This window comes from Silene latifolia, chromosome 11 (genome assembly GCF_048544455.1).
Source record: "Silene latifolia isolate original U9 population chromosome 11, ASM4854445v1, whole genome shotgun sequence".
Taxonomy (NCBI): domain Eukaryota; kingdom Viridiplantae; phylum Streptophyta; class Magnoliopsida; order Caryophyllales; family Caryophyllaceae; genus Silene; species Silene latifolia.
Window position 1 is genome coordinate 97,872,453 of NC_133536.1, and position 72,089 is coordinate 97,944,541.

At 39.5% G+C, this 72,089-nt stretch overlaps 1 protein-coding gene and 1 non-coding gene across 4 annotated transcripts; one reads left to right on the forward strand and one right to left on the reverse strand.

Annotated features, from left to right (window-relative positions):
• The first annotated feature begins 3,553 nt into the window (after positions 1–3,553).
• Positions 3,554–26,168, forward strand: LOC141611825 (protease Do-like 8, chloroplastic). Of its 3 annotated transcripts, none has more exons than XR_012528824.1 (14): positions 3,581–3,789; positions 3,872–4,002; positions 5,349–5,431; positions 5,543–5,641; positions 5,827–5,893; positions 10,435–10,510; positions 10,639–10,705; positions 16,888–17,105; positions 17,372–17,439; positions 17,747–17,821; positions 20,201–20,280; positions 22,291–22,377; positions 23,314–23,432; positions 25,827–26,168. XR_012528824.1 is itself a non-coding variant. In XM_074430463.1 (14 exons), exons 1-14 carry the CDS (start codon positions 3,659–3,661, stop codon positions 25,953–25,955), a joined length of 1,419 nt encoding a protein of 472 aa, XP_074286564.1. In that variant the 5' UTR covers positions 3,582–3,658; the 3' UTR covers positions 25,956–26,168. The 3 variants fall into 3 exon arrangements, 2 of the variants coding, with proteins under 2 accessions (XP_074286565.1, XP_074286564.1); XM_074430463.1 differs by having other exon boundaries at positions 3,582–3,789; positions 23,325–23,432; XM_074430464.1 differs by lacking the exon at positions 17,747–17,821 and having other exon boundaries at positions 3,554–3,789; positions 23,325–23,432.
• A 21,605-nt stretch (positions 26,169–47,773) lies between these two features.
• On the reverse strand, positions 47,774–47,880 carry LOC141616197 (small nucleolar RNA R71). Its single transcript, XR_012530558.1, has one exon. It is a non-coding gene; the product is annotated as a small nucleolar RNA R71 (small nucleolar RNA).
• Between the last annotated feature and the right edge of the window lie 24,209 nt (positions 47,881–72,089).

The following is a 72,089-nucleotide window of genomic DNA, read 5'->3' on the forward strand; positions in this document are numbered from 1 at the left end:
AGCCTTATAAATTTTTTTTTTGAAAATTACATCCAAAATATTACTTTTCTTCTAAAATTGCACCAACTTGAGGTTTCCGGTGAATTTTGATGATGTTTTTATGATGTTTGGGGTGATTAATTGGTTTGTGTTAAGGAGAGGTAAGAAATCTGGGTAAGTAGGCTCTCAAATAATAAAGGGTACATCATAAAAACATCATCAAAATTCACCAAAAACCTCAAGTTGGTGCAATTTTAGAAGAAAAGTAATATTTTGGATGTAATTTTCAAAAAAAAAATTTATAAGGCTGTAATTTTCAAAAAGTGATTTTTAAAAGGCTGTAATCAACAATTTTCTCTAATAATAAATTCTATAATAACAATATTCATTAATAATAGTATATTAATATTATTATAATAATAATAATAATAATAATGATAATAATCTAATAAGATATATAAAACATAAAATAGTAATATAATAATAAATATAGTAATAATAATAAAAATATATTAGTGATATAATTGATAACATTATTAGTAATAATATAATATATTAATAATAATATAATATATTAATAATAATAACTAATAAATAATAATAATAATAATAATAATAAAATAATAATAATAATAATTATTATTATTATAATAGGTTTAATATAATAACTTATTAATATAATAATATTAAATATAATAATAATAATAATAAATATGTTATGAATAATATTAATAATAATAAATATATTAATTAAATAATAAATATAATAATGATAACAACAACAACAACAACAACAACAACAACAACAACAACAACAACAACAACAACAACAACAACACCAATAATAATAATAGATGTACAAACTCACATCTACCATAATTAGCAAAATATTTTCAACAAACTTTCTCTAATTAACTTAGGGAACATGTTAGAAAATCCGATCATAATAATATAATAATAAATAAATAAATTAAATATAAATATAATAATAGATTTAGGATCCTATGAGAACCCCCTTCCCATGAGAACCGTGAGAACCTCGGGTTCAGAAACTTTGTAACAAAGGTCCAGAACCTTTATATCAAAAGTTCAGAACCCTTATACCAAAAGGGACTGTATTCAGGAGGAATTTCATGGTCATGTATTCAGCTATAATATTCAGTTTGGTGATACACACATTAGTATTGTTGAATCAACTTATCCTAATCTTACGACAGCAACTTCTAGTAGTGTATTTACTGATTATGGGTTGTTCATTGCTTATCCGCTTCTTCCGTTTGATAGTTTACGTTTCATTGTTCAAAAAACGAATTTGGATGTGAGTTTATTCCAGAAATTTAACGTCGGTGTAAATTTTAAAGGGGGAACTAGTCGGGTGTACAGTCCGGAAAAAGGTGAAGACTTTGTCCTCGTATGGCTGTAATTGATCTCTTTAAACTTGATTAGCTTTTGACTTTCTTATTGCTCGATGTCAGTTTTTGGTTGGTTTGTCTATGAGTGCTAAATCGGTTGATTATAGGCATTTAAGTATTGGATATGGCTCTCCTTTTATTTTCTTGAACATGGGTGAGTCTTCTGTTGTTTAATCACGGGATTGACACCTAGCTTGCAATTTTTGTTTCAGCCTCCCGTGTTTCATTCCCCCCTCAACAAACATGTTACTTAAGGTCCATGTCATCTTCATGAGTGTTGCTATTGTAGTTTGTTTTAAGTTGAACGGTCGAAGGATATGAATTATGGAGTTGTGTAGTCTGTAACATTACTCATTTGAGACTGTTTCCATGTACTTTTAGTACAAAAGTTCTGAACTTTTGGTTAAATAATTTTGTACTTTTAGTATAAAGGTTTTGAACCTCAGGTTCTCATGGTTCTCATGGGAAAAGGGTTCTCATAGGATCTCAATCCTATAATAATATACTCCGTAAAAAATACGAATTAATTAATAATAAATATAATAGTAAAATAATAAATATAAAAATAATATAATAATATAATAATAATAACAATAGTAAACAAATTAATATAATAATAATAATAAGAATATCAATAAGAATATAAAATAAGAATAATAATATTAATGTTGAAATAAACTGAACTGAACTGAACTGATCTGAACTGAACTGAACTGAAATGAACTGAACTGATCTGAACTGAACTGAGCTGAACTGAACCGAATTTAATGGAGCTAAACTGAATTGAACTGAACTTATTAGAACTGAAATTAAGTTCATAAGAATAGGGCCTTAGTGTTACTTTGAGCCACCAAAAGGTGATAATTAGGCCGAAATTTACTAATTTCGTTTAATATGTTATTTACTAACATGGCTTAATGTTTTGTTTTAAAATTAGCACATAAATTAAGAATTTGTTTAGAAAATAGTAATAATGGTATTAATTACAGGACATTAATCACCTTAAAAATTGAAAAGGCAAGGATGTGATTTTATATATGTAATATTGTAATCCCAATGTCCCAATAACATGCTTTAGAACATAAAATATAAATCGAAAAAGTGCACTAATTAAATGAATTATTGGAAATTGTCTTAAATAATGGCAGAGAAATCGGTAAAATATAGATTGATTATTTTGTATTTATTTAAATTTATTTTAGTGCTTTTTTTAAAGGTTTTTCTAACGTATGCCCTAAGGACACACATTAATAACATATATGTGGAATTAATAACAAGATAATCTCATTAATTATCTTGTTATTATTTCCACATATATAAGTTATTAACATGTGCCCTTAGGGCACACATTAGAAAAACCCTTTTTTAAATGATTATTGCTACTTTCTTTGTGAATGAAGTTTTTACTTTGATTTCCTTTTTGAAAATACGTTTACAACATTATTTATGAGTACTTTTGATATTAGTATATGAGACAATGTTGGAGAGTAGCATATAGTGAAATGAACAATGTAATTACGGTAACAATATTAACTGTATAGGTAGAAAAAGTAACATTAATAACAACAAGAGTCGTAAATGTTTCTCATTATCGAGTTAATAAATTTATCTTAACCATAATTTAAATTATGTATCGTAAATGATAAACGTATGAATTAGATTGCTTAAACATAATTCTATTTCATATAAATTAAATAAACATTACTAAAAGATAAACATAGGTATATCAAGCAGGGATGGAGAGGCAAAACCTTGTTTGATTATCCACTAAACAATGCAGGAACTTAAATTCATGTGAATTGCAAAATGGGTATGTTGTTTGACTACCCCAATTCACATGAATTGAAAGTTCCCATGAATTCCAATTCCTCTACAATGGAGTAAGTTGCTTACCTAGGCCCCTCTAGGTAAGTTAGAATGCCTACATAAATTGCACTTCCTTCATGACAACCAAACAATTTTTTGTAATTCACATGAATTCCAAATTCACGTGTTTTATGGCTTCCTAGGCAATACAAATTCCTATATGCAACCAAACGAACCCTAATATATGTTAAGTATATATGATATAATCATGATAGTCACATCCATTTTATAAATTTAATAAATAGATTTAGTTTCTCAAAATTTAAAACAACCCCCGTGATGTTACACTAATAACTACTCCATAAAGATAGAGTGGTAGACCCCATAGACCGAAGTTTAGAACAAGTACCAGCCACGCCTCCTGCACTACACAGTCCACAATACACCCATCAAAACCAGAAATGAAAGTAGTGTCAATAATAGCAAGCCAATCTCCGACGCCGCTCCGACGCCGTGAACTTTTCTTCGACGGTGTCTCATCCGCCCATTCTCTCTCCTCCCACGCTCCTTCTCCTACTTTTCAAACCCCAACGTATTTCTTCTTTTCCTTTGGTTTTTTATTATTCGTTCCCACTTTTCCCCCCCCAAAATTACGATGAATGTTTTTTAATCAGAAATGAAGATTATGCTCTCGAGAGTTTAATCAACGATGCAAGAAGTACCGACTTTGCTTTCATTAGTAGGCGTGCGCTAATTCGGAGTTTTGGAATTTTTGCTGCTTATTTTCCTTCCTCCTATTTACATGGTTCGTTTTCTGTTTCTCTCTTTCATTGGAATTTTGCCTTTTATGACTATAATGCGCCAATTTTGGTTATTCGAGAGCTTCATATAGATTTATACTCCGTACATGATTAGAAAAGTTCACTTTAGTTTAGGAATCAATATGATAATTATAATTATAGTTATTTATCAAAATAGGGTTCATGTACAACCGGAATTCACATAGGTAAGAGGATAAATGTCACCTCGCATGTGTGTTTTTGCAGTGGACACGCCACCTCTATGGTGTACTCTCGAGTTTTTCTATGCTGTACCCCTACATTTTTGAAATTATATGGAGTACCCGGAATTCTATACATTAGTCTATACCATGACCTTATTTATTGTCTTTGATATGTTAGTTTCTTAATTGATCTATTAAATCGTTTATTATCATTCCAATTACTTGATAACCTACTCATTTACTTATTAATTCGCCGGATAACCCATTAATCTACCAAATAGTATACGAATCTAACTAAAAATTTCATCAAATCTCCATTATCATCTCATGAATCATATATGAAGTTTTTAATCGTAATTTGTGCTTATTAATAGTGATTTGTTATGCTTTTCACATAAGATGGTGATACAACATTGATGAGTCAGAATAAAGGTCAAAATACGGTTGTTTGACAGTGATAAAGTTAACGAAGAGTTAAAGGCAGCCATGATAGAGAAATATGTAAGAAGTTTAGGGGTACAATGTAGAATATAAAAAACGAAAAGGGTACAACATAGAAAACTGAAAAACTCGAGGGTACACCGTAGAATATCCCAAAAGTAAAATATACGAGGGGTAAAAATATTTACAATTATGAAAATTGTGTAATCTCATGTTTCTACTTTATTGCTTGATAAAACAAAATAAAATAAAATAAGTGCATGCTATGCCAAATATGTTGTTAATTTCCAGATATGCGAAATATTGATCTCCTGAAGGATCTAAGGGTTACCACAACTTCCTTTTATCCAGACTTAATTTAATTGTTGCATTATGAGGAATTCTGTGTCGAATGTGGAGTACTTGTTATGATGCAGGGTAAAATATTCGCATTTGTGGTTGAGATGATTATTGTTTTATACAACAACATCATAGCCTTATTCCCAAAATTATATGGGGTCAACGAACAAGAATCATCATTTGAAACAATCAATGACCGTTGCATAAATAAAAAAAAAAGGAGAAAAAAAACTCGAGTAGGGAAAAAAGAAGGGAAAACTTGATCATTGTTTTATATTGAAAATAATCTAGAGTTTTTTTCAGCAATTTGTTTTCAATTTGTTTCTTTTAAAGCAACGTAGGCCTTATGATGGACTATGGTTTTACAGCGTGTGCATTAGGGGATCCATCTATGACAATTGAACAAGCAACACCACCTGTTTTCCCTTCTGGTCCCCTTTTACCTTCTGAGGTCCGTCTTACGTGCGAACACCTTTTGACTAGTTTGGTTGTTATTTAGGTCATGATTTTTATACTCATTTGGTGATTATGGCAGGTGAATTGATATCTGTGTGCTTGACAGGAAAGAGTCGTGCAGCTGTTTGAGAAGAATACATTTTCTGTGGTAAACATATTTGATGTCACATTGCGTCCTCAACTGAATGTTACAGGTGTAGTCGAGGTACTTACTTTCTTGTCAAAAGTGGATAATGTCTTAGGCCTTGCCGTGATTCATGTTTTAGAATATCTGTAAATGATCACATTTGAATCACTTAGAATCTGTTATCTTTAAGCATTGTCACTTTTACTTGTCTTAGGTCTCTGCAGTTGGTAACATGGTTGTACTGATATCACCATTATTTACAGATTCCTGAAGGAAATGGTTCAGGAGTAGTCTGGGATGCACAAGGTCATATTGTCACAAACTATCACGGTACTTCTTACGGATTTGTAATTTTCTATCTCGACACGTGAAAAAATTCTGCTAGTGTTGTACCTGGTGGAGCTTATTAAGCTTCTATATACCTAAGAGTTCACTTGCTTAGAAAGTTATCATTGCTTTCTCCTTTTGGATATAGTGGTGATAATTTATTGTGTTCTTCCTCTAAATAGTGAAGCAGTTTGATAAACCCTTCACAATTGCACAGTCTTTTGAGATCCACCTTGTTGATTGATTAACCGCTCTAAGTGTTATTTGTCACCAGAGAAAACCAAATACTGTATACTCCCTCTACTGTTAGCCTAGAATTTTTTAGAGATTTCCTGGGAGGGCCCCGAGCCTTTCTTCCTCTTGCGAGATTTTATCATCCATGTCTTTCTAGATGGATGTTCACTCAAACAAAATTGTGTGTTGAGATAGAACAATCATGAATGTGTCAGGCTTAACCATTTTGAGGAAAATGATGAACTTGAATCATTACTGCAGAAAAAACAATATTAACACTTCAAGTTCATGTTTGATTGGTTGATTAGACAAAGTGTAATGTTGATCGTAATGCTGTAATTACTACTACGCACTTGGTATGGAATGTGTCTAGCAATATGGATGGTGAATTGATAGAAATAGAGCATTTGATTCATCTTCCGTTTCAAGAATGTGGGATAAGGAAAGAATTATAGACGGCCAGCCTTGGGATTTTGAACATGTCTTGATATTAAGCACGCTTGATGGCTAGCTGCGTTTTCTGTGTTCCTTTTTGGGTTATGATTTATGATTTACCAAGTAGGATACGCAAGGTAATGAAAATGTGACTAATATTGGCAATAAAATTGGAACTTTTGTGGGAGTCGACATTTAGGCGATATAAATATAACAATGAGATTAAGAGTGCTTCTGAATGTTTGACAACCATTTAGGGACACTATTAAATGAACATAAAACGTTGGAAAAGATTTTTTGGATTATGTATGAAGAACTCCCCCTAATTTGTTATATTTGTGGTAAACCTTGGGCATGGAGAAAAAGATTGTTGAATTGCTATGAATGACCGTGGTGCACTTAGAACATATGGTAAATGGATCAGAGCAGCAATCCTTACAATGATTTCCAAAATCACTATTTTTGATGAAACAAAGGGGAAAAATCAGGTTTTACTGATGGTGTGTATTTATCTGAGTATTTGTTTGATGGCAGGTATTTAGCGATGGTGTTTTATTCGTAAAATATGGATATCTGTAGATTATGACCATCATAACGATACTGACACAAATGCTGACATGTGGAGAAGAACTGCAAAGCTAAATGTGCCTTCAAACCTAGCAAAATATTTATGGAAAGCCTGTAATGTCTCACTGTGAATGATGTTTTAGCTAATTGTCCGCTTTGTAATCAGGATATGGAACAACTCTTTATGCTCTTGTTGGTTGCAGCGGATGGATTCATGGTTAGGTTGAAATGGATACAGAACTTAAAATTTTAGAAGGTTCCTAGAAGCAAATTTAGTGAGTTCATGGGTTGACTGACCTAGAGAATTGAAGAGGATGAATGATGTAGGGTTGGAATCATAGCTTGATCGAGGTGGGCAGCTTGCTAGGAATGATTCATTATTTAAAAATGTAAGGGGTGATACTTCATCCCCCTATATAATAAGAGAATAAAACACTCTAAAGTTTTCTCTCCAAAAGGTATCAAACTAAATAAGGAAACAAAAAAGACTTTTCTCTTTAAATTATTATCATTTCATCAAAATATAAACTTTTAATCAAATAATAATATTTTCATCAAAATCTAAATTATAATATTTTAATTAAAATAAGATAAATTCACTATAATTTATAAACTGTAAATTTCTAAATTTTTGTTTTGTATTATTATATATTAGAGAATGACTTGACACATTTGTATAAAATAAAACATTAAACTGATATTATTAGCTTTGTCAAAAAAATAAATCATTTAACATAATTTGAGAAAAAATATTATTTGTAATCATTAGTTTTATGTTAAAGAAAAAAATTCATCAAACACATTTTATAACTTTACTAAATTCTATTGATTAGTTTATAGTTCATTTTTTTTTCTCATATCGAAATATAATGAGGTACATGACAAATTAATGATATATCATGTTGCTCTTTCACATACGCATTTTACTCTTTCACATACTTTTTCTCATAAAATTTCCGTACTTTACCCCCTCTCTCAGCCAAAACATACTCAAATTGGGTCTCTTCTCCTTCTTCAAAATCTGATCAAATTACTTCTATAATTTGCAATTATGGATCACCATTATCAATTAATCATACGTATTACTTCTCTCCCATAGAATACTTTTCCCCTAAAAAATTGGGCTGCAAATCCTTAGAAAAACCAAACATGCACATCACATCTCCATCACTATCAATAAAGCACTCAAATTGAAAATATTTTTCATTATGAATTACAATTAGATAATAAAACCAGTTTTGTAATCACCATTGATAATTTTGAACAAATTTTTTTTTTTTTTTTTTTTTCTGAAGTTTTGTTTGATAATTTAATATTTTCAACTTTATTTAAGGTTTTCAAGTTTATCGAGTAAGAGATTAAGAGGTGGTTAATTTTCGGTAATATAAGATCAAAGGAGATAGCATATACGACCCCAAGCAGAAATGAGGGTGTTTACCAGCGAGACGGAGGTAGCGGAGTTTAATTATTGTGCGCAGGTGATGAGAATTGTGCGTGTGCGAAAGGGCTTTAGACAGATCTGTGACAGTAGCGATAGCCGGAGTTGGGGGTGGCTGGGTAGAGGTGGTTTGGTATGGTTTGATGGTGGGTGTGAGAGGTGGTAAGTCGTGGGTTATTGGTGGTTGGTGTCTTTTGTTAATGTATTGTATGAGGAAGGGGAGAATGGAAAATTGATTGTGAAAATAAGAGGGTTAAAAAAGTAATATGCGTATGTGAATGAGTAAAATGCGTATGTGAAAGAGCAATACCCATTTAGAATATTTAAATAATGACTAAAGACAAATCCTCTATATATACCGCAAATATGCGGGATCTACACTAGTTACTAAATAAGGGATTTGCGAACGTAATTACAGACTACAAAACATATATTTGTAATAGGATCTTTTATCTCTTCCCTGTCTAAAGGGATTTATCCGTGTCTGTTTGGCAGAGGCGATTCTAGGATTCAGTGGACGGGGGTGCGAAAAATTAACGAAATTACGGAAGTTGCGGAAATATGTTTATATAATGAGAAATTTGGTTCTAACATAATAATTTCTTGTGTGATTGGGAAAAATATACACAACACAAATGGTAAAAAAAACATTGAATAGAAAATGTTCACTAGAAGTATTGAACCCATGACCTTGAACAAGGAAAAACTAAACACAACCACTAGACCAACATAATTAATAGTATGTCTTTTAATTACATAAAATTATACTTATTTTTTAACAAAGGGGGTGCGGGTGCATCCCCTGCACCCCCTCCATAATCTCCACTGCTGTTTGGTAACCTCCCGTTGGTAATATGCTGAAATTCATGTTAATCTAGAGTGTTGTGGTTATTGGTGCTGTTATAAGAGATGAGGAAGGACAGATCAGAAGCATTGTCCTTTAAAAGAGTGAGAGGGTATGGCCTGCTAAGCTTTCTGAATCTGTTGCTATGTTGTTTGGCACCCAATTGGCAGAGTGCTGCAATATCCAGGAGGCTTGGACGGAAAGTGATTCCTTCTAATAGATGGCATGAGACACTCAGCACTGAAAACTTTCCCGCAGGGGTATTGTCCCTGAGAAATAGACTCAGCCCCGAGTTACACTTCTGATACATGTTTATCACCTGAGCTAAATGTATCTATCCACACTGACCGATATGCTTGATCTGCTCTCCCAGATCAATCATGTTCAAAGAAGGAACATGAAAAATAACATAATAGAATTGGATATTTATTTTTGTGAATTTAAAAACAAGAACCCATTACAATATTATTTCCACATGATCACATTCTACTTCAATTCCAAAGAGAGATATTTTATTCTTACGGAAAGAAGGCTGTTTCTTGATTGCTCCTTTCCTGAGCAGATACCTGACATGAGCCTGCTGTTTCCTAGGGCTACCAGTCATAGAAAATTCATTTCGACCTAATTAGTTGTGGAGTGACTATTGTCACTTAGCGTCTATGTTTAAGGAAGATACAATTTAAAAGAATAGCATTGAAATTGATTAGCTTCTGTCCTAGAATTAAGCTCAGTGGGTGTCACCCTGTTTTCTTCTTAGGTAATTGGTAATTTAAAAGACTGATGAATATAATAATGTAAACTAAAAATTGGAAATGAAGGTTCCAAAAATCCATCCTTATGACATGCTTGTTATGTTTTGCTTCCCGGTTACTTATACTTATCTCCGGTTTCTTCATACATACTCATGTAAATTCTCTATACTCATGTTCTTGCCCTGTTGCGTTTAAGCATCCTCTGGAGTCGTTTGAGTTGGAAAAGAAACTCCAAAATGCAACCTAATAGTTCTTGCGTTTAAATGATGTTCAGTTATAGGTAACTCACTTCAGAGAAATTCTAGTCCTGGGCAAGTTGTTGCGCGCGTTAATATCTTAGCCTCCGATGGGTAAGAATGAATACTGTACCTTCAAATCTTCAATCACTTAATCGACAGCAACCTCAATCTTTGATCGACTATTTGTTCTACTGTAGCTCAATTTATATGGTTCTCATTCTCAATAATATTGTCTGCAGGGTCCAAAAGAGCTTTGAGGGTAGATTAGTTGGGGCTGATCGTGCAAAGGATCTAGCTGTCTTAAAGGTTCACTATCGTTGTCTCATGTCTTCTCATTTAGTCTAACAAATTGGTGCTCTTGACAGCATGCTACAAAGATACAGTATCAGAATGTTGAAAGTAGTGGATCATGGCCAATGTTTCTCTAATTCAAAAGCTTGCTCTAAAAGTTTGGTTATTTACTATAATGTGATTTGAAGAGCAGGACAGGGAAGTAAGAAGTAAGAAAGAAAAAGTAATCTAATCTAATACTATATTATTATTATTATAATAATACTACCTGTGTTTCATTTTTATTGGTCCCATTTTCAATTTGAAAATAATTTTTACTTCCTATTTTTATCGAGAAAGAGTGATAGGATTATGAGCATTAAGCTTGTACTCGGGGATGAGGTGGTGACGGTTATAAGTGCTTACGCACCTCAAGTAGGTTTGGATGCTTCTTTTCGACGAGCCTTCTGGTAAGATTTGGAAGAGGTTGTAGAACGAGTCCCTATTGGAGAGAAATTGATCATTGGTGGTGACCTCAATGGGCATGTGGGTACTAGTCGAGTTGGCTTTGAGAACATTCATGGGGGTTTTGGGTTCGGGGAGAGAAATGAAGCAGGAAGTGACATATTGGATTTTGCTTTGGCATATGACTTGGGTGTAATGAACACTTGGTTCGAGAAAAGACATTCTCATTTGGTGACTTATAGAAGTGGAGGTAATGCTAGTCAGATTGACTTTCTTTTGGTAATGAATGTGTGGAGGAAAGAGTACACCGATTGCAAGGTCATACCCGGGGAAAGTGCCGCAACACAACATAGACTAGTGGTTCTTGATTTTCGGGGTAAGAGAGACTTGAGGAAGAGAAAGATAATCGGTGAGGCACGGATCAAGTGGTGGAAGCTACAAAGGGGAAACCAACAAGCGTTTTTGGATAAGGTTGGAAGGAGCGATATTTGGTCGGATTGCGAGGAGAAAGATATTGATGCAACGTGGGATAAATTGGAGCATGTTGTAAAGGATTTGGCGAGGGAGGTGTTAGGGGAATCTAAAGGGAATAGACCATCAAGTAAGGACACATCTTGGTGGAATGATGTGGTGAGACAAGCGATAAAGACTAAACGTGAATGCTATAAGGTTTTTGGGAAATGCATGAGTGATGAGAACTTTGAAAAGTACAAGGAGGCTAGACGAGCCGCTAAAAAGGCCGTACGGGATGCGAGGGCAAAAGTTAACCAAGAAGTGTATGCCAGGTTGGACACGAGAGAAGGAGAGAAGGATATCTATAAACGTGCTCGCATAAGAGACCGAAGGACGAGAGATATTGGGAGAGTTAGGTGTGTGAAAGATATGGACGACAAGGTTCTCGTTCAGGATAACGAAATAAAGGCTAGATGGAGTTCTTACTTCGATAATTTATTCAATGGACATCAGGAACAAGGTTTTGGGGATGTAGAGGTAACACCAAGCATGGTGAATCGGGAATTTGTGCGTAGAATACAAAAGAGTGAAGTTAGAAAGGCGTTAAGGAAGATGGGGTCAAAGAAAGCAGGACCGGATGGTATACCCATAGAAGTCTGGAGGTGCTTCGGGGAGAAAGGGATCGAATGGGTAACCATGCTCTTCAACAAGATTTGGAGGAGCAACAAGATGCCATCGGCTTGGAGGAGAAGCACTCTTGTCCCTTTGTACAAGAACAAAGGTGATGTTCAAGAGTGTTCCAATTATCGGGGAATTAAGCTTATGAGTCATACGATGAAGTTATGGGAGCGGGTTATCGAGCAAAGGCTTAGGAGATGTGTAGACATCTCAAAAAACCAATTTGGATTTATGCCCGGGAGATCGACTATGGATGCGATTTCTATCATGAGACAGTTGATGGAATACCATCGGGACAAGAAGAAGGACTTACATATGGTTTTTATTGACTTGGAAAAGGCATATGATAGGGTACCAAGAGAAGTACTTTGGTGGGCTTTGGCGAGAAAGGGTGTGTCGCGAAAATATATTGACCTCATAAAGGACATGTATGAGGGGGCTAGTGCAAGTGTTCGCACTAATGTTGGGAGAACGGAAGAATTTCCTATTACCATCGGGGTGCATCAAGGTTCCGCACTTAGTCCTTTTCTCTTTGCTATAGTTATGGATGAGTTGACAAGGGATATTCAGGACGACATCCCTTGGTGTATGATGTTTGCTGATGATATTGTGTTGATTGATGAGACAAAAGAGGGGGTGGAGAGAAAGTTGGAATTGTGGAGGCAGACTTTAGAGACTCGTGGGTTCAGCCGAGCGGGAGTAAGACCGAGTATTTGAGGTGTCGATTCACTAAGGTGGCGGGGTTGAGATCGACAAAGGCGGGAGTATTATTTTCGATGGGAATGTTGTTGAGGGTTGATTTCTTGGATATCTAGGATCTATTATTCAAAAAGATGGGGAGTTAGACGGAGACGTGGCTCACGTAATTAAAGCGGGATGGTTGAAATGGAAGAGTGCTTCGGGGTTTCTATGCGATAAAGATATGCCCCAAAGATTAAAGGGAAAATTTTATCGCACGGCAATTAGGCCTGCCCTACTTTACGGCTCCGAGTGTTGGGCCGTGAAGCATTGTCACATTCAAAAGATGAGTGTGGCGGAGATGCGCATGTTGAGGTGGATGTGCGGACATACAAGGCAAGATCGGTTAAGGAATGAGGTGATTAGGGAAAAGGTAAAAGTGGCGCCAATAGAGGACAAGATGATGGAAAACAGACTAAGATGGTTTGGCCATGTGAGAAGGAGACCTATGGACGCGCCGATTAGGAGGCCGGAGACTTGGAGAACGAGAAAAAGGTCCCTAGAGGCGAGAGGAAGACCGAGACAGACATGGTTGAGAGTGATAGAGCACGATATGAGAGTTCTGGGGCTTGAGGAGAGTATGGTGACGGAGAGGGCACAATGGAGGGAAAGGATACATGTGGATTTTTAGTATTTGATGTTTTTTTGACAGATTTAATGTTTTTTATTTAATTTAAAAATTAAATTATTTATTTTTCTCTCCTTTATTACACTTTTCACCAACCACTTTCTTATAGATTTTACATGGTTCATTCCGGAGCCTTAACTCTATTTCGGTTTTTAAAAATCGTTTTAATCTTTTCTCTCGATTTAAATTTTAAGTTTTTATAAAAGAAAGACGGAATTCGATTTTAAAACCCCTAAGTTTACCTTGACTTTCCATTACATTTTCGTTCTTCCTTTTTGTTTTTCATCTTCCCTTTTTTTATTCGCATTTTGAGGTGTGCGTTCACCCATGGACGGTTCGAAAGGATGATTCATGTCAGCCGACCCCAAATCATTTTGGGATTAAGGCTCTGATGTTGTTGTTGTTGTTGTATTGTACCCTTACTTAAAGTCTTTAACCTCATCCCATGAATATCACACATGTATCGTCTAATTTACATGAACATATATATATATATATATATATATATATATATATATATATATATATGTTGACTCACTGCTGCTGAATGACAATTATGTCATTGTTGCTCGGGGAACATGTAATTTTGAAGTCCCGATTTTTTGTTGTTGGAGGGGGAGAATGATGTGGTGGTCACTAGGGGAAGAGGGGTCAAGTAGCCTCATCAAGGGTTGGGGATTAGGTATTGTTGAGAAAAAATAGAACTGAAGCAGGAAGGGCGTTTTGTTGTGTTAATGTTTGGGTCGTTGGGGAACCGCCGAGGGATGGAGTGGGATAAGGTGGCGTTGATGCTCTTTTGAGTAGGGAGCGGGCACTGTTGATTTGTTGAATTGTTGGCGAGGTAGTGACTAGTAAGCTTGAAGGATTGAGGAGACTTAAGAGGAGAGGAGAGGAGAGGATGGGAGGGGAGGGGAAGATAGTGAAAGTAATTATGGAGGTAGGGGAAAATTAAGAAAGAGATGAGAAGCACTCATAATAACAATATAACATTAGCGAGGAATAACGCTACTCTATGTTATTGTGGACTGTGAGCAATGAACTAGATACGGGGTTTCTAGTAACAGCCCAACTTCAAGTTTCGCCAATCTTTTTAGGTTCTATGTGCCTATGTCTATAACATCTTTCTCTAAATATGCATCCTTAAGAACCCTTTCTTTCATAAGCGATATTGCTTTTGTAAATTCCCCTTGGTTTCAAAAGGAGTGAGGCGCACCGAGATGACAAAGGTTAGTGATGACGAGGCACCAGGCTCCAAACGAAGGTGTGCGCCTCATGCACATGAAGCATACAATTTTTTGTATAGGAATTTTCATAACCTTAGTGTGACGAAATGCGGCTTAGGCACGAAGTGCAGCCAGTAACGCTTTAGCAATTTTAGGCGAGGATGTATCCAAAAGGCATACAAAGGCACGCGCCTTGGCTTGATACTCAGGAAGAAAAAATTGAAGTGATTAAAGTCATGTGCAAACCATCCCCTGCCTTTAAATGTGACTTTTTTTTCCTGGAAAAAAAAAACCAGTTCAACCTTACTTTTCCACTTTTTACTGTCTGCCATTGTTCTTTCTTTTTATCTATATCCAGCTTTCTGCTTATCTTGCTTATGTGAAATCCTCAATGCTCCTTTTGCACTACTCATCAAAACTTCCATTTTGTCATGGGCTTGTTTTTGGTAATTTTATTCGTATTTTCCTCTCAAATTTGTTCTTCCGTTCTTTTCTCTTTTCTCTTCTCTCCTCTTCTCTTCTCTTTTCTCTTCTGTTGTTCTTTGTCATTCTCTTCCCTTGGTCTATATTCTTCTCGTTTTTTTAATCTTTCTTCCCTGCTTCTTCTTTGTTTTCTACTTTTTCTTCTTTTATCCATCTCTTTAATGCCTTATCTTCTTTTTTCATCTCTGTTCATCATATTCTTTTTCTATGCAAATCTAAATGCATCATGAGCAATATTGTCTTCTCTATCCTATATTTGAAGACGTTACTTTATCTTTATACTTGTGTGCGTTTCATGTCCTGGAATTCAGGTGCCCCACTTCTACTTTGTCCTACCCTGTGTTTATCATGTAGATTGTCATATGTTCTAACAACTTCATCTAAAATGAAAAAGCAACGGCAGTGCAGTAACTGTTACTCCGTATGTTATGTCATATATGCTGAATAATATTACCTTATCTTTAAATTTATGATATGATTTTATGCTTCTTAAGTATACCGTAGGGTGTAGAACTAATGTAAAAGGCTAATACTGATTGTTTTTCGCTCTCAGAAGGTGCATGCCTTTACCTTGCAACTTTTGCGTCATCTTCTCGACCCTCTGTGCCTTGGTGTGCCTCTCGCCTCCTCAAACTAAGTTTTCAACATAAAATTTTGTGAAACTATACCTTTGTTGGATTTTTAAGTGGGTTAACATGTAAGATAGGGATAATGGGGCAAAAGAGAAGAGAAATATGTGGAATTAGCATAGGAGTGCGCATTGCTTGCCGAGCCTTATGCAGAAGGCAGCCCAAGCCTTTGGTTATGCTTTTTCAAGCTGTCTAAACGGTGTACATTTTTAAATCTTTTTTATTATTACTAAAAATATAGTCCATTCGTTTATATTAGTGATATTGGGAGTGTTACTGATATTGGGAGCCAAGTTGTATCTCCCAAACAATTGCTATGCTAGACGATTAGTCCCATACTCACATATGCCACAGCAACATCCACATCAAACCTTTGGTCCAAAAGAATTTTCATTTGGCTGATATGAATAATCATACAACATCGTAGATATAGGAGAAGATAGATGTAAAGAGAGGAATGTCTGAGAAAGGAGATCGAAGCAACATCGGAAAGATACTAAGGGCCAAGACAAAAATACGAAAAACAAGAGTGGCAGCGTGCAGTAGCTCATGACCTCAAGGCTCAAGCTTGAGAGACTCATGTTGATTATCAGTTTTCTTGTCTGTTATCTCGCCACTGATTTCTTTTCAGGGTGAAAGGTTTATTGATGCCTTCTACTCATATAGCTCTTCGTTTCAGCCTTTTCATGGTAGATGCTTTGAGGAGCGAGTACTGTACTACCCCATTATGTTGTTTTTCTCAAACTTCGTACAATTACAAGCGTCACTTATGCCAATTTTTCTATGCTGGCTATGGAATATTTATCGTGTACAGTTTGTCATGAATAATTTGTTTTAAATAGTTTTTATATCCTTCCAGTATAATTGAATTAAGACTATTATAATATATCTAAACCTCTTCCATATTTTACCCTTTTGCAGGTCGAAGCTGCTGAAGACCTGTTGAAGCCCATTACAGTGGGCCCATCATCGTCCCTCAAAGTTGGTCAACAGTGTTTAGCAATCGGGAATCCTTTTGGTTTCGATCACACTCTTACAGTCGGTGTTATAAGTGGATTGAATCGCGATATATTTAGTCAGACCGGAGTTACAATAGGTGGCGGAATTCAAACAGATGCTGCTATTAATCCAGGAAATAGGTTCAACTTCTCACTTCTTAGTTCTTACCCAATTCAACAGACTGGAGTTACAATATTTTTACAGAATTCTGCCGTAACTCTTTAGTCTTAATTTATATAATTGTGCTCGTATGTGCTTACAGAAACCTAATGTCTGTTGCCCTTCTTTTTCGTCCGTATCAAATTGCTTTCATGATTATGTTTGTCTCTGTTATGTATGCTGCAGGAATTGCTTTTATGTAAACTACTAACTTATTTGATCGATTTATTTTGTTTATTGATTACAGTGGAGGACCGCTTCTGGATGCGAAGGGTAATTTGATCGGCATCAATACAGCAATATTTACGCAGACAGGTGAGCTCTGACTTTTGTTGTTTGGGTAAGACACCAAGAGTTGTTGCTTTTGGCAGAAACAGTTCATCACAGTCTTTCGTTTTAAAGGAGTCACAAACCACACAATATTATCATGAGACATTGAGAAATTTGTAGGCCACTATGGCAGAGCTTTTGGAGCAGTCCAATCTCATCACTAGAAATAATGCGATAGAACTTATGATTAGTGTTTTCCTTCTCTTTTGTTCTTCTTGTGCTAGGAAACTCTAGCCAAACATTTACAACAGCCCTTCATTATGCCTCACTAAATTGATGTTTTTCTATGAAGTCCTGATGTATAAGATACCATATAACAGCATGGAAATGGCATCTCCATATAACAGAAGAGGTAACTGGACACTAGGTGATTAAACAGAGCCCTCATATCTATCATGCTTGGACGTTTCTGTCTTTATTTATTATTTTATGTATTAAGGTAAACAAAGTTCTAGGATGGATGTCTTGGCGATATATATTGTAGGATACATTTGTAAAATGCACCATATTACCATATAGAAATCGACACGGCTAAACGCTCCCTCCTCACAAACAGCCATCATTCCTCTACATTAGCCTTAAACGCTCCCTTCGTCCTCCGTTGAAGTAGTTCGTAGTTCGTACCTACCTTCAACAACTGTGAACTACCAACTATCACTCGTGAACTACCAACCAGCACCAAAACCTCCCTTTTGGATCCCAGCTTCTCACCTATACCAATCCATCCCTAGAAATCCGACACGGCTAAACGCTCCCTCCTCACAAACAGCCATCATTCCTCTACATTAGCCTTAAACCTCCATAAGCTAGACTGGCAGACATTGGAACTATTTTTGACATAGCATAATTTTATAGCCAAGGATAATCTATAAATGACTGTTTTTGAGAACAAAAAAGGTACAGCATTCTAACTATCTAGAAGATAGGACATATATTTGGGATCCCTTAAATAGCAGTTTTTATTTTGGGAAATTCTACAAATAGTAATTGGTACCCCTATTTTTTTTTTTTTTTTGCATTTTCACATGGTACCCTCTTGTTTCTTGAAATCTATGTGGCATCTCTATGCTTTTTAAGATTCTATGAGATGCCTCTCAGTTGTAAGATCCGTTAACTTCTCAGTCACATGTTATATTTTCCGTTAACTTCCATTGAAGGTAACCACAATCTCCAAAGCTAACCCTCCCTTCGTCCTCCGTTGAAGTAGTTCGTAGTTCGTACCTACCTTCAACAACTGTGAACTACCAACTATCACTCGTGAACTACCAACCAGCACCAAAACCTCCCTTTTGGATCCCAGCTTCTCACCTATACCAATCCATCCCTAGAAATCGACACGGCTAAACGCTCCCTCCTCACAAACAGCCATCATTCCTCTACATTAGCCTTAAACCACCGTTCGAATGCTATTTGAGAGTCTTTCGGGATCTCTTCATGGGGGAACCACCACCGAGCCGCTGCCAACGAACATAAAATTTCTAATAAATGCTATGGTGAAGTTTATTTTTACATTTGTTCCTCCAATATGTTGTAGATCTGAGAAAATTGTTTCGGATTTTACACTTTTATTTTTGGCTTGGTTGGGGACGAATAAGGCCTAATGGTAAGATGGAGAAGATGGGTGTTGCATGAATAGGTAATTAGGCGATGCCAAAGTGGGTGAAGATGATAGAAATGGTAAAGGTAGGGCTCGCAAATAATGAAAATTATTATGAAGGTGGTGAGTGAAGATGATAGAAATGGTAAATATAGGGCTTGCAGATGATGAAGATTATTATGAAGGTGGCGAGTGAAGATGATGAAGATAGTGAAACTACAACTCTACAAGTAGCTGACTGAATATATGGGCAATAAGCAGGAAAACTTAATGGATTGTTGAGGGGCATCTGTTAGGCGCATGATGAGCTTGTGTAGTATTAGGCCTTATTTGTCCCCAACCAAGCCAAAAGTTCTTCACACTTTACTTTTAATATTCAATTTCTAAATAATGGAGTATATTATCCATAATATTTGAATCATATGAAACGAAAATGTAAGTCTATATCTAATTCGCTGTTTTTTATACCTAATTTGCGAATTAGAGTGTTAATTCGCAAATGAGAAGTTTGTTAATTGTGGGGAAGGACCTAAGAAAAAGGGATATGGCTCCAAAGAATATAGAGTTGGAGGGGGTGCGCTTGAGTGGAAATAATTCATGTGGATAATGTGGTTTTACTTTATTTTTGTGTCATGGTTTGTTTTAACCTTTATTTTTGGAACTTCCTTGTTTTGAATCTATCCCTCTTTATTTTTATTTTTAATTCTTCTCCCTTCAAATCTCTTCTTGGTTCTAGTTGTTACTGTGGTTGTTGAAATCTTCATTGATGTTCAAATGGTTTTATTTTTTAGTTTCATTTTAGTATTGTTCAGTCTCGCCTACAAGCAATGGAGCTCATGAGGTTTGATTGTGTGAATCTCTAGCTTAATAATGATTACATGGTTCTTTATTTGATGTAAAGCCGACTGCTTGTGCCGCTCATATGGTCTCTACTGTCCTTTTTACTTAGAATTGTTTCATGCTTGGGTTATTGCTTTTTAGGCTCGAGCGTTGTATAGTTCCCATATTGTCTTTTGAAGATTGAGGTTTCTACAAGTAGTTTTTATATTGGCTCCAATTTCATGGAGAAAGTGTTTTATTTTGTAAGGTATATCTCCGAGTCGGTTTTAGAGCGCAGTATTTCTTACTAAAAATACAATTACATTGCAGGCACTTCGGCCGGCGTGGGGTTTGCCATTCCTTCCTCAACTGTACTCAGGATAGTACCTCAGCTAATTCGGCTTGGCAAGGTAAGTTCTATTGATAATCTTCTTCCAGAGGGTGAGGAGCGGAGTGACTGGAATGTACAGAACTAAACTCTTATATTTACTCTGACACTTAAATTAACCCCTGTGGGTTAATGTTGACATGACATTAGGAATTCATATACCTAGGATTGTCTACCTTTTAATGTGTCTAGAGTACTTGTCAATATATCAAATAAAAGCAGCAGAAAACACTTATTTATTTGACATCCTTATTCTCCTGATTTTTATAATTGCCTTTTGTGTTGCTACTTTCTTAGTGCTACGAGTGCATGGAATATATGTTATCCCTATAACAGCATACATATTTTGTTTCTTGAATTTAGCACTAAGAACATTTAATCCTAGATCGACATAAAAATGAGCATATTTTTGGAATGCTAACTATACCATTGGAGTTGGAAGAGAATAACGAGCCCAAGGATATTACTGTCCATATCCTCAGATATGGCGCCAATGGTATGTAGAAATTGTGGTCGTCGATGGTGGTTCTATTGGCATATACAACGGTAGTGGTGGGTGACAGATGCTGACAACGACGATGGTGGTCGGTGCTTCAGATAATGTCGTTCTCGTTGATGGTGTTGGGTTCACGGGCATGAAAATGGGGAAGGATTAATGTGTTGATGTTATTTTGTGAGGGTATTTTAGACTTTTGACCAAGAATAAGTCTCCTTTCTTAATACTTGTGCTCGGGCCCACGGGTACATTGGATTGGATAGGAGAGAGTATTTATTGATAGTTTTGGATAGATGAGTTTTAAACTAATAAAAATATCGTTTTACCCTATGAGACGAGTTATGCCAATTTATCCCAATTATTATCCATTAGCATTAAATAATGTTGTATTCCTTTACTCCCTCATTTATTTACCTTTATTTATTTATATATATTTTATGAGGGTTATATTAATCAATGATAAACAAATTATTGAGAGGAGGGAGTAGTTAAATAATTCATTTTTTACATTTTTATTTTTTAATCAACCTCTTAAAACAGTAATTGGAAGTTAAGGAGTTCTTAAATCTTTCCGTTTTCCCATTGTGAATTACTCCGTATAAGTTAACCTCACGTAGTCACATGTAAGACATCTGGTATAAATTTGTCCGTTTTCCTACAGAGCAGGGTTACCTAATTCGCTCTAGAAGGGTGCTAATTGCGAATTGATACGCCATTCATTTGCGAATTAACACTCTACTTCGCGAATTAGGTATAAAAAACAGTGAATTAGATATAGACTTACATTTTCGTTTCATATGATTTAAATATTATGGATAATATACTCCATTTCACCCATGGACAGTTCTAAAGGATGATTCATGTCAGCCGACCCCAAGTCATTTTGGGATTAAGGCTCTGATGTTGTTGTTGTTGTTGTTGTTGTTGTTGTTGTTGTTGTTGGATAATATACTCCATTATTTAAAAATTGAATATTAAAAGTATAGTGTGAAGAACTTTTGAAGAAGTATAAGCTTACTTGTAAGTAGGCCACCACCAGGTTTTGTGTTTTGTAATGCTGGTCTTAATGAAAATCAATTTTTTTTTGTTTTTTTTATTATCAAATAAATGAAGTGTATTAGTAATTACGATTTCGCAAATTGGTTTAATTTCGTAATACTTTGCGTATCAGATTCCCTATTTTTAGCGAATCGCGAATTCGAATTTGGCGTATTATGAATTCGGTAACCCTGGTACATAGTATTTGTCTCGAGTGTTACTGTGTACGAGATCCGCCACTCTGTATCCCCCCTAAAGAAAAAAAGGTCACTGTGTATAGATGTAACACATTTTTTTATATGGTCCCCAAGATCTGCCTATGACTCCTATGGTATCATATTTCATTCTTTCCATTCTGTCTTCTTGAACCAAACGATTCGTTATTTTTGAGTTATTGGCTTATTAGCACATAGAAATATTGGTTGTTTGTGCCAGGTAAAATGTCGGTACTTTTCTTTGATTTGGGGGTTGCTAATATCAGCTTATATCCTATGTAAGGTTGTTCGAGCTGGGTTGAATGTAGATATTGCTCCTGACTTGGTGGCTAGTCAACTTAACATTCGGAACGGAGCTCTTGTGTTGCAGGTATGTACATTATCCTAGTACTACATTTGAACCGATGAATCTTTGATTTTGTACCTTGGCGTCTCATTTGTCAAATTAGAAAACTAGTAACTCCCTCTGCCAGTCTTGCCAAAACAGCCTTCACGTTCTGTTCAGTTGAGCTGAATCTTAAAGAAAGGAAATTGTTGCAAATATGTTATTTCGACACTTCTCAAAGCCATTGTGGTGCGTACCAAACACGATATGAGACATGTGTCTGAGAGACCAAACTCAAAACCGAAATCCGGCACTTGTCTGACATCCTCAGATTGAATTTGAACGGTGTCTAATGAAAGAAAGAAGACAAACGATGAAGCAAAGGGATGTAATAAAAATATTTTCAGGAAGAAATAGAGGATAGTTAAATAAATGAAAGTAGCAGCATTCAAGTTTTTGTACCTTTGCTGCTTGTTTATTTGTAATGCAAACTTGATCACTGGTATACATTAGTGTAACTGTACATCTGGATTGTTATAGCAAAATTTATAGGTAAAAGAGTGGAATATTTTGTATTTCACGAAACGAGTCGTGTGCGTGTCTACAGAATTGGTCAAGAAAATATTTTGACCGTATCTGCATGTTGTTTAATGTTTTAAACGGAGTATTAGGCACTCAACACCGTAGACATACGGCATGTGTTTGAGTAACATTGATTTCAAATACCGTACATTCTTTTATGCTATACTACTGTCTGATATGGGCCAGTGCGGCTATTACGTGAAGACGTTGCACGTTTTGCATCGAAGTATCATGTCATGTTGGAATGGTGCCGTGTCTGACACTTGGTGAAAGTGAAGTGTTGAAGTTACATAACTTTAATGTTGCTTTTTGCGATTCGTATCTGTCCAGTTGCTATTTCTGTGCCTGCATTGTTATCCTACAGTTATTGTTCCTTATGAGCAAAGATCATGGTTCAAGCATATGTGTAGGTTCCAATGAATAGTTTGGCTGCCAAGGCAGGACTGCATCCCACCACAAGGGGTTTTGCTGGGAATATTGTTCTTGGAGATATTATTGCTGAAGTGGATAGCAAGCCGGTAAGCTGCCTGAATTGTGATCTTCTGATTCTTGTCAATTGTGATCTTCCCACTCTTATCAATTGTGTCACTTAATTGTAATAATGAAATTATAAGTGTTTCTTTTATTTCCAACAAAATAACTCAGAAATCTATATTCATGAAGATTGCAAAAGTATGACATGTGTAACAAAAAACATACTTTCTCTGTATTTCTATTTTCTTCCCACTTCTCAAATTTTCCCTCACATAATTTGAGAAGTGCGAGGAAAATTAAAATACGGAGTGAGTATGAAATAGAAACATTTAAGGAACTCCACAGTTCTCGAAAATGTGAAAAGCTGTTTTTCAAGTCCACCTCGACCTAGAAGATCAGTAGTTAGTTGAAACTACTGGAAAGTAGAGACAGTAAGCTCTGAAAATGCCTAAAAGGCTAAAAACTAAACCCTTGCCTCCTCTTTCATCTAACCTCCGCCTAACCAACCAACCACTGCCACCTCTTCTCTCCCCCACCATCACCGCCAGTGATGGGACCACCCTTTGCCCATCACTGGCGATCTACTCAGATTAGCTATTCCCCTTTTTCTCGTATTGGTCCATTATCATCATTTGGATGGCGCAACCCTTTCCCTCGCTGCCTCGCATCGTTCTTGTCAGTCTCCGACATGGCAACACTATATTGGATGTGGTGTTGTCAATCTTGTCATATCATCTCTGCTGAGTTACCCACTGTATTGCTCTTGTCCTCTTTGTATGTCACTGGTGTGGTGCTCCCCCTCCCTTCCCCCCTTCCGACAGCCTTCGGTGACATGGTCTGATACTCTGATTGCCCTCTTGCTGAATTGTGGCCTTGCGGGTGTTCTGCATGGATTTTGATTGGATGTGATCTTTCTGGATTTTGGGTTATTTTGGGGAAGGGTTAATTTGAGCGTGGCTTTCCTTGTGGTTGTACGGGTTCGGGTTCTCGGTGTGTTTGGTGGCTTTGCCGGTGGTTGTCTCTCAATTGATCATGTAGTGGTATCTTTTAAGGTGTATTTGGATTGGGAGATTTGGAGGGAAAGGGAGAAGTGGGATTTGAAGGGAGGTGAATTCCTTTGTTTGGTTAGCAAAATGGAGTTAGAGGGATTTGATCCCTCCATTTCCATCCTCCAAGGAAAATAATTTCCCCTCCAACAAAGGAAAGATTTGGAGGTAAAATCATCTCCTTCATTTCCCCTTCCTCTCCTTCTCTCCCTTTCACTCCCCTCATTTCCCCTTCTCTCCCTTTCACTTCCCTCATTTCCCCTTCTCTCCCTTTCCTTCCTTTTTTTCTATCCAAACAAGGCCTTAATTTGTTCGCTATTGATTTTATATTGTCTCTGTTTTATGGGATTTCTAATAAAGGCCTCTTAACTCTTTTTTGGTGCCTTCGAGTAAGGGCGGGACCCTTCTTGGGTGGTGTGGTTCTTTCTTAGTTCTTTCGTGAATGTGAAAGTAGAAATAATGGCCTTCGTATGGCAGCGACGTTGATTGTACGTCTGGTTTGTGTTGGATTCATCCCAGAAAAAAAGGTGATGGTGGCCAGGGGATTGGTTAGAGTAGAGTGAGTTCCTTGTCCCTGCTTGCTTATCTGCTACTCTGCTAGCTGGACTTCTTGGTCTGTTGGTTCTTTGTCTTTACAGTTCTTTTACTTTTAGAGTTTGATAGCCAAGGTGTAGGAGAGTCTTCTCCGCTGGAGGCAGGTTTTGTTACTTGCAGTCTACTATTCTCATTTCTACACTCTTCTAGCTAGCAATCCGTCTCATTGTAGACGGACACTATCTGTCTAAAGCTTTAGACGGATTGTGGCCCTCTCACAAAATGCAAGTGGGAGGGCAAGTGGGGGTATCCATTTCCCACCCACTTGCACTATCCATTTCCCACCCAAGTGGGGGTCTACAACTTTAGACGGATAGTGTCCGTCTAAATTGAGAATTTGTGTCTAGCATAAGTGCATCTTGTTCTTGTCAATGCCAACTCAAATATCTCGATATTCTTGTAGATGCTTTTGATGCCTAACCTAGTTACTTATGACAGTGCTATATTTAGTTAAATGGTTTGTAGTTCTGCTTAATAATGGATACAACAGAGGCTAAGAGCCCTAGCGATATGCAATTGCTTCTTTTTACCGCTTGCAATTAAAAAAAAAGGTCCTGAACCAGACAAAATTCTTATAGAATTCTATTTCCTATGTTGAGCCAAAGAGCTTGTCATTTCATAAAAATAAAAAAATATGGCAAATAATAGTTCACATGCATTTGGAGTGTTCCTATACTGTTTACCCTAGAGGCATAGAAGTATGTCGGAACCTAAATGTTTGCATTTTCACATTTTCTGGGATAAGAACATCAAACAAAGTTTCTATTACTAAATTAGCACAACTGTCTAACTAAACAGGTGAAAAGCAAAGCTGAATTAGTGAAGGTTCTGGATGAGTACAGTGTTGGAGATGAAGTTATCTTGAAGATCATAAGGGGTAGTGGAAGCTTCAACATCCCGATAACACTGGAGGAAACGAGCTCCTAATTTTCAACTAATAGGATGCTGTCTATTGTTCTAGTTATAGTTGTTGAAATATGTGGTAGGGTTCTTATGATTTTCGTCCATGCTGTATGTAGGTGTATGTTCTAGCTTCCTAGAAATGTTTGGACCTTAAGAAATTGAGGTTTCAAGTTATGTTGTAATAACTGTCAAAAAAAAAGTTATGTTGTAATGAATTTCGTATTTGGATTTGGTACACATCGGAGTTAGCCAAGGAAGCTTAGGTTCCAAGATATTGACTGGGGTCAGTTTAAATCCAAGGGTCAATGAAATTAGTAAATAGCCAAAATGTGGGGAGATAACAAGGTGCTTTAATTTCTGGAAATGTTGGAGTTCCCGCACACATTGTTTGGTTACAGTGTTTTTGTGGCGATAACATCATTTAAAATTGTGTAGTTTCATCACCTCTGTTTGTCAACTTGATGGCAGACACTTTTTGCAACCATAAGCAATGTAGTGTGTTTGGTATCCCACTTATTTAGTTGCTAACTACTTTTTTTTTTTTTAATAAGAGAAACTATTAGCTCATCCGGAGTATAATTTAAAGGGTTAGGTTCAAGAGAACTAGAAGACCTAACTAAAAATACGTTCGAAAGTATTACTTAATCTTCTTGCACTTAATTATCGAAATGGAAAGTAAATTCATTATCGCAAGCAGGTAGATTAGTTATGGTCAATGCCGATTTAGTTGGGTCTTTTGCCAAAATGATCATTCTAATAAAAGTAATTACCAAAACGAAATTATTTTTTCACATACGAATTTTACTCTTTCACATACACTTTTTCATTAACTTTCCGTCTACTACCCTTTTTACCCTAAAACCTGAGAAAATTAACTCCTAATTTCAACCTTTTCCTAAACTCTAATGTAATGATTAGATAATCATATGATTGTAACGATTACATAATCATACGATTGCATAATACACTGAAATCTGAATTGTGGCTATGCGGCACTTCATATTCCGTATATGATTATGATTACATACTTTGTTTCTTCTTGAACATTTGGTCAATTATGTTATTTATATTTGAAGCTTTTGGTTCAACCACGTCAGAAATTACTACCTTAGATGTCTGTCCAGACAGTTATTTACTTATTGTGCACAAATTCAAGGGTATACAAAGTCACAGGTATGGAAATGGAAGGGGGTTTGATATGGACGGTGGTGCGAGGGACTTGGCTAGAGTCGACGTGGTTAGTGGTGGCTGGAGACGCACAGAGTGTCAGGGGTGCAGAAAGGGATTGGGGGTTTGCGAGGGAGTGTCGTGGTGGTGCCCTCTGCGGCCTGTCAGATTGGCGGTGGCGGCTGATGGGTAGGCTGGTGTGTGGAGAGTGGAGACTGGAGAGGGAAGGGATGTTAATTGATTGAGTGATGGGAGATGAAAAAAATGACTAGGCTAAAATCGTAAAAAGCGTATGTGAAAGAGTAAAATTTGTATGTGAAAAAGCACGACCCTTACCAAAATGACCATTTTCTAAAATTATTTTCCAAAATAACCACTTTAATAAACTACTCCCCTAATTGACTAAAATCAAAGTTAGAAAAACATTATTTTATTAGCAACCTTCCATGGCATCAATTTTCATCTCTCTTACTAAATTCCAGTTTCCAGGAGTATTTGATAACTTTGATTGAAAATTAAAATGAGTTTTGCTTATGTTTTTGTGTTCTCGTCTCTTAGACAATAAACAATCTGATCTCCTTCTTACTTTCCTTCTACCTCTATATTGATATCTCCTGGCCATTTCTACGGATATGGTAGTTGAGCCCCCTTATTCAATGGGTTATTCTGGTAATGAACATTCAATCCTAAATCAATATTAAGACTGTTCATTTATAATTGCTAATTCATGAGTCACCAAATGTGCAATAAGATTTATGCTTAGTATTATTTATCATGATTACTAAGGTTAAAAGAAGATTAATGATTAAATATTTTTGAAAGAATTCATGCTAGTTTGGTTAATTTGGAAAATAGTTTTAGAAAATGGTTACTTTGGTAATTAGTTTTATTAGAATGGTCATTTTGGCAAAAGACCCAATTTAATTTCGAAGGGAACTTTTTGAATGCAAAGCTTCCTTCTTCCTTCATCACTTCATAATAGATTAGATAAGATTAATAGACTTTTTATGGAATAAAACATCCTTCCCAGCGCTCCCTTAATTTGATTGGTTGATATAAAGTTTATTTACCGAAATCGGTTGGTGGACTGGGAATAAAATCTTCGGAAGTAGCTAATAAAGCTCTTCCAACAAAACTTCTATGGAAAATTCTTCGTAGTTTATTGTTACAGTACCTCATCTTAGTACTATTTACCCAAAACTTTCCATTAGATACCCTTAAGCTAAAAACAACAAAAAACAATTAGCTCTCAATTACTAACCATTCACCTATACTCAATAAACAATTTCTTCAATTGTTATGAAACATTAGATACATAAAATGTATTTAATCTGTTAATGGTAAATTATTGACCAAATTGATGGTGTTTTTTCAATAGTTTGGATAATTTATTGTTTTAGAATGGTTTTAGGGTTACTATGAGTTAAATGCAAACCCAAATTAAACAAGTAAAATATGAAAACTTTCATCAAAAGTTTGAGGTGATTCTGGTTCGTTCGCCGGCAGAATCAACGACACCATATTGAAGATGGGTTTGCCGACGGCACAAAGGGGGCGGGGGTTGAGGTGGGTAGGGCGGTTTTGTGAGCAGGAGCGAGGGAGTGTGAGCACAAACGCAAACGAGGGTGCTATGTACAGTGATGATCCGTCGCCGGTCGGAATTGGAGGCTTCGGTCGACTTGCCGGTGATGGATAGTAGCGGCCGAAGTTGAAAGCTGCATTGGTAGTAGAGGTGGCAAATGGGTCATTCTGGTCGGGTACGGGTCGGGTCAGTTTGGGTAAGGTCATTTCAGGTCCGTTATAAATTTTTCGGGTTTCGGGTCACTTTCGGGTGACTTTTTATCGCGTCACTTTGGGTTAGGTCAATTTCGGGTATGAGTCATTTTAGGCCGGGCCGTTTTCGGGTTAATGGTTAAAACACCTTAGTTAGTAATATTTTGATTAAGAAATACCATTTTGTAAATTTAACTATTTATTAGGGATGATTGTAACTAATGAAACTCTATTTGATGTATATTTCATTAATTTGACTTAGTACTTGTCGTTTCGGGTTATTTTGGGTTACTTTAAGTCATTTTAAATGACTTAGTACTTGTCGTTTCGGGTTCATTAATTTGACTTAGTACTTGTCGTTTCGGGTTATTTTGGGTCACTTTAAATGAGAGGGGCAAAATTATCAATAATGTACTGAAATGAGTAAAATGTGTATCACGAAAACCAATACCAAAATGCTTATGGATAAGGAAAGTATATGAGTAAAAGTGATAACTAAAAAATACTTGAGAAATGGTTCACTCTTTGTTCATAAACCTAATTCAGTCTCTTCTTGGCAATCGCGTAAACTTATCTCTATTTAGAAAGGGCTGGGAGGACAGGTAGGTAATGTAGCAATATTAAATTTACGTATGATAATTGGTTTTTTCACAGCCACATACAAGTAATATGGGTGATGATGATAGTACCTGTGATCTTAATTTTTTGGTTAAAGATTTCATAACCTCTGATAACAATGCGATGTTTGTAAACTATCCACTTTAGTGAATAACGATATTGTTAATCAGACTACTAACATTCCACTGCCACATAATGATATTCCAGATACCCTCTGTTTGGGCTAAAAATAGCGTAATAAAGAAAGCCCACTTGGTGAAATAAAGATTATAGAGAAGAGGTGAGGAGGATGGGAGCCCGCAGTCAGGAGAAGGAGGAATGGGCTTAAGAAGGATCAAGAGCCCATCACAGTAGGCGCCCGTGTTAAGGAAAAGAGTGTCAGGGAGAAGTTAGGGAGAAGTTAGGGAGATCGGGGGGAATTGGCAAGGGAATCCGGATTAGGAAAGAAGTCCTTATGGAAATAATATTCTCTTTCCATATTCGAGATAGAGTATATCTAGGGTTCTTACCCTATAAATAGCAGAAGAAGGAAATCAAGAAGGACATTCAGAAAACACCCGCATTCGTACATCAACACTCAAGATCACATCTCGGCAAATAATACACGTTCATTCTCGATCTTGCAGGCCTGACACCTAGGGCCAGCAGGATTAGCTTCGTACCATAATTGTAATCATCCTCCAATTCATGTAGTGCAATACTTGGCAGGGTACCGTCCCTCCCGCGGTTGTTCCCACATTGGGTTTTCCGCGTCACCAAAATCTTACGTGTCAATTTACATTACGCACTTTATTTTCCCGTTTACTTATTGACATATAAATCATCATACAATCAACCAACGAATATAGACTACATTGACCCTAAATCGACTTAGGTGAAAAAGACCTAAACAGTTTGGCGCCCACCGTGGGGCATTGTGGTCATCAATCGTTGATATTCTGAATATACAATGGAAAAGCAAGCATCTGAAGCCATGTCAGGGAGCAGGCAGCCATCGCCACCACCGTCGTCTACCCAAAGTCCAACATCGACAGTGGCCACGCAGGCTCCCGGACATACCCCAAGAATCATACCGACAACAAAAGCTACTTTACATCCTAAGACCCCTGCTGTCTCAACGCAGTCCAGGTCAGACAAAGGAACATCAAGCTCAGGCGTCACTCCACTGCCCAGTCCCACACAGATTCTTCTCGCCGGCGTGGAAAATCTTCAGAAAGCTATGGAAAATATGAGAGAAGACCAAAGGAGAGCAGATGCTGAGGTAAGGAGGAGAGACAGAGAGCTCTGGGCACAAATTGATCTCCTAAAGCGAGTCAACACTCCAAAGCCAAACAAGACAGGTGAAGGAAGATTTCCTTTGGTAGATCTGACGCAAGGAGCATCAGGCAGCAGGCAGATACCAGCTGAAATAATCACAAGATTGGATTTGGCTACGATACCATCAGATGGAAGGATAACCCCACGAGGGTTAGGATACCTCACGCCAGATAGCTGGCAGCCAGCCGGCTGCGTGGGGGTACAAATAGGTGGCCTCTCCGTCGCAGATCCTGCAAAGAATCGATCGGACACCGGCAGCAGATCCGGTCAAGCCAAGCAAGTGAAGCGCGGCGCAGGGACAATCGTTACCACAACCCCCCCGCTGCTGGAACTTACCGAGTAACCTTCAACCAGGATCGGGAGGAGATATGCGAGACGGTGACAGGCGCACCCATTCGACCAATATAACTAACCAAAGAAGATTGGAGCTAAAGGAGATCTTTGAGCGGGGTTCGTGGCTACCACCCCCACTCGAGAAAGCGGCTCTAGACAGCTATGCCGACTCACCATTCGTGGACACCATATCCATCACAGCCATGCCAAAGGGATTCAAAAATCCAAACATGCCTCTCTTTTGGCACAAACAGATCCCTTTGATCATGTCACCAATACAAGCGAGAAAATGATGACGGTAGAATAAATTGTGAGGGGCGGTCAAGGAGGCTTGCATGTGCAAAGGATTTGGGTCCACCTTAACGGGACCAAAGACTTCGATGGTTTTGTCACCGCCCAACATGTCGATATCTACATTTCTTGAGTTGGTGAACGCATTCTCAACGATTCGCAAGCAGCAGAAAGCCACGAAGCACGCGGGGAGACTTATACGAGAATCGTCGGGGGGGGAGAGAGCATTGGAGAATACAATACGAGATTTAACAATGAGAAGGTAGCGAGACGAGAGTGTGACGTCTCAACGGCAGTAGAAGCCTTCAGAAGAGGCCTCCACCACGACTCCGACCTATATAAGCGGTGACTATGCATCCCCGCCATAGTTTCAAGCAAGACAGAAAGGCGTTCTGCGATCGGTGGAGGAAGATATTCTAGCCGAGCCGACTACAGAGCACACCCAAGTATTTCTAGTACTTCGGTAGTGGATAAATCGGGAAGAAAGCAAACCACCAAAGAAGAAGGACGAGAGATACGAGACCATATGGGAGGGGAGTCAACAGAATCGAGGAAAATCAGCTACTCCCCACCCTGGCAGAATATGGATTCACTACAGGTGTCGGAGGAATCTTGAAGGCACTAAGAGAGATGGGAGACGGAGTCAGGTGGACCAATCCACCAGTAGGAGAGCAAGCCTGGAGAAAGGATAACAAGAAGAAGTGTGAATTTCACCGTGATATTGGGCACAACACTGAGGATTACTACACATTAAGAAGAGAGATCAAGCGCCTGTACGAACAAGGAAAGCTGAGCCACCTATTACCACGTGGGGGCAAGCAACAGGATAAGGTAGGTTCGCATGGCCGTGAGATCCACCCACATGCACCAAAATTATAAACGTGATAACAGGCGGCTCAGACTTAAGCGGATTGACATATTCAGCAGCCAAGAGACACGCTACAGAGACCAAAGGAGATAGACCAGCCAATTCTTGCAGAATATCTCACAGTGATCTGCCCGCAGTCAGCTTCGATGAAGGAGATACATACGATGAAAGAGAGCACCATGATGCACTTATCATCACCTTATCAATGGCCAATTGCACAGTTAGAAAAGTCTTGGTAGATACAGGAAGCTCAGTCAACTTAATCATGCTGAAAACCATAGAAAACATGGGATTCAGCTAGAAGGATTTACAGAAGAAGTCTATTCCGCTAGTAGGCTTCGGTGGAGAAACGACCCACTCACTAGGTGAGATAGTCATCCCAACCTATGTGGGGGGAGTCAACAAGCAAGTCGGTGCACTGGTTATAGATGGCCCTTCTACTTATAATGTCATCTTAGGAAGACCATGGTTGCACCGGATGAAAGCGATCCCTTCAACATATCACCGGTGTATAAAGTTCCCCACCCCATGGGGAGTAGAAACGATAAGAGGAGATCGGGGAGGAAGCCGAGGTGCTACATGAAGGCACTCAAGTGCACCGCCAGCCCTCCCGCATAGCAATTACTGTAACGACCTATCCGGGACGAATACATCGAGCCCCAGCAGAAGAGTTGGACAGATTAACCTGGATAAGTTGCACCCAGAGAGAACCGTGCTCATTGGAGCAGGATGTACAGGAAGCTTACGACAAAGCAGACTAGTCAAATTCTTACAAGATAACATGGATTGCTTTGCATGGTCACACGATGATATGTTAGGCATAGATCCATCCATCATAACACACAAGCTTAGCGTGGACCCAAAGTGTAAATCCATCCCAGAGAGAAGAAGAAAGTTTGCAGCGAGAGAGAAATAAGGTAATCAACCAGGAAGTAGACAGACCTGGCGGGCAAAGAAAGAAGATAAGAGAAGTGAAATACCCAGAATGGTTGTCTAATGTAGTGGTGGTGCCTAAAAAGAATGGGAAGTGGAGAGTATGTGTGGACTTTACCGATCTCAACAAAGCGTGTCCCAAAGATCCATTCCGCTGCCTCATATTGATGTAATGGCGGATGCACAACAATTTGGACACGAGATGCTAACATTTACGGACGCATGGAGTGGATATAATCAAATCAAGATGGATCCTGCAGATCAAGAGAAGACAACATTTATGTCCAAAAGAGGAATATATTGCTACAATGTCATGCCATTCGGCCTAAAGAACGCGTGAGCTCCACATATCAAAGGTGGTTAACCGCATGTTCAAAGAACAAATAGGAAGAACCATGGAGGTGTACATTGATGACATGGTGGTGAAGTCGAGAAAAAGCTAAAGATCATATGCGGCATCTAGCGAAACATTCAGCACCCTCGGGAATACAAGATGAAACTAAACCCATCTAAATGCACCTTCGGGGTATCTTCTGGCAAGTTCTTGGGCTATATCGTGACTCAAAGAGGGATAGAAGCCCAAAGACCGAAAGCGAGATCAAAGTCGTCTTACACTGGAATCACCCGAGAAGCCCAAAGATGTTCAAAGGCTAGCTGGGAAGGTAGCGAGCCACTGAACGGAGTTCATTTCAAGATCTTGAGACAAGTGCGGGCTATTTTACGACGTACTAAGGAAGAGTCGAGAAGTTTGAATGGACCCCGAACATGAGCAAGCCTTCGAGAGTCAAGCATTATCTCGTGACCCGCCATTGCTATTAAAGCCGAAACCAGGAGAACCATTATTCCTATACCTAGCCGTCACGAGAGGTGGCGAAGCGCCGTCTAGTCGGAGAGCAAAAAAGGAGCGAAGCCGAGTGTACTACGTCAGCAAGTCTCTGTTGCCGGCAGAAACCAGGTACACATCCCTTGAAAAGTTAGTACTAGCATTGGTAGTAGCATCTCGCAAAATGCGTCCCTATTTTGAGTCACACATCATACATGTTGTGACAAACTACCCGCTAAAAGCTATCATGAGGAAGCCTGAACTATCAGGAAGAATGTCTAAATGGTCTGTACACCTCAGTGGATACGGCATCCAGTACGACCCTAGGACATCAATCAAATCACAAGCACTGGCCGATTTTGTGTCAGACTTCAGTCCAGCCATCCAGAACCTAGCAGATACAGAAATCCTTAGTCTAGAAAGAAGCAAGCAGCCAGACGTCTGGCAGATGCACATCGACGGAGCCTCCAACCAAAGGGGGGCAGGTGTAGGATTAATCCTGCGATCACCACAGGGAGACCTGATAACACAAGCTGTAAGATGCGAATTCAAGGCAACCAACAATGAAACAAAATACGAAGCCTTGATACTGGGAATGAAGCTAGCTCTAGAATCAGGAGTCAGACACCTGCTCATATCCAGTGACTCTCTGTTGATAGTTAACCACGTGAATGATGAGTTTATAGCCAGAGATTCGAAGATGATTGCATACCTGAAAGTAGCAAAGGAATTAAAACAAAAATTCGAGACTTGCAAGCTTAAACAGGTCCCCAGAGATCAGAACGTGGAGGCAGACGCCCTAGCAACCCTGGGGGCAACATTCAAGCAACAACGAGCTATCCAAAGATACCAATAGCACATATGCTGGAACCTTCTATCCAGAAGGCAGACGAAATAGACAGAGGTGAACTGGAGGATCCACAAAGCAAAAAGGACATCCAAGCAGTTACAGAGGAAGGTGAGAGCTCTCGGTCACACAGGCAGGCGCCTGACCAGGAAGCCGATCCAGCAGACGACTGGGGCACACCTTACCTAGACTGGCTGCGCCATAACAAGCTACCAGACGATAAGAATGAAGTGAGAGCTTTTAAAATAAAGGCTTCCAGGTTCATACTCATTGATGATACACTATACAGAAAATCGCTAGCAGGTCCCTACCTACGGTGCCTGGACAAGGAAGAAGAACAGACTGTGTTGCATGCTCTCCACAGTGGCGAATGTGGAAACCATGCAGGGGGCAGGAATCTGGCAAATAAATCCCTCAGACAGGGATACTATTGGCTTACAATGAAGGCAAATGCAGCAGAGTACGCACGAAAATGTGACGCCTGCCAGCGCTCAGCACCAATGATTCACCAGCTAGCAGAACCTCTACACCCTATTATTTCTCCCTGGCCATTCATGGCATGGGGCATGGACATAGTAGGCCCCCTACCACGGGCCACAGGAAACAGGACCTGGATGCTAGCAATGACAGATTACTTCTCTAAGTGGATAGAGGCAGAAGCATTCACGGAAGTAAAGGACAAACAGGTCATCTCATTCATAAAACGAAACATCGTCTGCAGATTTGGTATCCCGTCAGAAATCATATGTGACAATGGCTCACAATTCATCTCAAACGATCTTTGAAGGATCTTGTGCCGGTGGAACATCACCTTAAAGAAGTCACCACCAGGACTCCAAAGTCCAATGGACAAGTGAATCCAAAGAATAAAATCATTATGGACAATCTAAGAAGGAGGCTACGGGAGTTAGGAGGAAAGTGGGCGGATGAATTGCCACTAGTGTTATGGTCGACAGACGACGCCAAAGATAGCAACAGTCAAACACCCTTCACTGGTGTTTGGCGCGAAGCGATCATTCCATCGAAGTTCTAGTTCCCACCCACGGGTATGAAAATATGTCGAGGGAACTGAACAATGCAGAGATGACCATAAGCCTGGACACAATTGACGAGCTGCGAGCAAGCGCAAAAATCCGTCTGGCTGCCTACAAACAGTCTGTGGCCAGGAGTTACAACAAGAATGTAAAGGTCAGGCTCCTGGAGGTAGGAGACCTGGTCCTCCGAGAGGTGTTCCAGAACACCAAGAATCGAAAAGCAGGCAAATTCGCCTACAAATGGGAAGGACCATACCAGGTAGAAGGAGTTGTTGGCCATGGTGCATACAGACTGATGACTATGGACGTTCAAATTATACAACGCCCATGGAACATACTTCACCTGAAGAGATATTACTTTTGATAATAAGTAGACTCTAGCTTTCAGAATAATGTACTATGAGAAGCCAAATCATTTTTAAAGATAAAATAAAAATCCGGTAGTAGGCATACTGCCAGTTTCACTCTTATTTCTGGTGTCTTTAGTTGTTTTAAAACTTTAAACTACTATTGTATGGTGTGGTCTGGCAGCGTCCTGGGACCACAATTGCTCTGGTACCCCATGAGATGGCGACAGGTACTTCACATCATTCTGATAGATTTTATTATTTTCAGGCTTCTCTAAGTACATCACTTTGAATTCTGGTATCTATGGTACTTTGAAAGGATATCTAGCAGGACTGTCAACTACCAACGCGGGGTGACAAGGCACATGGCACTCCAACATGCCTAACCTATTTTCTCCACAAGGAGCACCCTCACCAGGCGGACTGTGGAACATACGAAAGGGAGCCTGGCTGACAGCTGAATACGCTTATCCAGCTACCCCCGATACCACCCCCGGACGTAGCTCGCACTAATCGCACTTAATCGGGGCCCCAAAGCATGCATGCAAAAACAAACATGGAACGTAGGGATATCTGCGCTACCAGAATCCTGCAGCGTCTCCATCTGGTCCTAGAATGATGATAAACTTGCCTCAATGACGCCACCTGTTGGCATAAAACGAGACGAACACACCTTGCGTCATGAACAAGGTTAAGTAGTCCACAAACTGCGGCATACGCCTAAATCAGCCAGCCGGCTGACACGGCTAGCAGCTTAGCTTGCGGATCAGTCTTTTCGGTGACCAGCCTGGTCTAAATCACCCCCTGGGTTGACACGGCCACTCCTCCTTACATTGCGGCATACGCCTAAATCAGCCATCGCCGACACGGCGACTCTATTTGAGTCGAACGTTAGCCTTTTCAGGGTGACAGGACTCGCCTAAATTAGTCAAGCAGGCTGACACGGCATAAACTTCCTAAAACAGGGAGGATAAACAAACAAGTACACGATATGTAAAAACTTTGCCAAACTATGACAAGGGGCATTCAAAATATGGCCCCAAGTTCAAACCGCCACCCTGGCGAAGCAAACACAAAACAAGTTTAAAAACTTACAAAGTCTGCCACCTCGGGGGCGGGACCGCAAAAAAGTTTATCAAAATATAAAAACTTAATTATCGGTCACATTAATGACCTCCACCTCACAGTACCTCCTCCGCCTGTCGACCACTCATTTAGTCTCGCACCGACTTGCATATCCTCGGCCGCCATAGCTCCCCGAGCTCGTCAAAGACATCCGGGACATTCCAAAGATCACCCCAGCTGACTCGGCCCCAACGCGGGAGAATTCACCTCACCAACCTCGGGCATCGCGAGGCTCGGATCGGGTTGAGCGGGGTAGAGCATCTCAGTGCTTCTCCTCTTCCTCTATGGCCTCTTTGGATGGGAGCCTCCTCGAGGGCAAAGACGCATCCCACCGATCTTTCCCCGCCGGGTGGCATAAGCAACGACATTGGTGGCCAGGGAGATCAGCTCAGTGATCTTCTCCTCAGGCTGCTTCAGAGAGTCAGAAAAAGTCTTTGCACACCGCCCGGGTTCGAGCGGTGATCGGCTCCCTCCTTCAACTTCTTCTTGGTGACAACAAGCTCGGTCTTGACTCCACCACACGCTCCTTCGGATCAACCCGCTTTGTGCGGATCTGCAATAGTTTCCTTGACTCCTGGTTCTTGCATCGGTAGCACGACCGGTGGTCCGCACTATGTTGATCATCTTCCTGTTGTAGAGTGCAGACTGAAGAGTCTGGGGCATAAATAATTAGAAGTCAGCAAAAGAGTTGGAAGGCAGAATTTAAGCAAGAAACAGACAGACAGACAGGTAGAAAATGAAGAATACTTACCATGAAAGCGTTGTGCACGTCATTTTCAGCCATCTCCTCTGGGGAGAACTCCGAAAACGTTTCCTCAACAGGAGGAAAGAACAGCTGATCAATCTCCGGCCAGTAGGGCACCTTGTCCACATTACCAAAGCCTTCTGGAAAATGAGCAATGATGCCTCCGCTAGTAGAAGCACGGGGACTGGCAGGAGGAGTAGGCGGATGACGAGACAGCGGATCGACCTCCAGAGGCACGCGAGCAGCGGAACTAGAAACTGCAGGAGGAGTCTGAAAAGAGGCAACAGGAGCACTCCTCTTTGAGGCAGAGGCCACATCAGGGCTGGCAGAAGGTCTCTTTCTTTTAGCACTTTGGAGGATGAGTTCCAGTGGATCAACTTTTGAACCTGCAAGCATACACAGTCTCAGACGACAGAATGCTTAAAACATCAGTAACAACAGCACGCAAATGAAAGTGGTCACATAAACCTTACCAGAACACATACTGTGGGCTGATTGAGGAGGATTGGAGGAGGAAGCAGGCGAAAAACCAGGAAGTAGATCTGGAAAATTTCTCTCAGATTCAGAGATGCAGAACAGCTTGCTGCAGGCAGGGATCTTGGCACCAATACGGGTAAGGTCACAGGGGCCTGCACGAAGACGATGAAGTAAGCTAGTAAGCAGCGAGATAAAATAATTCAGGCGACACGGAGGCTACTTACTCGAAGTCAGAGTCCAATTCTCGAAAATATAATCAGCAGGAGGCTGGATGGAGTCCTTCCTCACGTAGAAGAAGTCCTCGAACCATTTCTCATCGCGAGATTTTGACACATGTTTGAAGGGAGCCTCTCCATGGCCCCAGAATGAGAACTGACTCCTGCCCAGGGATCTGATGCTATACATATGGGCCAGATCGCCCAGAGTGACAGCTTTGCCAGTACTCTGACCAGCGGCCAGAGAATAGAGAAGAACTCTCCATATGGCAGCGAAAATTTGTGCCATGGCGAAATTATTGGTGAAAATGAAATCTTGGACGAGTTTAGGGAAAGGAAAATGAAGGCCATATTTAAATGGGTACAGGTAGAAGCAAACCCACCCTGGACGGAGGGCGTCAGCTTTCTGTCCCGGTTCAGGGATGGTGATATCCACCCCGTCACCAAGACCAAGCAGACTCTTGATCCTAGGAATATCGGCCGGAGTTAAGGCGGAGTCACAATCATGTGGATGCTTAAAAAGTCCCCGAGAAGGGAAGATGGGGTCAAGATTACGGTCGGAGGGAGTTGGGGTTGCCGAGGATTGTCGGGTTTTGCCCATGGTGGAAAGAGAAAATGAAGATTAAAAGAAAGAAAGAAAGAAGATGGATTACCTGATGATGAAGACGGGAGAGGAAACAGTGAAGCTGATGAAGATTAAAGGAAAGAAGATTGAGGGTTTAAGAGGAGAGTTTTTTGAAATGATTTGGAGTGATTAATAAGAGTGGAAGAGAGACGTTGGGGTTATAAAGAGGAGAGAGGGAGTTGGGTGCGGAGAAAGAGGAGAAAGGCGGCTTGCATGGGAAGGAGTAAAAGGACGGTGTAGGGTTTAAATATTTGGTTACGTAAATTCCTTGCTCGATACTTGAAGGCATACTTCGCAAGAAATTTGGGGCAAACTGTTTGGGACAAAAATAGCGTAATAAAGAAAGCCCACTTGGTGAAATAAAGATTATAGAGAAGAGGTGAGGAGGATGGGAGCCCGCAGTCAGGAGAAGGGGGAATGGGCTTAAGAAGGATCAAGAGCCCATCACAGTAGGCGCCCGTGTTAAGGAAAAGAGTGTCAGGGAGAAGTTAGGGAGAAGTTAGGGAGATCGGGGGGAATTGGCAAGGGAATCCGGATTAGGAAAGAAGTCCTTATGGAAATAATATTCTCTTTCCATATTCGAGATAGAGTATATCTAGGGTTCTTACCCTATAAATAGCAGAAGAAGGAAATCAAGAAGGACATTCAGAAAACACCCGCATTCGTACATCAACACTCAAGATCACATCTCGGCAAATAATACACGTTCATTCTCGATCTTGCAGGCCTGACACCTAGGGCCAGCAGGATTAGCTTCGTACCATAATTGTAATCATCCTCCAATTCATGTAGTGCAATACTTGGCAGGGTACCGTCCCTCCCGCGGTTGTTCCCACATTGGGTTTTCCGCGTCACCAAAATCTTACGTGTCAATTTACATTACGCACTTTATTTTCCCGTTTACTTATTGACATATAAATCATCATACAATCAACCAACGAATATAGACTACATTGACCCTAAATCGACTTAGGTGAAAAAGACCTAAACACCCTCCTTTGGGGATTGTCCAAGGATAGAAATTTCTCTAACAAAACAACAATATGGTTAGCGCAAGATTTGTTCGATCAAAGTCTTGAAAAATGTAAGCTTCAATCGATTTGGAAGTTGAATATTTCTGCAAAGTTAAAATTCTATCTTTGGAAAGCCTATTTTGACGGTCTCCCAACTAGAGATGGCAAACCGGGCCAGGCTAAGGCGGGCAGCACGGGCACGACACGAATCCACCGCGGGCACGACACGACACAAATGAACAATAGTGACGGCACGGGCACGACAAGAACGGGTTGGAGGTCGGCTGCGACTACGTTTTTTAGAATTCCCGTACCCAGGCACGAAACGGCCGAAGCACGGAGGGTCCGGCACGACCCAAAATTTGACCCGTTTCTTAATTATTTAATTAAATTCCTTTTTTAACATCGTTTTTTAATTATTTAATTAAATCTACTACATTAAAAGTACAAATAATCAACTAATCAAGATATCAAGTACATTAATATTTAATAAAATATATATTTAAATCATTAATATTTATTATTTATATAAATAAAAAAGTATTTTAGAAAAAAAAAATACTAAGGTTATTGGGCCGGCCCACGTGCCAGGCACGATTAGCCTATGGGTCAGGCACGACCCGAGCACGAAACTGAGCGTTCCAGGAGCGGGCAACGGCGGGGGTTTGGGTGAGTGGGCCAGGCACGACACAACCAGCCTAATATCTGCGCCTGGGTCGGGCCATTTTTGGGGGAAGGCACGATGGGCCGGCACGCGGGCTTGTCCAGGACGGCTCAATGCCAACTCTACTCCCAACGAAAGGTAGGCTTCTCAAAAATCATATTAATGTCCCACCTCATTGCGTTTTGTACGACTATCCTATTGAAAATAAAGATCATTTCTTTTACAAATGCCCCTTGATTGCTTGTGTTATCCAAGACATGAACATTATTAGGTTTAACATTTTTTTGTCAAACTATGATAATATTGCAAGCCAAAGTTTTCTAATGAAACTCAATTATCTCAAAAACTTAATTCCAAAAGATTATTCTTATTTGGTGGAATGCATGGCTTTTATATAAATGACATTATCTTTAATAATGTTCATATCAAGTAACAAACTTATTATTTTATGTAATAATAGCATTAAGATCTAGAATGAGACTACACAGACGAGCCAGTTAGAAATACTACTAGTGAGGAAGAAATATAGTAGGAAAAAAAAAAAATCTAAAAACGGTTTTTTAAAGCTATATTTTGACGAATAAAAAATAGATGGGAATAAAGATGTTTTAGGATATTGTATAAGAGATCATAATGGTAAAGTCATTTTGTTAGGAGCAAAAAATTGTGGTTCTAATAACATTCTTGTTGCATAAGGTCTAGCATTAAAAGAAGGAATTTTAGCAGCTAAATATTTAGGAATTTCAAAACTAATAGTTTTTTTTTTTGGTAAAAATTTCAAAGATGATAGTTGAGAGTGATAATTTATGTGTTATTAACTCTATTCGCAATACATTGTAAATTCCTTGGGAAATTTCAAGTATTATCAAAAATGTACAATTAGATCTTCAATTCTTTCAGAAAGTGACTATTAAAGATTGTTTTCATGAATCTAACAATGTTGCTGATTTTTATGACTTCTATTAGACATTCATGTACAATTTTTTTAAGGTATTTTGATAGCCGATGGCTTCAAATTACCTCACTCTTCCGAAAGGATGAGATAGGTTGATCTTATCCTAGAGGATCATCCTAATTTTCTTACCTTATATAAAACAAGGACCTATGCATGAGAAAGAAATTTGGTACCTTTTTTAAGAAATGTTTATGTATCTTTTCATATAAGCATAAAAAACCTTAAAAATAAACACCGAGTTTCATTTAAAATGGTTTATCTTTTTATTTTCACAGGCATAATCATGGTTTATATGTACAACATCTTTACTTCTCAATATATCCTGAGTCTACTTATCGCAAATAAAAGTATATGAAATCTCAACTTTGAAAAACCCTTTCATGATAAATTAATAAGCAAAGTAACCCAAATTTTTGTATGAATATACATATTTTGAAAATCTCATTATTTCACCTTCAATTTGTGAGCCCCCGCAATAGAGCTAAGAAAATACAATAAGAAAATGCGGAATTTTAGGAAATTTTTGAAACTTTTTAAAATTTAAAGCAGGGTTCAATAAAACCTAAAACATAAATAAAGTATGCGGAAAATAAGTTAAGTTTATACAAATGTGATGGTCAAAATGGGGAAAATACATCCCTCGAATGACAAGACGATAAAGGGCGAGTCTAAGCAATCCTAGTAAACCGACTACTAATCCAAGGTGCTCGCAAGCTCACACGTCTAAACCCCACAAATGCATCTTCACAAACCTGTCATTCATGTAAACATGAAAGCCATAGTCAGTGGGGGAGAAACTCAAGGTTCTCCCAGCCAGAAAGTGTCAAAATGAACATAACAAAGAACTCAATTAATCAAGCATTTAAAACAAGATGTGAATAACTTGAATTATAATAGACATGGGGTCAATCATGTTAACACAGTACGAGAAACAAGATAAATCAATATTAGCATAATCAAGACTCAACTATTCATGTGAGATAATTAAATAATATGAAAGACATGAATACGGTCATTTAGACGAAAACACGCATTTCAAGGAAACATAACATAGATATGGGATTAGGATTCGAATCATATGAAATAGGTAAATAAGGGATCAACCAATACCAAATACGTGAATGGAAACCATAGCCATTACTTTGAAAACCTCTTAACAAAAATTGCACGGGACGTGGCTACTAATGTCACATTCATACTTATGTCTTGAATCTCACCATAGAAACGGATGGGAACATCAATCCCGGCGATCATATCGCAACTAGAAGGCTTACATCTCACCTCTAGTATCCGATAGGACCAAGACTCTCAAATCCAAACAATAACAATATCTATAACTGACAGGCTAAATCGCACACCTATCAAAGATAAACCAACTGTCTTAAACTAATGCAACAGAGGAAGTCGGGATCGTATCCACAGGGAGACAATTGTGTTCTATTTGCTAAATCTAAGTCTGCCTAAGTAACGAATCTGGGGGTTTGTTTGTTTTGTTTACTAACTAAGTAGCAAGGAAAGAGAAATATAGCGTAGAAAACGGAGTTCAATTATAAGAGAAAAGGCTAGGACATCGGGTCACCACGATCAACAACGGTCAGAGTTAGGGTCAACGGTCAGCGTAAGTATGGTCTGAAGGGTAATGAACAGGTCCTCTCGGTCCACTATTCGCCCTATAATACTAATATAGCTCTCGATCTAATTAGGATATTCTATTGTTTGTAGCAGGTCTATCTCTCTCGAATCTCTCGATCTAGGTTGGAGTTTACCAAATTAATTGACTAGTTACGTGCACTTAACCAATTAACCTCAATTATATGCTACAATTAACAACACAGATTTATATTTATGCCAGATCTAATAAACTAATTAAGACCGTCTTATAAACACGACTCCCCTAAATCCTAGCAATGGAACTTAGCTATGCATAATTGAATTAATGAAATTAACAATAAAAGCGATAACTAGATTAAACATAATGAAAATACAAGAATAGCAAATAAACATAAGATAAAAGAAATAAAGAGAACAAGAGAACAATAAAAAAGAGGAATAAAGAGAGAATTAAAATTAAGAACAAGGGTTGATTGAATTACCGAATAAAGGAAAGAATTACAAGTTTTAGATCCAAAAATCCTAAAGCAAAGCAACGTAGAAAAGTTTCTACAATGTAAGATAACCTAATAATATTTACTAAGTCCTTCTTAAATCATAATAGGAGTAATGCGCCGAAATTATAAAGAATATTTTGATCATACTGTAGATAAGTCGATCGACTAAGAGGAACAGTTGATCGACTTTTCTGCGTCGCGCATTTCATGCAACGCGCACTGAATTTCAAATGGCCGCCATTTCTTCGTTACTTAGGCAAATTGAACGTTTTCGGTGGCGTTGGAAAGCTAACAGGAGAAACTTTTATCTCCAATTTAAATCACTTGATTATCATTTGTAGAACTCGAGTTATGACTCTTCAAAATAGGCACTAGCGGCATGAAGCTCTTCTTTTGCTTGATAAGCTTCCTTACTTCACTGAGGACTCCAAAGAATGGTTTCCGAGCTTGTTTCTCACCAACGTCGAGATTGCAACTCCAAAGAAGGGTTTTGCCTTGTTTACGCATACTTTGATCAATAACCTACATGAAATACACTACACGCCCAAAGTAGCCAATACAAGGGAGATAGTAGCTTACGCTACTCAATAATGCATAAAAATGCGTGCAAATAGATGAAATAAGTGTACACAAAAGGCAAGCATCAAACCTCCCCAAACCAAACCCTTGCCTGTCCCCAAGCAACCATTAGACATAAAACATAAAAGGGGACTAATGGAACGGTATACAAACTCAGAGCTAACTATGCTTTTGGTGCGCCCAAACTAATTTAGTGCAAATAAGCCAACGCCAAAGTATAAAAACAAATGCAATCGAGTTAAATCAATGATAAAGATACTGAACCGTCGACTTTGCAAGACTTGTATATATCGCTCTCACGGCTCGCTCTTCACTCATTTAAAGAACATGGTTAGTATGTTGTAAGATAGAAAGAAATGAAGCCACTCTCACTGCGACCTATAAGAACATGCATGCAATCTAACATGAAACCGATCTCTACCGACCGTACATACACATTCCAACCAATCAGGACCAAGACACATGCCGAGGACTTACATAAAATGTGAGGTGAGGTAATTGGGCAAAAAGGGGCAAAACGATTTGGAAGTGTGGAGGTAAAGCCAAGCTAGTACAACCGTAACCAAATAATAAACTTATTCCGCTTTGTATACCCAACTTAAAACATAGAAACGATGCCAATATGGCATAAACTCACTGATGTGACTCATATTTGTGCACATTTAGTCCCCGAATTAGCCTCGTTCCCGTGCTTTGTAGCAACTATTAGGGTCATTTCTTATCTTTAGTTCTCTATTTTGCATATTCTTTGAGGTTTTGTGTCCTTGGTAGGAGAGGATTGCTAGCCTTGCATTTATGGAGCAAAATGGAGCTAAATGGATCACATCTAATGACCAAGCATTGAAGAGGAGACCAATACTAAAGGCCTAAGCAAATAAATCAATTGAATGAGGCAATGATGAAGATCCCCACGGTCCTAAATCAATCCCCACGGATTGTTAGGAAGTCAAGAATAAGAGGAGGAACCCTGTCCTAGGATCCGGGCGTCCCGAGCTCAGGACGAGCGTCCCAGGCCCAGGATCCGGGCGTCCCAAGGCTCAGCTCGCGCAGATCTCCTTACAGTCCCGAGCATACTCAAGGCCAGGACGCGTGTGTCTCTACGGGATTTGCAAATCGTCAAACTTCTCTTAGGGTCTTAATCGTCATTTAAGCCTTTAGTAACCCTAATCCTTGTACTTAATTTTAGTATAAATACCTATTGTACTACCTAGATGAGGAGCATCTTAGAATCAAGTCCTAATCTCCTTCTAAATCTCTTAATTTAGTCTTAATCCAAGTTATAATACACATTTCAATATTAATCACATCTTAATATTTCCTTAATCTCTCAATTGTTCTTAGTTTTAGTTGGGTAATTAGAAGATTATTTGGGGTTTATTGGAGGATTGACAACTCTCCATCAATCATCAAGTTTCCTTCTATTATTCTTTGCTTTATTATTTGGATCATCTCAAGTTGGTATAATCCCTTTTACCTTTGCTTAATTATTGTTAATTACATTACTTATTCATCATGTTTTGCTTTGTTAATACGATTGGCATCCTTATTAGCATGTTAAACTTGATCATGAGTGAGTAGTCTCTTAGCTAGGGGTAATGGGGAATTAGGGGAATCAATCATGGGATTAGATCTTTGCTTAAATTAATATGCTTTCATAATTAAATGCTTGTTTGTTGTGATTTCAACTTATGCACATGTTATGTTTGATGAAATGCTAGACTATGAAACCTTGCATTTATACATCTCTTTTCTATTAAATGAGGCTTGTAAGATATAAGCCAACTCAAGCCGTGTTAGACCATGCATAGAGTTGAATGGGAAGAGACTAAGTCGACTTGTAGGTGTTGTAAATTCTTGATCGACTCGGCTCCGAGACCTAAATCTTCCTAGGAATTGTAAGATATACACTAACTCGGTTCCTCTACAACAATAATTGCTTGCATATATTTGAGAACATGTTTGTATGATCTATTTCCATGATTCCCTTATGAACCCATGACACCCTAGTGCCCTTAATCAATTGTTTACAAACTCCTTTAGTTGCTTTACTTTGTTTTCATTCATCTTGTTGATTAGTTTAGACTACATCTCATCTCAACCCAAATTTGTGACACCTTAAGACATAACTACTTGCAATTGAAATCTTAAATCGATACCCGTCCCTAGGGATCCGACCTTTGCTTATTGCTCTACTAAGAGTAGTTTGTAAAGATATAAATTTTGTTTTGGTTGAAAGCTTTAACGAGCAAAAACGACAACAACAAAAATGGCGCCGTTGCCGGGGACGGTGTTCAATTGATTTGATTTTCGTTAATTATTTTTAGTTGTGTCTTTCTTTACCTTGGGGAAGTCAATCTCCTCAAGGTTGTTCTATTTGTTTTCTAGTTCTTTGATATTTTGCATGACTCGGAGATCACAAGGTAATCCATTGTCTATAGATTTTGAGATTGAAAGGACCTTAACCAACAATATAGAGTTGCTAGAGGTACTTCAAGAGTTGTGGGTATTGGAGAGATTGTGGACATTCAACCCTATAACATTTAGTTTGTCAACCCTTTTTCAAGAGAAGGAGAGGATAACCCAATTCCAAACCAACCACAAAATCAACTTACAATGCCTAAATTTTCATCTCATTCCGTACCAACCGAGGAGAACCTACCAAAGGGTACTCCTACACCACCACATTTAACCGGTAATTTCATTGCCAAATCCGCATTCATACAATTAGTTGAGAGAAGTCAATTTGGAGGAATGCCTAGTGAGGATCCCCATTTACATATGGAGACTTTTTGTGACTATTGTGATGCAATTTCTCAAACCGGAGTTACTCAAGACCAAATCCGATGGGTATTGTTTCCTTTTTCCTTGATCGGTACCGCAAAACAATGGTTAAAGAGCCTAGACAAGGCTACCTTTGGTATTGATTCATGGAAGAAGTTAACACTTGCTTTCTACAAGATATTCTATCCTCCGGAGAAGACAAATATGTTGAGAGCCCAAATCACCGGGTTCAAGCAAAGGGACGAGGAATCATTATATGAATCATGGGAGAGATTTAAGGACACTTGTCATTCTTGTCCACACCATGGACTTAGTGAGTGGTTCCTTGTTCAATAGTTTTGGAACGGCTTATATGAAGACTCATGCAATGTGCTTAATATGGGATCCAATGGGAGGTTTACCGAAGTTGATGACAACCAAACATGGGCCAAAGTCGAAGAGATGGCGGTTCATAATTCCCAATATAGTAGGCCTCGAAAGGCCACTAGAGGAAGAAAGCATGAGGTTTATTCCATCACACAATTGGGTGCTCAACTAAGTGCTCATATCGACACCATTAACTTGAAGTTCGAGAAGGTCATCGCTAAGCTTGATGAAGTTTCCAAATCACCCAAACAACATGTCAATGCTATGATGGCATCATCCTCAATCCCAAATGGAGTATGTGAAAATTGTGGAACCTTGGGACATGAACAAAACTAATGTAGGGGAACAAATGAACAAGTGAATGCTTTCCAAGCATACAAGAATGGCACCCCTTATTCAAACCACTATAATGAGAATACCAAATTCCATCCAAATCTCTCATACAAGAGCCAAAATGTCCAAAATACAAAACCAACATACACCCCACCTCCAATGAGAAATCCAACTCAAAGACCCTTTTTCAACCAAAGCGAAGGATATCAAAATCAACCTTCCTACAACCAATCCAATGACCAAAGCTTTGATGTTCAAAAAGCGGTCCTCCAAATGCAAAAGAACCAACAAGAATTCTTCACCCAAATGCAAAAAGATAGCCAAGCTAAAGAAACCACCATCAACAACATACTTGCCCACACCAAAATGTTAGAGACTCAAATGACTCAATTATCGTCTTCTAGCTCCCAAAGACAAAAGGGGCAATTACCTCCTCAAGGTAACCCCCCAAGACATGAAACGGTTAGTGCCATCCATTTGAGGAGTGGTACAAGATATGAGGGGCCGAAGAGGCCAATTGATGAAGATATTATGGAAGATAGTAGCAAGCAAAGAGTTGTGGAGAACTCTAAGGTAGTAGAGCCTACTACCAATGAACTTTCAAAGAGGAAAAATGAAGAGAAGACTAAGGAAATTGAGAAAGAGCCTATTGTGATTAGACTTCCATTCCCAAGACGCCAAGCTAAGCCTAAGCTTGATGAGCAACTTGGAAAGTTCATAGAAATTGTGAAGAACTTAGAAGTCTCAATCCCATTCACGTAATTGATCAATCATGTTCCGGCTTATGCAAAGTACATGAAGGATATTCTTACCAAGAAGAAATCCATCCGAAAGTTGGAAACTATTGCCTTCACCAAAGTAAGTAGTGCTATTCTTCAAGGGAATCCCCCTCCAAAGCTCAAAGATCCGGGAAGTTTTTCTATCCCATGTACCATTGGCGACACTACAATCAACAAGGCATTGTGTGATCTTGGAGCAAGTGTAAGTGTCATGCCATACTCGGTATGTAAGAGACTAGGAGTGGGAGAGCTCAAATGCACCAACATTACTCTTCAAATGGCGGATCGATCAACAAACATACCTCTAGGGGGTATGGGAGGATGTGCTCGCGAGAATTGGCAAATTCTTCATCCCGGTAGACTTTGTCATTGTAGACATGAAGGAAGATTCTAACATTCCTATCATCTTAGGAAGACCTTTCTTGCATACTGTCGGAGCGGTAATCGATGTGAAAGATGGAGAGCTCACACTTGAAGTTGGGGATCAGACAGTTACTTTCAATCTTGACAAAACCATGAGAGCTCCCCGATTACATGGGCCATGCTTTATGGTCAATCACTATAGCCGAGAAAGTGATAGAAAGAAGTTAGAATCTCTATGCAAAGATCAAGCCAAGGGTAACGAAACATCACCCATATGGAAGAAGAAAGTAGATGACATTCAAGTAGCTCTATTTGGAGAGTAAGGAATTTTCAACAACAACAATGGGAGCTTGAATAGCTCACCCATCATGACAAGTAATGAAGAAGGCCTAATTGGCCATGATAACAAGGAAGGAGATTTTCTCTTGTCAACTCATGAACCACCCTACATAATTGGGGAACAAGCAAGCGAAGTTTATGGTCTATGGGACGATGAATTTGAAGGATTAGTCAATCCTTATATTGTAAATGCTATGACCTTAGACGAAGGCTTTGTAGATCCTTGTCATCACTTTGACTCGGACTACAACAATGAAGAAAATGATGCACAAAGGTCTATGCAAGATCTTTATCATGATAATGAGCAAGCCTTCGACTACTTCTACAAGGTGTTGAGTAACATCAACAACACTTTGACTTTGCCACCTTGACATCTCATCAAAGAAAGGAGAGTTTGGTGGAGTCCTCCCTAAACCACCATTTGTAAATATTCTAACCCTTTTCATGCTTTGTTATAAGATTTTTGACATGAGAGCAAGTGAGGGAGGGATTTTAATGTGTTTTAATGTTTGATCAAGTGTGGGGATGGTACATGCCTAGGCTAATCAAGCCTTTGTAGTGCAACCCACGACAATTAACAAGGAAAGGAAGAAGAAATGACGCGGGAAGAGGATCCCTACGAGCATACCTGAGCTCGTGGGAGCTGAGAGCAAGACGAGCGTCTCCAACTTCAGGACGCCCGTCCTGGCTTCGGGACGTGGGAGCTGGGAAGCGTCACGTTTTGGTAAAATTCCTGTAAGAAATCTGCCCGAGCTGACTTCAGGACGCGAGTCCTCCAACCTAAGGAGCCCGTCCTATCCTCGAGCTGTGGGTCCTGGGAGGCTACAAATTTTCGAGATTTTTCTGTAAGAAAATCCGCCCGTCCTAAAGGTGAACCGAGCGTCTCATCCCAAAATCCGCTCGTGCCGACCTGAAGACGCCCGTCCCAGACCTGCTTTGCTCCTTTCAGAATTTCCTGCAAGAAAATCCGCGCGTCCTAGGCTCAAGCCGCCCGTCCCAGACCTGATACATAGAAAAACACGAGATTTTTTCCTTTCTTCCCAATTCATTTACCTCTTTCAAACACAAACACAACCATTTTCCCTCACTTCAACCTTCAATCGCCTCATCCAAAAAAACATCAATTTCTCACCAAAATTCACCACAATCAAATCAAAACTTGCTCAAAACACAATTAAATTTCTCCTTCATCAAAAAAAGACCATGTAATAATCAATTTCCTCACAAATTGAGTCAATTTTCTAGGGTTTGGGGCAAATTCCGAAAATCCCTAATTGATTGAGGAATTGATTGAAATTTGAAGAATCAAGAAGCATCCAAGGACCATCTTGGTTTGTTGATATCAAATTGATAAGGAGCATATAATGGCAAGGACTAAAGGCGGAACTAAGGTACCCAAAACCCCAAATTTATCAAAAAGGCAACAAACTCTTCTAGCATCAAAAGCTTTTGTAGTAGCTCAACCAAGGGAGCAAGTCCAAGAATTCGTCAATCCCATTGAGGAAGCTATCCCTTTTATTTCGGTTGTGGAACAATTGCCAAACTATCCGGAGGTAACTTTTTTATCCGACAAACACAGGCTTGCATTTCTATCCCTTGCCAAAAAGAAAGTTTTAGCTACCAAGTTTATTTGCCAAGATACTTTGCAAAAATTGGGTGTACTTGAGCAATCTAGAGCATTTTTCGAGTCTATGGGGTTGAAAACCCTATTTGATATGAACAAATTGACTTACCCCTCATTGACCATGGAGTTCATAAGCTCCTTGAGGGAGTACAAGGTAGAGACTCGAAATTATGTTGAGTTCCGACTTGAAAACGAGAGTAGAAGAATGCTTAAGGGTGAATTTGGTAAAGTGTTTGGACTTACGAAATATGATCATTTTGAAAAGAAGCCTTTGAAGTATGATGCCGCACCCCTATGGAAGGCTATAACCGGTCATAAATTTGATTCCTTCCGGGAGAGCCATGCCTTGTATGTTCACCATCCGGGTATAAGAACTTGGCACAAGTTTGTGGCTAATACTTTAATTGCAAGGAAAGGAGCCAACCACTTCACCGAACTCGACTTTGTCTAACTCGAGTCCTTCTTGAATGTTAATGGAAAGTCCACCCGAAAGTACAACATTCTTCAATTATTGATTGAGCGGCGGTTAGAGATTGATAATGGGAAAGAGGGAGCGGCCTTTATTGTAAATGGGGGCTTGGTGACAAGGTTAGCTAAACACTTTAACCCGGAGTTCAACAAGGATAATACTTACAAACCGGTTAAGGAAAGCAACATTATTGACATGAGTAATTTGACCAACAAGTTTAATTGGGTCAAAAATGAAAATCTTGATCATAAATTTGAATGGCTCATCAAGGAAGCCAAGTCCACTGTCTTGCCAAGCAAGATTTGCCGTATCTCCACCCTTCGAACCAACTACCTCATTCCCGTCTCCAAAGAAGCCGAATTGATAATCAAGCAACAAAGGGATCCGATTGCAAAGCCCTCCTCCTCTACCATTGTGACTCCACCCTATCCTTTTGCCTACCAAGAGTTTAAACCAAGTGGCTCTAATGTTGAGGTAGGCAATGATTACTAGACCCAATTGATGCAACACTTGCATAGAGAAGCTTATGATGACCGGGTGAATGCTTATCGCACCCAATATCCACCACTACTACATCTTTCTAAGCAAGGACTTCTTGATTCTTCATGTCCTTTGCCTAGTTGGGCGGATAATAAAGTGTTCTTCCCTAGTACTTCTAAAGATGCCGATAATGATAGCCGGGTGTTAATGGAAGGGAGATTGTTGTTGCGGAAGATGAGGAAGGTATTGGTTCTTGCCAAGAAGAAGAGCAAAGTCCGAGTTCCGATGATGATGAAGTTGGTGATTCCTCCGGTCCAATGGAGGTGGATAATGATGAAGTTGATGATGATGATGATAATAATTCTGATGATGATGATGCCGGTAATGAGGCCAGTGATGATGATGTCGCGATGAGCGACAATTGAAGGATGACAAAGCTTAATGGAGGATACCACAAGTGCGGGGTTGATTGCTTAGCATCAACCTATTCCATTGTGAGTCTCCTACCCCTCCTTTAGCTTTGTTTTTATCTCTTGTCTTTAATTTTTAATCTTGATCATTTGTAGAATCATTTGTAGAATTCATGCATTGCATTCTTGTCTTGTGCTTGAACTTCCCCTCTTTTACACACTAGAAATAGTGTTTTGTTCGGTTTGGGGAAGTTCACTCACAAAGAATGCGAGTCAATTCAAATTGGCTCTCCAACTAATCAAAAGCATGAATCATATAAGATAGATTAGATTGCATCACTTGTTATATATTTCATATAGTTTGCATACTAGTTTAGAAATCATGAATTTTCATATAGCTTGCATTGCATAATTTCCTATCGTATTGACCATTGAGGACAATGCCCATACTAGTGTGGGGATGGGAAACTCTAACCTAGCATTCAAAAAGAAAAATGATAAAAATTGAAAAAATTCTCAAAAATCCAAAAACATGTTCATTCCCTTGTAGTGTAGAATTGTACATGTTGTATATATTTGTGTTTGTTTGTCACTCTTATTACATTGGACCGACTACGCCACATTCGAGGTATGAAGGAAATAGAAGACCGCATGGTATGATCTTTCCAAATCTCCTTCCTCCTTTTATATGTTAATGACAATTTGGCTTTATTTTGGTTGATGCGGTATAAACCAATGTGTTGTTAAGATCTTGCATTTAGTTTATATGACATACTACTTGATATATATGCTAGTTGCATCATGGCATGTAGTTGCATTCTAGGAAAATTTTGTGAAAACATCTATTTGGAAGCTTGATAAGTGTATATAAGGCCCTTGTAGATAATTTTTCTTCTTGAGACTTTACTCATTAGAATACCTCCAAAACACCCTAGGATGTGTCATGCTAGTATCCTTTGACCCATGGACTAAGGCCTAGTCAAGAGTACCTTGTGGTGTGATAACTCCTTGGCTACTGTTTATTCCAAGGTGACCCTTGAAACCATGCAACCATCTTCCACTTCTATCATATCTTTCACACAAAAATGGAATGGGCACAAAAATTCTCAATTTGAGTTCAAGCATTGTGGACATGGGCCACCCGCGGCGCGCGTGGAAGCGCTTGAAATAAGCGTATATTTGTGGAGTTGCCACCAATTTTTATGGGAAATTGGAACCGTTCGAATACCTCGTGACATGCCAAGACACAAAGTAATGACATGAACACTAAGAACTCGTTACCCTTAGCATTCTATGTCTAGAATGACTCTCGTGGATGCCAATGAACACGGATGTTCACAGAGATCTAGAGTAAGGGGTGAGGGTACGTATTAGGAAGTCCTTTTAATGAACACCTAATCCCGCCCGCCTCGATAGCGGCCTCTACTAATGATTAGGGAAGTTATTTATAGTTGATATGTTATCGATTATATGCATGCAATGTAACATCCACAGATTAACCCTAACATGTGAGATTAACTATGTCGGTGAACATATAATTAGCAAACAATTACGTCGAATTGGGGTTTAGAATTATATACATTGTGAAATACAAGTAAATAAATCATACATAAAATAAATACGATGAATAAAATACGGTAATTGAAATTACAATAAATTACAATGATTAATTGATTTACGTCAAAAATACATTCAAAACGGAAATTTGGAAAAGAAAAGAAAAAAAAAGAGTTAGAAATTAAAGAGACTAAATAAGACAGTTTAGGAGGTGATATTATGATTACTAGTCAATTAAACACGTAATTAAAGACTAGGTCAAAGCGAGAACGGAAGTTTAGGGACAGAACTCAACTCAGAATAGGCGCAGCATCTGCTGCGTCCCTTAGAAGAGGCGCAACTATTCCTGCGTCTGTTCTTGAGTTGAGCTCTGGCGGTGAAGTCAGAACTGCGGGTAGTTAACATTCTTTGGTATGTTTTACGATTGATTATCAATATTAGACTCAAGTAAAGGTGATTTAGCAGGTTGATTACATATGGAACCGTCATAAAAGCGATAAACACGAATTAAGACGATTAAAACGGGTTAGAAACGAATTAAAACGAAATAAAATGAATTAGGTTTAACTATGAAGACGAAACGAACTTTGAAAGAAATTGATAAACTGAGGAATAAACAACAAAAATATGAACAAAGGACGAATTCCAGAGACTTGATATGGACAAATCGAGCCTCTAAAATCCGGGTTTGATTTAATGACGAAAACCCACAAATATTTGATTATAAGGGATCTAAGTCGAAAATAAAACGTGATAATTGAAAATAATGATTAAAACATGGTTTAATGTATAAAAGAAAGGAAGAAAATAAGAAAATAAAATAAAAGAACAAAACTACAGAAACCCGAGGAAGAAAAAGAAGAGCAGGAGCAGCGGCAGCCTCTGGAAGAGGCGCAGTAGGAGCTGCGACCCTTCGAAGAGGCGCAGCTGCTCCTGCGTTTCTTCTCGACGTCTGGTAACTGCTGTTTCGTAAAAACAGTTTTGGAATAAGGGTTTTTAAAGTCGGTTTTGAATGTGTTTTTGACGTGAACCTTACATTAATTGATACAAAAATAAAATACAATAAAAAGATGGGATTTACACCCTCAGACTTACATGTTTGACGAAACGAGATTAACTAAGTTAACGTTTAGTGATTGCTCGACTCGAATGTATGCATAAAGTGCCCTCATAGGAGGATTTAGGTTAATTGATTGATTGATGTGTAGTGGTCAAATTGGTCGGTCATGCAACGTGACTGGGACTCAGAATGATCTGAGCTTATGTGGTCAATTGATCAAGCACGTAGGCGTCGAAAGCTTAGAGCACGGTCTAAAATGCAAAGAGAGAAGAGAAAGGCGGACACTCGCGTGAAAAATATGGAGACCGAAGGTCTCTATTTATACTAAAATATGTGAAGAGTTATGGAATGACCCAAACTTTGGAAACAAATCACGGAAAAATTCTGTAAACAGCGAAAACGAGCTGGAGAAGAGGCGCATCAGCTGCTGCAATCCTTCCAAAAGGCGCAGCACCTGCTGCGTCATTTCCCCAGAGGTTTCCTCTTGCGGAAGAAAGATTTCCGCGTTTCTATTATGAAATTGCGGTAGATCTTTACTTCCTTATTCCTTAAAATATGATTTATGGAGGATATTTTGCCAAAAGATATAAAATTGAATTATGGAATAAATATCCAGAATATTCTAGAACATTCTGACTCGGCATTTTAAACGGTTTCTTAGAAAATGAAGCGGTTTTTGACCCGACCTCCAAATGAACTCTAATTACTGTCAAAACGACCGTATCGGTGCGTAGATGACGACCAAGGGGTAGACACAAGTATTTGAGCTATCACTAGATGATAAACTTACGAACTGTCATAAATCGTTCCGTGTACCAAACATGTGGCCCAATCATCACTGGGTGGTTGGCGGAAGGTGTAGAAATGAGGTATCTACAGAGCCTCCACTTTGAATGAGGCTTGGACAAGGCGAAAGTCAAAGTATAGCCATTAGGTCAATCGAAGATTACAACCTGACGACTATGGCGACACGAGGCGGCTCAAAGGGTCTGAGCCAAGGACCTGTCGTCGGGAACATTTTAGAGTCTGTCGACTATCGGGGAGGGTCGTTTAAAGTCTATTAGACTACGTAAGGAAGCTCGCCAGCCATAAGAAGAAACCACACCTGAGACTTCTTTCTTGAGACGTCTCTGGAGTTGCGTAGGAGCTAAGGGTAAGACCTAAAAGATATGTAAGGATTGTGCTAGGGTGTGAGACCCTAAAAAAAAAACTAGGTGTATGAACCTGGGTAGTTGGGAGCCTAAAGTGCTAGGTGTATAAACCTAAAAGGACGGTTAGTATTGGAACTTCTGGACAACGACACCCCTGCTGATCTCCGGGAGAAACAAATAATATTGAGGGCAGCAAGACGTCGGTAGAAACTGCTGGGGAATCTGCTTGCATCGGTCCCAAGCGAACTCTTGTTGGGGAATATATTAATGATTCTGTGTGGATTGAATCATTTCTGGGAAATCTGCTTGTATCTGCTTTCAAACAAACTCCATCTCTCGAGAAGTGCAATCGGCTGTCATGAACTCTTGTTGGATGATAAATGTCGATAAGGGTATGTCTTAAGCACCGCTGAGGAAAATAAAGAGGCTTGACTGGTGGTGGCGCGTCCTAAGCACCGATGGAAACCCGCTCGTTGTTGCAAGCAAAGTCCCGATTATTTTGTGAAATTGGTTCAGCAGAAATCCTTGCTGAGAGATAAAACCTCGTGACGGCTTTGCAGTCCGTTTAGCAAAATACGAGTCCGAAAAAAAAAGAAATGCCCAAAAGAACCAAATATATGATATAAGGTGTCAGAGAAGAGGCGCACAAAAACTCGGGCCCACAAATAACAAACTTATAACGAACTTTCAAAAATTGAGAAGAGCTGCGACATTTGGAAGGGGCGCAGCAGTTGCTGCGTCGTTTCCAGGGCTTGTGTCTGTCTGGGTAAAAACACGACTAAACCCGTGTTTATTTCATAATTACGAAAACACAATTCTTTCCAAACTCTCTCAAATTCCAACCAAAATCCGTCAAAATTTGATCAAATCGTGCCATTAGTCATGAATAATCGAGGTATGTATCACATTCTTGCTTTTAATTCTTGTTTTTGATCAAATTAGGGCCGAAAATTAGGGTTTCTCCTTCCCTTAATTTCGAAAAATTGGGGGTTTTGCCTCTAATGGATTTGTTTGATAAAATTGACATTAGAAATGGATAATTGGCAATGTTAGGAACATAACCATGTATTCTTTTTGAATTTTCGTCAAGTATTGAGCATTTGAGCGAAAATGAGACGGTTTCTCACCTGTTTCGAAAATCGCTTTGAAAATGGCCTGAGGATTGTCCATTTTTGATGAAATTTGTTTTTTTGCAACCCTTGTGTAATGGGTAAACTTGCTATCATGTCGGATTTTTATTTGTGACAACTCTTTTAGGACACTTTTCTTGGGCATAATCGCTATTATAGCGAAATGCTACCGAATTTTCGACTCAAACCCGTGACTAGGCTTGAACTTAGACTTGACTTGACCCAACCTACCACATGAGTGGTCGGGTTTCGAAATAAATGGCCAAAGATGGCGAGAAAAGCCACTTTTAGGGCTCGAAAATGCTTGAAATAACCTCACCGAGGCTCGTCGTGGCTTGACGCGACCTGATTTACCTTAATTTTGCAGGTGACATTCCTTCTATGTCGGGGAGGGCTCCCATGGATGTAGACTTAGACCCTTCCCTTGCTCTCGTAGGGGGAGAGAGAGGGAGGAGGTGATCGAGGAGGAGGCTGAGGAGGTCCCGAGGAGGGCCAACGTGAGACGAGGGGGTCGCCAGCTAGTGGGTGCACCTGAGTGGGCCTAGAAATGGGACGGTAGACATCTAATTTGGGCGGTAGAGAGCCACTTGTCGTACAGGACGGCGAGGAGTCTGGTAAGTGTCGAATTTGCCTTTTCCTATTACTCTTTCTGTTTGCTTCATCGTTTCATTTCTCATTCGTTTTAAGCTAAAGATAGCCTTGTTTCGTATTGATACAGGAGGCCGGGAACATGAGGTCCTTTTCCAGTTACACGACGATGATGGATGTCTTCGAGAGACTCTCGGAGGAGGAGAAAGCCATCATCGAGTTGGGAGCCTTCGGGGCTTTGGTGAGACCTTGGAGGGCGATCAGGGAGAGGAAGATTCAGGCTAACCTTAGCCTGATTCGAGTTTTCCTTGATCGGTACTAGGACACGACCTCGACTTTATATATGCCTTTTGGAGAGGTCGGGGTCACTCGGGAGGACTATGGCATGATCTCGAGTCTGCCGTGTGGAGAGGAGGCTCTGGTGTGGCCGTTGACGGCCATGAGAGTGGACTCTGCCGAGGCGAGGGGGCTGATCGGCTAGAACCTGGCGGTAGGTGCTGCCAGCGTTCCTGGGTTGGTGCCGAGTTCTTACGTCAGGGACTACTTTGCGGGTAGGACCCCGGCAACAATGACGATGGATGAGAGGAAGGTGCCTCCTCCTCCTTGTACTGCGGAGCAGAGGGCCTGCTTGTGGCTGTCGTGGTTCTTGTCTTCGATTTACCTCGGAGACAAGGGGGAGAGGCTGTCGACGAAGCTTCTTCTTTTTTTGTCTGACTTGAGTAGCCTGGGTCGGTGGGACTGGGTTACTCCTGGCTTTGCGGTCCTCACTCGCTACATGAGGGCCATGGTACGTCTAGAGCTGATGGAGAAGGGGACTTCTCCTGCTACTGTCGGTCCTGGACTCTTGTTGGAGGTACGAACCTTTATTTGTACTTATGAAAGATCATTATTTCGTCATTTCTTTATTTCTATTGAATTATGAAAGATCATTATCGTAGAAAATAAATGATTACTCTGTCTGCAGGCGTGGGTGTACTCCTACTTTCCCAGCTTCGCGCCCAAGAGGACGGAGCCCGAGCCGAGGGCGTACCCAGTAGTGAGGGACTGGGTGGTGTGCCGTAGGAAGAGTCAGCGCTCTTTTTACGATGTTTGTCGATGGGGCGTGAATGCCCTGAAGTTGGACGACGTAAGTGATTTTGATCCTTGTTTGATTACTTTTTCTTTAGAAGTCATTATAGGAATAATCCCTCTCCCATTTAGAGCCGATCATAGGAATGACCCTTTGTTTGCCTTTTAGTGGGTGCCTAGGCCTTGGGAGAATTACCCTGAGTCTCCAGCTTTCGTGGCCGAGGTCCTTCGTCCTAGGAGCCCAAGTCAGCTGTTGTTGAGGATGCCCATGGGACCCGTGTGGTACCTGGGCGAGCGTTTGACTCGGCAGTGCTCTCGTGACACCTTCACCATCCCAATCGATCCTCCGCGGACGATGTTTAGGGAGCCTTATGACGCCAAGAGAGAGGCTGACTTGGCTGACGCTAGCAGTGACGCCCTCCTTCTGCCTGGCCAGGAGTACTCCGAGTTCGTTCACCGGAGGTTGGCGTACTGGCCGATCGTAGTAAGTAATCTTTCCTTTTCTTATTCTTGAATTGACTTGACAAACGACAAACGATCGTCAAATAAAGAGCCATTTGAACCTTGTAGGAGATCGAGGTGGCAGGCGTCGAGCCCCCAGCTTACCCAGAGACGCTCGAGTACACTGACGCGGCGGGTTTGACGACGATCTTGGAGATCCGCGACTTCGGCGAGGAGGTGACGGACGCGGGTTTGGAGGTGTGGCAGCACCTGGTGAGGTGGGTAAGCCCCCAGCTTTAGCTGTCTTTCGTCTCGTTGCATAAGAATGAGTTTGTTCCTTTTGAACCTTCTTTGTTATTTGAACGCAGGTGGCACCGTCTCGGTACGTGGCGCTGTGGAGGATGGCCAATCGGCTACGAGCTACGGCGATCGAGGCACTCGTAGGTGCCCGGGGATGACAGGTATGAACCTCTTATTCCCTTAATTATTTCATTTTATTGACATTTCGAATTTTATTGTAATGAAAAATGTTGCTTCATTTTTTTTTGAAAATGATTGAAATGAGGCATTTCTTCATTTGTGTGCAGAGTGAGCGTGACCTAGAGCGCGAGCTAGCACAGTCTCGGGAGGAGACGGCTCGTCTGTTGAGGGAGCTCGAGGCCAGAGACGCTGAGTTCGCTTCTCTTGGGGCGACCATGGTTGAGTTGAGAGGCCACCAGGACTAGCTGCTTTCCTTTTTTGTTGTCGTCTTGTATATTTTGTACATTTTGAAACTTTTTGGACTGTTTTGGGCGGAAGCCCCCAGTTTGATGTAGATACTTGTATTTTTAGTTGTGTATATAGCGGCCTGAGTGCCTTTACTGCTGGTTGTTTGTTGTTCCTGCAGGTTAGCTTAAAAAACAGGTTTGGTAGGTGACGATTTATGCCGTCATGCTGCCGAATACATAGAATTTACACGTAAAACACATAGCATATAGGTGGCCTAAACTGGCGCAAAATGCAAAAGTAAAAAAAAGTGCCCGAAAATGAGCGAAAATGACAAAAATGTCTAAAAATGACAAAAACTGCTCAGAAATGCGTAAAACTGCCCAGAAATGAGCAAAAATGACCGGACAGTAGGGATGGCTACCCCCTAAAAAAAAATAAAAAAGAAATGGCTAAGTGTGAAATGTGGTGAAAAAATAGGAGTGAAATGATTCCCCAAAAAAGAAAAGAAATAAAAAATGAGTAAGTGTGCGCGTTTGGCGAAAATGTCGACAAAAAGCGAACCCGAAACGAATTAGGAAACATAAGACTTGGTAATTTGACGGAATTACCAAATTAAAATTGTAACACCCCGTAAATTTGAAGACCTTTATTATATTTTAAAAGTAATATTTTAATCCATTTTAATTTAATATTAATTTATTTGAAATAATAATAATTTGATAAAATATAATTTTATTTTAGTTTGGAGTAATGTAATCACTTTTGATAGTTTAAAAATGTTTAAAAGTAATTTAAACTATATTTAAACCTTTTACTTTGATAAAATAGATTTTTGATAAAAGTCGTAATATTGGGATTTTCCCATTTCTTACGGTCGTTGGCTAAACGAGTTTGGATGTTGGGCATATGAGTACTTAATCTTTTAGTAAAATCGTGTTTAAGAACTTTAATATTCTCGGAAATCGCGTTCGACGAATATTTCTAATTACCGTCGAAGCAAACCCAAAACGTAAACAATTGACCAACCTCCCCATGCCATCTCCTTCCCATTTACCTCCTCTTTCAACTTTCATTTCCTCCATAATTCACTCTCTCTCTTCCTTTCATCAAACACCAAATTCCACTAAAAAATCCTCCTTACAATCCCTAAAACCACCATATATCCTTCATTTCTCCACCAAATCTCATAAAAATTATATATTTGGAATCCTCTCTTCAATCCTCATCTACTAGTAAGCGTTATTTTCATTTCCCCCAATTTTGTTTTAAGGCTCATCTTTTAGGGTTTCGAATTTAAGCTTAATAATTGTGTTTTTGTTGTTCTTATAGGTGAAGAATTTGAAGATGAGTTAGGTGACTCATATGTTGTTGAAGATTAAGAGTAATTTTGGGTTTTAGAAGCTTTCTCAAGTTATTACTTGTCTCTTTGCTAGCTTAAGGTAACTATTCCGAGTCACTCGACGAATTAATGTCACATTAGTAGTTGTATTTGTTGTTTGTTGTTGTTTGTTGTCGTTTGTTGTTGTTTGTTGTTGTTTGAGACGATCTTGTTGATAAATGAATGAATGGAGTAAGATGAGTATGCTTATGTTTAATTTATGTTACCCATTTGTATATTATTGTTTGGAACAAATTTGGATGAGGAATTATGTGTTGTGACAAGTCCGTGTTTTTGGCTGGAACGCATCGACTGGGACGAGACGGTTTCCAATGTTCCCAAAAATATGACAGATTGAACGACATCGGAAAATTAGGTGGTTTAGCCACTTGAATCACTCAATTCGGAGTCCGTATGAGTAAATGGCATCGTTTTATCAATTAAAAATTTATAGAAAAGTTTACCCTTGTGTGAGACGGTTATTTATGCTATTTTATTATGCGAGAATTTTGTGGAATTAGTTATTTTGTAAGTTGGAATATATTTCCTTATGTTAATAGTTTTTCACATGATAGAAATTGGAAATGGTATGAGACTGATATTGTGATGAATTTTGTGATTTGGGCCAAAGTAGGCCAAGACTCTGAGCTGGGCCAGATTGACCGAACGAGTTTGGTCAAACTAGGTTTAAACCGGTCAGCCTCGATTTGACCGATGACCCATCGCGGGACTCGGGTCGAGGGTTTGTCTTTGAGGTGAGATTGGTTGTTATTGGATGTTTTATGTAATGCCTTGATATTTGTGATTATCATTTCACATGTTGGTTGTTGGATGCTTTGGAAGCCTTATGCTTGAGTCTTGTTGCCTCTTTGCCATTTTAGCTTGTTCTCATGGATTATGGTACTGTTGGTTAGCTGGAATTTGGATTATTATTGATATTGGAGATATTGTTGGATTGTCAGCTGAATATGCTCTTGCGTAACCTTTCATATGCTAGGGTGTGGATGATCATTTGTGTGTGCAAGTTTGGACTCTTTGCCCCTCTTATGGTTAATTGGGTGTCCTACTTGTCTTGTGTGGCGTGGGCTAAAGTATTCAAGCTGGGACTAGGTCCTAGGTGAGTATTTCGGCCTTCGTCATAGATAGGCCATTATAGTCTTTGACGAGTGTATGTTTGCGGCTTAATAGCCTTTGTGTCTTAGCTTGGTGGGTTTATATCCAAGTTAGGGCATGACCTCCTGACGTACTCTTAGAAGTATGTGGTCAGCTTAAGTACTAGCCAACCCTTTGGTGGACTCCTTAGGGGTACTCATGTGTTGATATCATGGGTCTTGGATGCGGTAGTTTTCCGCATGTCGCTAGGTCTGCGCAGGTTTAGGACTAGGGTGTTTACCTTACCTCGTGGTATAGACTCGAGTTACAGAGTGACTATTGACCGTCCTAAGAACTTATGCCTGTCTCTAGATATATTGTCCTTTCTTGTTTGATGATTCTATGAATCATAGAAGGTGAGATGCAAGCCGGCTATGGTTGATAGAGTTTGGATTCCCGGATGTTATGTGATTCACATGATAGTGTAGTATGAGTCGGTCTAGTATTCACATGCTAGGACTATGTGTTGTTATATTGTTGTTCACATGATAAGCACGATTGTTTAGCATCTATATGCTAAGGCCATGTGTTATTCATATTCATATTCTTATGTTTACATGTTATATTAATTATGACATTTCGTGGCTGGGAGAACTCGGAGTTACTCCCCACTGACTGTGGCTTTCGTATTTGTATAAAATGCGATCGACAGGTAGGTGATGCATATTTGGGGTACATGGACGAGCTAGCGAGCAAAGTAACCTTGGGACCTAGATTGGCTTTATTTTATTGTGACCCTTAAACACTTTTTATGTCATATACTTTTTAGGGACATATGTCTCCTTTTATCATATTTGGGTTGTATAACTTTGTTTCGCGACTTTAGCGATGTTTTATTTATGAGATTTATTTTAGACCTTGCATGTTTGACACCTTCCCATTTGGGATATTTTTATAACAGGTTCAGGTTTCGTTTTCGGGTTTTAAAAATTACAGGTTTTTACCCAAATGAACCTATTACAAACATATCCATGCAGTTTTATTCTAGAATTACGTGTTTACTTTTCCGCAACGAATGAGGGTGTCACAAAAATCCTATAGGAATAGGAAATTATAGCAAAAAGCAATTTAGGAAAGATCCAAAGCCGAGAATCACGGAAAAGGTCCTGGGGAAGAGGCACAGCAAGAGCTGCGACTCTTCGAAGAGGCGCAGCAGATGCTACGTCATCTCCCCGGCTAGTTAGACTTCGACAGAAATTAGGAAATAGAAAATAATATAAATTATGGATGCTTTTATTCACACAATTCCTTCATTTTTCTTCCGTCTATTACATAAAAGCTCTTATATCTTCTTAAAAAAATCCTCAAAACTATGGATGCTTTTGAAAACCGTCTCAAGGAGTGGACAAATGAGTTCACAAATGTTGAGAAACATGACATGGGTGCTTTTAATCTTGGATCGATCTTGAGTCTCAAATTAGTGAAAGTTGTGAAGCCTTTCTTGGATGCATGTCTTGAGTATTGGGACACAAATTTTCACGTGTTTGCCTTTCCTGGAGGCGATATTTGTCCTTTTCCCGAAGAAATAGCTGCTATTGGAGGATGGGATCCAGAAAATTTACCCGCTATACCCCTTAGCTCTCAAGGATATAAAAATAAATTTAGGGACTTGCTTGGATTGACCAAGGCCGAGGTGGACCGTCTTGTGACCTCAAAAGGTGTCCGCATGCTTGACTTTATTCATCGATTCATAAATAGGGAGGACCCTTCTATTTCTTATGTTGCGAGACGCAGGGCCTTCGGGTTTTGTCTACTTCATTGCTATGTCCTTCGAGGGCATGTTGATGATGACATGAGAGGGGATCCTCGTTTTCTGAGCCTAGTAGAACAAATGGAGCTGCGCAAGAGCCCAACATGCCTTTGCTTAGGGGAGACCATTCTTGGATTGGATAACAGAAAGGCCAACCGCGAGCTTCCTTCCCTGAGAAGTCCCGTCATTATGCAGGTAAGAAACTACTTTCCATATTTCAACCGTTTTTCTTTTCTTTTTCTTCTTTTTTTTTCTTCTTTTTTTTTCGCTTTTTTTTCCTTTTTTTTTTTTTCGTGGTTGAAATATGGGCATTAATTCCCGTCTTCTTTTGCAGGTTTAGCTGATGGAACGACTGCGATTGATTGAGCCCCCAGTTAATGTGCCAGGATACCATGCTCGATCAATTGCAATGAGAAACAGGCTCTACATGGTGGACTTCACTCGGGTATGTAACTATTGGGAGAATAAGTTGAAGAGTGAAGGTGGTCCCTTGATCCGATGGATTGTGCCTTGGTGGCACCTCAGGTCAGTCACTGGAGTTTCATCTTTGGACCCGACACGGTCTCTTCGTATCCCTGGCTTGGAATTTATAATTTGCATTTTTCCGGAGAGATTGATGAGGCAAGTGGGCCTTAGGTAGAAGATCCCGAAACTTGACACTGTCCCTCAGGCTGCATTGGCACACACTTCGGAGTCTTGTGAGAGTGGGTAATTAGGTGGGCTCAGAGGGATATGTGGTTCATACCAGTTCCTATTGGCTCCTTATGGGTATCTGACTCATATTTGCAATGGAGAAAGGCTAGTACTCCCGAAGAACGCGAGAAGCTGAGGAAACACGAGCCTGTGGATTACAAGATCCACGAAGTAGCAAAGGAGAATCAAAAGTATTTGACTGAAGAGGAAGAAGAAGCTGGATTCCTAGTTACTCGTCCGTCGAAGAAACCGAGAGCTGCTCCTGCCGTAGAGATGGTGATGGATCGAAATGGTAAGACTAGACCACAAGAACGACCGTTAGTGATTAGGTCGGAGTCGACACAAGAGCGCCCGGCTCGTGGTCGAGACAAGAAATATGACAAAGGTGACAAAGGCAAGGGGAAGATGGAAGAAAAGCTTTCATTATTATTATTATTATTATTATTATTATTATTATTATTATTATTATTATTATTATTATTATTATTATTATTATTATTATTATTATTATTATTATTATTATTATTATTATTATTATTATTATTATTATTATTACTACTACTACTACTACTACTACTACTATTATTATTATTGGTATTATTATTATTGGTATTATTATTATTATTATTGGTATTATTATTCTTATTATTATTATTATTATTATTATTATTATTATTATTATTATTATTATTATTATTATTATTATTATTATTATTATTATTATTATTATTATTATTATTATTATTATTATTATTATTATTATTATTATTATTATTATTATTATTATTATTATTATTATTTTGTAATAAACGGCGGGGTTTTTAGAATCCTAGCCTAGCATTTATTTTCAGCATTTTTATTTTATATGTATTTGGCATATTATTATTATTTATGGAACAATGAATAAAAAATTTATTAGTTATGAAACTGTTATGATTTTCTTTTATCATTCTTGTCGAATTTCAAATGCAAATGCAAATGTCCTTCTATTTACATTTTTTTTAAAGAAAGACGGGTTGTATCCTATGAAGGATTGCCTACGTATTCATTAGAAAAAATGAAATCAAACCCTGTGCGTAGTTCGAGTAAATGTAAAAGAATAATTTTTCGAAGCAAGAGTTTGTAATGAACTTAATAAAAGTAAGCATGTGCTTTACTTACCCCCAAGTACAATTCAACTTATTTGATGATATGAGGATGTCGAAATGTCAAAATGCAAGAGCACAGAGACATAAGCTTTTAGCTGGCCAGGGGCCGGTTTTATTTAGTGTCGCATGAGCGGCACATGGGTTACGCGAGGCGCGTTTTCTTGTCCTATGCTAAGGGTATTACCGTTTCAATTGGTCTAAGTTAGTAGGATTAAAAAATTCATTTCCATCTAAGTCTGTAATCCTAACCGCACCCCCTGAGAGTATGGACTTGACTAAGAAAGGTCCGGCCCAGTTAGGTTTAAACTTTCCCCGTGGATTGACAGGTAAAAGAGCTCTGACTGATTTGAGCACCAAATCTCCTTCTCTGATGTTCCTGGGCTTAACCCATTTATTAAAGGCTCGTTTGATATGTTCCTGATACGTTTGCACGTTATGCAATGCGCGCAACCTTCGTTCATCCAGAAGGATGAGTTCCTCACAACGATCCCTATTCCATTCAGCTTCTGGGATTTTACTTTCGAGCAAAATGGGTAAGGATGGAATTTCTAACTCAACTGGTTGCACAACCTCCATGCCATAGGTTAAAGAGAAAGGAATAGCCCCAGTGGGCGTCCTAACTGATGTGAGATAACCCCATAGTGCGAAGGGTATTTTGCTAGGCCAATCTCGATAATTGTCGATCATTTTCTTGAGGATCATGACGACATTCTTGTTAGCAGCCTCCACTGCGCCGTTAGTTTGAGGTCTATACGGCGAGGAATGGTGGTGCTTGATTTTGTATTTGGCTAGCAATAGTGCAGCTTCGGCCTGGAAATGTGACCCATTGTCACTAATGATCTCATGTGGGCAACCATATCGACAGATGATATTAGTTTGTATGAACTTTGCCACATGTTTAACTGTAAGGGCGGTGTAGGATGCGGCCTCGGCCCATTTGGTGAAATAGTCGATAGCTACCAAAATGAAATAGTGACCTCCCGTTCCAGCTGGAGTGATCTTTCCAATGATGTCGATTCCCCAGCCAGAAAATGGCCAAGGAGATGTCATGGTGTAAAGCATTGAGGGAGGAACATATTGCACATTCCCGAAGATCTGGCAATTATGGCAATGTCTGACGTATTTAATACAATTTGACTCCATTGTTGTCCAGTAGTATCCTAGACGTGCGATTTTCTTTGCCATCATGGGTCCACTCATGTGAGGACCGCATTCTCCATCGTGAACTTCTTCCATCACTTTCCGTGCCTGTGATTGATCAAGGCAACGCAAGATGACACCAAGAGGCGTTCTTCTATACAATTCTCCTTGCATGAGGAGGTATTGAGAGGCTAGTAGGCGTATGGCGCGTTGTCCCCTCTTATCCATATCTGGTGGGTATGTACCATTAAGTTTGAAGTTTAGAATGGCTTGGAACCAGGGTTCCTCTGGGCTTTCTTCTTCATCTGTAAGGTAGTGTATATAGGCTGGTTCTGACCGTTGTTCGATGCATAAAGGCATTTCAACCATGTTGTCTGGCATATTGATCAGGGATGCAAGTTTCACAAGAGCGTCTGCAAATTGATTCTCTTCACGAGGTAGGTGTAGACAAGTGACCTGATCGAAGAATTGGGCTACTTGATCTATCCTAGCCTGATAGGGTGCTAGACTTTCGCTTCGAATTTTCCAAGATCCCGTAACTTGGTTAATGATCAAGGATGAGTCTCCATGAACTCGAAGATTCTTGATGCCTAAGCTCACTGCTGCTTGTAGACCAATAAGGCAAGCTTCATACTCTGCTGCGTTGTTTGTCACCTCGAAGTCGAGTTTGATAGAAAGTGGTGTATGCTCGCCTTCAGGAGAAATGAGCAACACTCCTATTCCAAATCCTCTTAAATTTGATGCTCCATCAAAATAAAGATCCCAAGAGTCTACACTGGTCTGTAGGATGTCCTCATCTGGAAATGACCACGTGTCTATTACCTGAGTATCGTTGATAGGATTATCTGCGAAAAATTCGGCAACAACGCGCCCCTTTATGACCTTCAAAGGTACGTACTTGAGATCAAACTCTGAGAGCATTAAGGTCCACCTTGCCAAACGTCCGTTGAGAACGGGTTTCTCGAAGAGGTATTTGACAGGATCCATTTTAGAATACACTTTGGCAGAGTAGCTAAGCATGTAGTGGCGTAGCTTCTTTGTCGCCCACACAAGAGCGAGGCATGTCTTTTCGAGAGGTGTGTATTTACACTCATATTCCAAGAACTTCTTACTAAGGTAGTAGATATCTCTTTCTTCTTTTCCAACAGTTTGTGCGAGCATAGCTCCCATGGCTATTTCGGTGACTTTGAGATATAAACCAAAAGGTTGATCTCGTTGGGGAGGCATTAGCACTGGTGGCTTAGCCAGTATCTCCTTAATATTATGAAACGCCTTTTAACAATCGTCGTCCCATATGGTATGATCTGTTTTCTTGAGCTTTTTGAAAATGGGTTCGCAGATCATAGTAAGCTTCGATATGAATCGGCTTATATATTGCACTTTCCCTAGAAATCCTCTAACCTCTTTCTCTGTTTGGGGTTGTGGCATTTCGATTAAAGCTTTGATCTTGGATGGATCAATTTCTATTCTCCTCTGGCTGACGACATATCCAAGAAGCTTGCCTGACGTTACTTCGAATGCACATTTCTGAGGATTGAGCCTCATGTTGTACTTGCGCAATCTTAGGAAGAATTTGCGAAGGTTATCGATATGCCCCTTCCTGTCTTTGGATTTGACAATCATATTATCCACGTATACTTCTACCTCTTTATGCATCATATCATGTAGAAAGATGGTCGCGGTGCATTGATATGTAGCCCAGCATTAATTAGCCCGAATGGCATAACTGTATAACAATATGTGCCCCACTGAGTGACGAAGGCTGTCTTATGCATATCTTCTATGGCCATTTTGATCTGATTATACCCTGCATACCCGTCCATGAAAGATAATAACGCGTGATCTGCTGTATTATCTACCAATATGTCGATGTGTGGTAGAGGGAAGTCGTCCTTGGGACTTGCTTTGTTCAGGTCTATGAAATCAACACAAACTCGGATTCACCCATCCTTTTTGGGTACAGGGACTATGTTAGCCACCCAGTCTGAATACTCGGAAACTTTGATGAACCCGGCTTTGAAATATTTATCGACTTCTTCATTGATTTTAAGAGCCCATTCGGTCCTCATTCGACGAAGCTTCTGTTTTACGGGTTTGAAACCTGGTTTGATTGGAATTCGATGCTCTGCAATATCTCTGTCGATACCTGGCATGTCCTTGTAAGACCAAGTGAAAACATCCTTAAACTCGTGTAGGATGTCAATGAAATTGGCCCTTTCGGTTGGGTTTAAGGTCGTCCCTATCCTAAGTTCTTGGGGTTCTAATTCGGTTCCTACGTTAATGGGTTCGGTGTTTTCTATAACGGGTACCCCTTCCCCCTCTTGTAATATTTCTTTAACTATATAGGGAGGTAATTCAACTGAGGCTGGGTCAGGATCATCCTCATTATCATCGTAAATAGAATTGCATTCAGAAAAACACAAGGAGTAAGCAGAATCTCGTTTATTCATATTAAATTTTGAAAATAGCTGAAACAAAGAAGTCATCTGTTCAGTAGTCAGTGGCGGTAAAGGGACAGCCGCTGGGACATTTCCCATGCTACTGTTACTATGCGAAGCTATGCTAGAAGAAACAATGGGATGGGGAGTGACGACAGAAGAAGACTCTCTAGCGACTTCTCTAGACTCTGACTCTGATTCCGACTCCGACTCCGACTCTGACTCGAATTCGTTGTCTTCAGGTTCTCCTTTGAACATCTCTCCTTCTCCAGTAGTGACCTTGAAGAGCTTTCCTTGGTTGTTAGTCCACTTGATCGACTTTCTCCATCCTTTCTGCTGATTCGAACTGGTTTCAGTAATTAGCGCTGTCGGGTTGAAATGGTCATCTTGAAATATCATGGTAATGATCTCATCCTGTGCTGCCCTGGCGAATCGGTCTTCTCCAAACAGAAGGTTAACAGCTTGTTCGTCTAAACAAGGTATTTGGCGAGTTTTGACGGTAGGAACCGTTTCTGAAGGGATGAAGTAGCAATCGTGGAAGACCTCGATTCAAGCTAGTTGCATTACCTTATAGTGCCAGGGTCCGGGAAACCCATGGAAAATACTCTTGACTCCCTTCTCTAACGAAATATCCATTTAGGGTAGGGAGATAGGATCGCATTTGGATTCCTTTGTTCTTATGGTTTTGAAACTGAGTGAGCATTTCTAAGGCTTCTTCTTTCGTGGGTTTGTAGCCCAAACCTAGTGGTATCCTTTGAGAGTTTCCTTCTTTGTAAGGTGCAAAGGTATTCTTCTTGGTGGGGTTTAATGGCATTCCTAGGAAGTATCCCTGGGACTTGAGTATGTGGTTGACCACCAAATTGGAGTATGGGTTGAAGTATAGAGGTGCTAGTTCGCTCTCTACAAGATTTATACTCTAAAATCCTCCAAGCTCGTACACTGGGTCTGTGACTACTTGATTGCTTGACATTTTCTCTATCACAGCCTTGATAGGTGACGAAGTGATCGTCACTACTTTACCATCTAGAAGAATTTTGATTTTCTGGTGTAAGGTGGATGTTACCGCTTTGGAAGCATGAATCCAAGGCCTTCCCAGAAGTATATTGAAGGATGCCTCGATGTCCACTATTTAAAAATTGACCTTTCGCTCGATTGGCCCTGTGGCTATAGTGAGGTTGATTAGTCCTAATACTTTACGTCGTGTTCCATCATATGCTCGAACACCTTGGTTGGTAGGAGTCCAAACTAATTCTTTCATGCCTAACTTGTGTGCTGTCTTTAGTGGTATGACATTGATAGTAGAGCCATCATCCACCAAAGTCATTGGTACATTTTTCTTTAAGCATGTGACTGTAATATATAGAGCAAGGTTATGGCTGGCGCCAAAAGGAGGCAAATCCTCATCTTAAAAAGTAACTGGGTTACTTAGCTTAACTGAGTCTTGGAAGACTAGGTTGACTACGTCGTCAGGCGTAGAATTGTGCGCTATGTTTAGTTTAGCAAATGCTTGCAGTAAAGCTTGGCGATGGGGAAATGAACTCGCAACTAATTGCCAGACTGAAAGATCAGCCTTTGTCTTCTGCAGTTGTTTCAGTAGATGGTCTGTAGAGGTATCTTCGTTATCGTTTGGTGTGATGACATTGGTGTTAGTAACTGGACCATTGACGGTAGGACCGTTCTGAGAGACATTTTGATAGGGACGTCATGAGTGAGTAAGGTGGTCTATGTCTTGGTCCTCGCTAGCCTTGACTATATCCTCACTGGCTTTGACTAGGTAGTGTTCTGTGAGGTATTCGTCTTCATCGTCATCTGCCCATATTCCGTTGACGATATTGAGCTCTCTCAACCTGATGATTTCAGCTTCTAGACCAATTAGTTGCTCAACCAGATTGCCAACTACTGCGATTACCTCTTGCATTGTAGACTCTTTAGATAGGATTGGAGCCAGTGGCGTG

Excerpts from the sequence above, each read along its gene's own strand:
- LOC141611825 (XM_074430463.1), top strand. The coding sequence starts at position 3,659 with ATGAAAGTAGTGTCAATAATAGCAAGCCAATCTCCGACGCCGCTCCGA. Across the intron at positions 4,003-5,348 it reads TCCTTCCTCCTATTTACATG|CGTGTGCATTAGGGGATCCA; the intron begins GTTCGTTTTCTG and ends ATGGTTTTACAG. Across the intron at positions 10,511-10,638 it reads AATATCTTAGCCTCCGATGG|GGTCCAAAAGAGCTTTGAGG; the intron begins GTAAGAATGAAT and ends TATTGTCTGCAG.